A 72,089-nucleotide genomic window follows, 5' to 3' on the forward strand; every position below is an offset into this window, starting at 1 on the left:
CTACCATCAGAAAAATCTATTTGAAAATCACAGTTTTTTTCTGGTCTCGAAAAATGTATTAAGTTCAATCTAAACTTTATCTTCAGAAAAGATGGTGTTTGTTTCCTGTAGACCGTCAGCCAATACGCGAGGTATCATCTATGCCCAAATTGGTTTATAGGATACATAAGATAGTATGGTGATCCATGGAAAGTTAAGTTTACATTGTCGGGTGTAGGCAATAGGATGTACTTATATGCAGAGGAGTTGGTATAAGAGAACAAGCAGCTTGATTCCTGCCCCAGACTGAAGCAATGCAGTACAAAGCTAGCATCAAGTTAATTGATTCTAGCCTGACGAAACACACACGTACAAAGCTCCTGATGTATCTTTGCGTTGATCGATCCTCACGGCTGAAAACATACTAGTACACGTGCACACACAAACCGGCATATTGCCACATGCTTGTATCAAGCCTGGTTCTTTTCGTTTATTTCCTCTCACTATTAAATGTTTACAAATGGATATACATACGTATATGTAGCAGCTAGGATTAACACAAGCTAACCTACTTGGTTACAAGTTCTAATCCTAAAATACTAGCTCATTGTTCTGTATTTCCAGCATACTCTTTGTGTACTTTAATTAGCTTTAGCAAAACAAAAAACAAAACAAAACGTTTTTGGCACCACCGTGGTTTCTTGTTTCATTATATATTGTGTTTCCAGCTGATCCCGACGGTAGGTGCTATTGTCTGATTTGAATAAGAGCTGTTGATGTTTGCATTTGAATTCTATTATGATCATTCATATTAGTACATATTGATGCTCTCTATGCCTATAACCATTGATGCCTTCTAATTACGATCAAGTTAGTTGTTTTCGTACACTGATTTTATCTGGTATTATACTTTGTGCCAACTTATTTACATTGACTGACTTTCATAAATTTCCCAACATTTTTTAGGACTGATGATCAAGCTTATAATATATAGAAGAACGAGAAGGCATTGTAATGGCTGCTGAAGAATTATATCCATTCAAACAAGGATGGTGCCTCTCGATTGAAGATTTAGAAATATTATCACATTTTCCAATTAGAAATGAGGTAGTACCGTGGTCATGTAAAGAGTGATTTTCACCCAAATTTCTTAAATGATATACTAATTGTAGAATTGTATGGTGGAATTTTGTCAATTTCTCTCTTGTCTATTAATAAAAGAGGCTTTTGTTAATTCAAATGTTGGATGTCGCATAATGTGATCGTTTGCGATTCTAAGGTGGTTGATCGGAAATGGTATATAACGTGGTATGATGCTTTGATCACCATGAAAAATTAGCGATCACCATTCAAACATTATTAGCGACGAAAAAATGGCCGTTAATACTATAATTGTGGTCGTTGTTGACTTGGGATTTACGACAACACATCATCCCGTTGTTACGAGAATAACGACCAGAAAAGTTATGTGGTCAATATACTTTTAACGACGGAGCCTACTACGACCAGTAGACTGTGGTCGTTAATGAACTTTAACGACCACAATCCGATTTTTAACGACCGCATATACCATCGTTAAAAACCGTTTTCCTAGTAGTGTATTACTCCAATCATCGACCGCTATCCAGCATGCATCCAGAGTATTAAGTTAAAAACAGAGTAACACCTTAAGCAAGATGACATTATGTAGAGAGATAAATTCATGCAATATGAAATAAACCCCATCTTGTTATCCTCGATGGCAACGATACAATACGTGCCTTGCTGCCCCTTCTGTCACTGGGTAAGGACACCGCAAGATCGAACCCAAAGCTAAGCACTTCTCCCATGGCAAGAACTACCAATCTAGTTGGCCAAACCAAACGGATAATTCGAAGAGACTTGCAAAGATAACCAATCATACATAAAAGAATTCAGAGAAGATTCAAATATTATTCATAGATAGACTTGATCATAAACCCACAATTCATCGGTCTCAACTAACACACCGCAAAAAGAAGATTACATCGAATAGATCTCCACAAGAGAGGGGTAGAACTTTGTATTGAGATTCAAAGAGAGAGAAGAAGCCATCTAGCTACTAACTATGGACCCGAAGGTCTGAGGTAAACTACTCACACTTCATCGGAGGGGCTAGTATGATGTAGAAGCCCTCCGTGATGACGGCCCTCTTCCGGCGGAGCTCCGGAACAGGCCCCAAGATGGGATCTCGTGGATACAGAAAGTTGCGGCGGTGGAATTAGGTTTTTGGCTCCTGTTCTGATCATTTGGGGGTACGTGTGTATATATAGGAGGAAGGAGTACGTCGGTGGAGCACCGAGGGGCCCATGAGGCAGGGGGCACGCCCTAGGGGGGGGCGCCCCCCACCCTCGTGACCTCCTCTTTGATCCCTTGCAGTAGGGTCCAAGTCTCCTGGATCACGTTCGGTGAGAAAATCACGTTTCCGAAGATTTTATTCCGTTTGGACTCCGTTTGATATTCTGTTTATCCGAAACACTGAAATAGGCAAAAAAAACAGCAATTCTGGGCCAGGCCTCCGGTTAATAGGTTAGTCCCAAAAATAATATAGAAGTGGAAAATAAAGCCCAATATAGTCCAAAACAGTAGATACAATAGCATGAAGCAATCAAAAATTATAGATACGTTGGAGACGTATCAGCCGGCCCCGGCCCTCGCTGCGCCCCCCCACGCCACCCGGGTTTGTACCGCCGCACCTGCCGACCCCGCCCCCGCCCAACACGGAGCCCAGGTCACCCACGCAGGGAGGCGTACCGATGCAGCAAGTGCGCTTCCCGCCGTCACCTTCCCCCATACCGGCCTGGCTAACCGGATCATCGCCGCCACCCGTCTACACATCGGCTGAAGACCCGCCAGCACCCACTCTGCAGTTCGGCGATCCCTCCGGCTCGGCGGGGCACTCCACGGACCGCGACCATGCTGACCGGGCGCCCCAATCCTCGCTACTTCGCACCTCCGAGCCAGTCGTCCACGGCGCTCCAACTCAGACACCGCCGCGGTTTGCCAAACTGGACTTCGCTACTTATGACGGCACGAAGGATCCCCTCAACAGGCTCAACCAGTGCGAGCAATTCTTTCACGGGCAGCGCACCCTCGCCTCGGAGCGTACCTGGCTCGCCTCTTACCACCTCCGCAGCGCGGCACAGACCTGGTACTATGCCCTCGAGCAGGACGAGGGAAGCATGCCCCCTTGGGAGCGCTTCCGCGAGCTCTGCCTCCTTCGTTTTGGGCCACCGATCCGCCGGAGCCGCCTGGCAGAGCTAGGCCGCCTTCCCTTCACCTCCACGGTTCAGGACTTCGCCGACCGTTTCCAGGCCCTGGCATGCCACGCGTCGGGAGTGACGGCGCAACAGCGGGCCGACCTCTTCGTCGGTGGACTTCCGGATCACATCCGCGTGGACGTGGAGCATCATGGACCCCAGGATCTCCAGACGGCCATGTACTACCGCCGCGCGTTCGAGTGCCGCACGGTGGCCATCCAGCAGGAATCACCGTCCCGGGCGGCTAGGTCGCTACCCTGGCCGGATGTTCCTGCGCAGGCTCAGCCTGCTCAGGCTTCCGCGTCACCCCTTGCCGTGACCGCGGCGCGCCCGTTCTGCCGGCTCACCTCGGCCGAGCTACTCGAGCGACGCCGCCAAGGGTTGTGCTTCAACTGCGACGAGCCCTACATGCCTGGCCACGTCTGCCCGCGACCCTTCTACCTGGAGGCTTCAAACTATATTCCGGAGGACGCCGTCGCCGCCGACGTGGCCACCCCAGCTATCACGAAGGTGTTTGATGCTGGTTGATCACCTCGAGGAGTTCAGCAAGCACTTCCCCACCTTACAGCTCGAGGACGAGCTGTTTGTGCAGGCGGGGAGAAGTGTTATGACCGGCATATTAGGGGCTTAGCCCAATGAGTTGTGGCCCAAGTTATCTTATCATTATTAGGGGCTTAGTGTTGGAAATATGCCCTATAGGCAATAATAAAATGGTTATTATTATATTTCCTTGTTCACGATAATTGTCTATTGTTCATGCTATAATTGTGTTATCCGGAAATCATAATACATGTGTGAATACATAGACCACAACACGTCCCTAGTGAGCCTCTAGTTGACTAGCTCATTGATCAAAAGATAGTCATGGTTTCCTGACTATGGACATTGGATGTCATTGATAACGGGATCACATCATTAGGAGAATGATGTGATGGACAAGACCCAATCCTAAGCATAGCTCAAAGATCGTGTAGTTCGTTTGCTATAGCTTTTCCGAATGTCAAGTATCATTTCCTTAGACCATGAGATTGTGCAACTCCCGGATACTGTAGGAGTGCTTTGGGTGTGCCAAACGTCACAACGTAACTGGGTGACTATAAAGGTACACTACAGGTATCTCCGAAAGTGTCTGTTGGGTTGGCACGAATCGAGACTGGGATTTGTCACTCCGTATGACGGAGAGGTATCTCTGGGCCCACTCGGTAATGCATCAACATAATGAGCTCAATGTGACCAACTGGTTGATCACGGGATCATGCATTACGGTACGAGTAAAGTGACTTGCCGGTAACGAGATTGAACGAGGTATTGGGATACCGACGATCGAGTCTCGGGCAAGTAATGTACCGATTGACAAAGGGAATTGTATACGGGATTGATTGAATCCTCGACATCGTGGTTCATCCGATGAGATCATCGAGGAGCATGTGGGATCCAACATGGGTATCCAGATCCCGCTGTTGGTTATTGACCGGAGAGTCGTCTCGGTCATGTCTGCGTGTCTTCCGAACCCGTAGGGTCTACACACTTAGTGGTTGTTTGGATAACTAGTATTTGGAACCAGTTTTAGCTAAATCAGTTTTAGGAGTATTTTTAGGAAAACCAGTTTTAAGTTGTTGTTTTATTAAAACTAGTTTATAGAATACTTTGTTTGGACTGTCTCTTTTGGGTCATCCTCAACCTTGAGAAAGATTCCAAGCTGTTCACATGGGAGGCACCATGCCCAGCACGTCGACCACGGCACATTCCGCAGCTCTCGACATGCCTATCACGAACATGGAGTTGGGCGTGCTTGATCACGTCATGTCCATCAAATTGCTGGCCGATGCTGGGCCTGGTGCATGCGACCGCCCGGGAACTCAGGCGCTACGTCATTGAGCTGCGCCGTGGTGGCCGTGAGCGCCGAGGAGACGGAGGCCATGACAGAGACGCACAACGTGCTGCATGGGAAGGTGCTGCGCGCGCCGCGCGGTCGACGTGACGGAGGCTGCACTGTTCCTTGCGTCTGACCAGGCCGGGACGCCGGTGGCGACAAGCTGGTCTTCGGCGGCGTCACCACCGCCATCAAGCCCACCGTGCTGTTCTCTGTCGGCCTCGTCTTCAACTGATCTACGCGACGCAAAAAAGCGCGCGAGGTAGGTGTTCTCGAGGCTGAACGGCGTGGGCACGGGACAGAGCTGGACTACTCGAGTAGCCGCTCCTTGAGGAGGTCCCAGGCCGTCGCTTGCCCCACCTGCTGCTTCACTGACGGTAAGAATGGTGGGCTCGCCGGCGGCACCAACTTGCTGGATTTGCGCACCTCGTTGATGGATGACGGTCGAGCGAGCAGCAGCCGGGGCACTCACACCAGCACCTGGAATCGGAATGCGACCTTGTTGTACTGGACGCTGCACGCCGTCGTTTCCAGCAAAGCCATGTACATCTCGTCTCGTCACACACACGACGACCGCAGCGGCGCTGAGCACGCCCACGGTCACAGGAGAAACGCGGCCGTCGTCCTCGCTGAGGAGCAATCAGGGCACCTGGAACGGGGCTAACCTTGCCCTAGTAGACGTACTTGAACGCTACCCACCGACGCATGTTCATGGAAGCTAGAGTCTGATTGAAACGAACGATAAGCTAAACTGGTTTGTAGAAAAACGAGTATTAGTCGTTTTTCCAAATACTCGTTTTCCTGGTTTATGGGAAACCAAGTTTTCCTTATTCTGAGATTTGTTGGATCAACCAAACATAGTTTTAGGCGGTTAGAATCCTGAACGCGAATAGTGGAAACAGGTTTGGCATAAATCCCGTATCCAAACAACCCCTTAAGGTTCGGTGACGCTAGGGTTGTTGAGATATTAGTATACGGTAACCTGAAAGTTGTTCGGAGTCCCGGATGAGATCCCGGACGTCACGAGGAGTTCCGGAATGGTCCGGAGGTGAAGATTTATATATAGGAAGTCAAGTTTCGGCCATCGGGAAGGTTTCGGGGGTAATCGGTATTGTACCGGGACCACCGGAAGGGTCCCGGGGGTCCACCCGGTGGGGCCACCTATCCCGGAGGGGCCCATGGGATAAAGTGGGAGGGGAACCAGCCCCTAGTGGGCTGGTGCGCCCCCCATGGGTCTCCCCCTGCGCCTAGGGTTGGAAACCATAGGGGTGGGGGTGCCCCACTTGGCTTGGGGGGCACTCCACCCCCCTTGGCCGCAGCTCCCCCCTTGGAGATTCAATCTCCTAGGGCCGGAGCCCCCCTAGGGGTCCTATATATAGTGGGGGGAGGGAGGGCAGCCGCACCCTAGCCCCTGGCGCCTCCATCCCCCTCCCGTGACACTCCTCCCTCTCCCTGAGCTTGGCGAAGCCCTGCCGAGATCACTGTTGCTTCCACCACCACGCCGTCGTGCTGCTGGATCTTCATCAACCTCTCCTTTCCCCTTGCTGGATCAAGTTGGAGGAGACGTCTTCCCAACCGTACGTGTGTTGAACGCGGAGGTGCCGTCCGTTCGGCGCTAGGTAATCGGTGATTTGGATCACGACGAGTACGACTCCATCAACCTCGTTCTCTTGAACGCTTCCGCGCGCGATCTACAAGGGTATGTAGATGCACTCCTCTCTCCCTCGTTGCTAGATGACTCCATAGATTTATCTTGGTGATGCGTAGAAAATTTTAAAATTCTACTACGTTACCCAACAGTGGGATCATGAGCTAGGTCTATGCGTAGTTTCTATGCACGAGTAGAACACAAAGCAGTTGTGGGCGTCGATATTGTCAATTTGCTTGCCGTTACTAGTCTTATCTTGATTCGGCGGCATCGTGGGATGAAGCGGCCCGGACCGACCTTACACGTACGCTTACGTGAGACTGGTTCCACCGATTGACATGCACTAGTTGCATAAGGTGGCTGGCGGGTGTCTGTCTCTCCCACTTTAGTCGGATCGGATTCGATGAAAAGGGTCCTTATGAAGGGTAAATAGAAATTGGCATATCACGTTGTGGTTTTGGCGTAGGTAAGAAACGTTCTTGCTAGAAACCTATAGCAGCCACGTAAAAACTTGCAACAACAATTAGAGGACGTCTAACTTGTTTTTGCAGCATGCGCCGTGTGATGTGATATGGCCAAAAGGATGTGATGAATGATATATGTGATGTATGAGATTGATCATGTTCTTGTAATAGGAATCACGACTTGCATGTCGATGAGTATGACAACCGGCAGGAGCCACAGGAGTTGTCTTTATTTATTTATGACCTGCGTGTCAACATAAACATCATGTAATTACTTTACTTTATTGCTAAAGCGTTAGCCATAGTAGTAGAAGTAATAGATGACGAGACAACTTCAAGAAGACACGATGATGGACATCATGATGATGGAGATCATGGTGTCATGCCGGTGACAACGATGATCATAAAGCCCCGAAGATGGAGATCAAAAGGAGCAAATGATATTGGCCATATCATGTCACTATTTGATTGCATGTGATGTTTATCATGTTTTACATCTTATTTGCTTAGAACGACGGTAGCTTAAATAAGATGATCCCTCGTAATAATTTCAAGAAAGTGTTCCCCCTAACTGTGCACCGTTGCGAAGGTTCGTTGTTTCGAAGCACCACGTGATGATCGGGTGTGATAGATTCTAACGTTCGAATACAACGGGTGTAAGCCAGATTTACACACGCAATACACTTAAGTTGACTTGACGAGCCTAGCATGTACATACATGGTCTCGGAACACGGAAGACCGAAAGGTCGAGCATGAGTCGTAGAGAAGATACGATCAACATGAAGATGTTCACCAATGTTGACTAGTCCGTCTCACGTGATGATCGGACACGGCCTAGTTAACTCAGATCATGTTTCACTTAGATGACTAGAGGGATGTCTATCTGAGTGGGAGTTCATTGAATAATTTGATTAGATGAACTTGATTATCATGAACTTAGTCTAAAATCTTTACAGTATGTCTTGTAGATCAAATGGCCCACGCTAATGTTGCCCTCAACTTCAACGCGTTCCTAGAGAAAACCAAGCTGAAAGATGATGGCAGCAACTATACGGACTGGGTCCAGAACCTGAGGATCATCCTCATAGCTGCCAAGAAAGATTATGTCTTAGAAGCACCGCTAGGTGACGCACCCATCCCGGAGAACCAAGACGTTATGAACGCTTGGCAGTCACGTGCTGATGATTACTCCCTCGTTCAGTGCGGCATGCTTTATAGCTTAGAACCGGGGCTCCAAAAGCGTTTTGAGTGACACGGAGCATATGTGATGTTCGAAGAGCTAAAAATGGTTTTCCAAGCTCATGCCCGGGTCGAGAGATATGAAGTCTCCGACAAGTTCTTCAGTTGTAAGATGGAGGAAAATAGTTCTGTCAGTGAGCACATACTCAAAATGTCTCGGTTGCACAACCGCTTGACTCAGCTGGGAGTTAATCTCCTGTATGACGCGGTCATTGACAGAATCCTTCAGTCGCTTCCACCGAGCTACAAGAGCTTTGTGATGAACTTCAATATGCAGGGGATGGAAAAGACCATTCCTGAGGTATATTCAATGCTGAAATCAGCAGAGGTGGAAATCAAAAAGGAACATCAAGTGTTGATGGTGAATAAAACCACTAAGTTTAAGAAAGTCAAGGGTAAGAAGAACTTCAAGAAGGACGGCAAGGGAGTTGCCGCGCCCGGTAAGCAAGCTGCCGGGAAGAAGTCAAAGAATGGACCCAAGCCTGAGACTGAGTGTTTTTATTGCAAGGGAAGTGGTCACTGGAAGCGGAACTGCCCCAAATACTTAGCGGACAAGAAGGCCGGCAACACTAAAGGTATATGTGATATACATGTAAGGGTTGTGTACCTTACCAGTACTCGTAGTAGCTCCTAGGTATTTGATACCGGTGCGGTTGCTCACATTTGTAACTCAAAGCAGGAGCTGCGGAATAAGCAGAGACTGGCGAAGGACGAGGTGACGATACGCGTCGGGAATGGTTCCAAGGTCTATGTGATCGCCGTCGGCACGCTGCCTCTACATTTACCTACGGGATTAGTTTTAAACCTCAATAATTGTTATTTAGTGCCAGCTTTGAGCATGAACATTGTATCAGGATCTCGTTTAATTCGAGATGGCTACTCATTTAAATCTGAGAATAATGGTTGTTCTATTTATATGAGAGATATGTTTTATGGTCATGCTCCGCTGGTGAATGGTTTATTCTTAATGAATCTCGAGCGTAATGTTACACATATTCATATATAGTGTGAATACCAAAAGATGTAAGGTTGATAATGATAGTCCCACATACTTGTGGCACTGCCGCCTTGGTCACATAGGTGTCAAATGCATGAAGAAGCTCCATGCAGATGGACTTTTGGAGTCTCTTGATTACGAATCATTTGACACGTGCGAACCATGCCTCATGGGTAAAATGACCAAGACTCCGTTCTCAGGAACAATGGAGCGAGCAACCAACTTATTGGAAATCATACATACTGATGTGTGCGGTCCAATGAGTGTTGAGGCTCGCGATGGCTATCGTTATGTTCTCACCCTCACTGATGACTTGAGTAGATATGGGTATGTCTACTTAATGAAACACAAGTCTGAGACCTTTGGAAAGTTCAAGGAATTTCAGAGTGAGGTTGAGAATAAACGTGACAGGAAAATCAAGTTCTTGCAATCAGATCGTGGGGGAGAATACTTGAGTCACGAATTTGGCAAACACTTAAGGAAATGTGGAATAGTTTCACAACTCACGCCGCCTGGAACACCTCAGCGTAATGGTGTGTCCGAACGTCGTAAATTGCACTCTATTGGATATGGTGCGATCTATGATGTCTCTTACCGATTTACCGCTGTCATTTTGGGGCCATGCTTTAGAGACTGCCACATTCACTTTAAATAGGGCTCCGTCGAAATCCGTTGAGACGACACCGTATGAATTATGGTTTGGGAAGAAACCTAAGCTGTCGTTTCTAAAAGTTTGGGGATGCGATGCTTATGTCAAGAAACTTCAACCTGAAAAGCTCGAACCCAAGTCAGAAAAATGCGTCTTCATAGGATACCCTAAAGAAACTATTGGGTATACCTTCTACCTCAGATCCGAAGGCAAGATCTTTGTTTCCAAGAATGGATCCTTTCTAGAGAAAGAGTTTCTCTCGAAAGAAATAAGTGGGAGGAAAGTAGAACTCGATGAAGTATTACCTCTTGAACCGGTAAGTGGCGCAACTCAAGAAATTATTCCTGAGGTGCCTGCACCGACTAGAGAGGAAGTTAATGATGATGATCATGAAACTTCAGATCAAGTTGCTACTGAACTTCGTAGGTCCACAAGGACACGTTCTGCACCAGAGTGGTACGGCAACCCTGTCCTGGAAATCATGTTGTTAGACAACGGTGAACCTTCGAACTATGAAGAAGCGATGGCGGGCCCAAATTCCGACAAATGGCTGGAAGCCATGAAATCTAAGATAGGATCCATGTATGAAAATGAAGTATGGACTTTGACTACTTGCCCGATGATCGACGAGCCATAGAAAATAAATGGATCTTTAAGAAGAAGACAGACGCGGATGGTAATGTAACCATCTATAAAGCTCGGCTTGTCGCTAAGGGTTATCGACAAGTTCAAGGGGTTGACTACGATGAGACTTTCTCACCCGTAGCGAAGCTGAAGTCTGTCCGAATCATGTTAGCAATTGCCGCATTCTATGATTATGAGATATGGCAAATGGACGTCAAAATGGCATTCCTTAATGGTTTCCTTAAGGAAGAATTGTATATGATGCAGCCGGAAGGTTTTGCCGATCCTAAGAATGCTGACAAGGTGTGCAAGCTCCAACGCTCGATTTATGGGCTGGTGCAAGCATCTCGGAGTTGGAACATTCATTTTGATGAGATGATCAAAGCGTTTGGGTTTACGCAGACTTATGGAGAAGCCCGCATTTACAAGAAAGTGAGTGGGAGCTATGTAGCATTTCTCATATTGTATGTGGATGACATACTGTTGATGGGAAATTCTATAGAATTCTTGGAAAGCATAAAGGCCTACTTGAACAAGTGTTTTTCAATGAAGGATCTTGGAGAAGCTGCTTATATATTAGGCATCAAAATCTATAGAGATAGATCAAGACGCCTCATTGGTCTTTCACAGAGTACGTACCTTGACAAGATATTGAAGAAGTTCAAAATGGATCAGTCAAAGAAGGGGTTCTTGCCTGTATTGCAAGGTACGAGATTGAGCACGACTCAATGCCCGACCATGGCAGAAGATAGAGAAAAGATGAGTGTCGTCCCCTATGCCTCGGCCATAGTGTCTATCATGTATGCTATTCTGTGTACCAGACCTGATGTAAACCTTGCCGTAAGTTTGGTAGGAAGGTACCAAAGTAATCCCGACATGGAACACTAGACAGCGGTCAAGAATATCCTAAAATACCTGAAGAGGACTAAGGACATGTTTCTCGTTTATGGAGGTGACGAAGAGCTCGTCGTAAAGGGTTACGTCGATGCTAGCTTCGACACAGATCTGGATGACTCTAAGTCACAAACCGGACACATGTATATTTTGAATGGTGGGGAAGTAAGCTGGTGCAGTTGCAAGCAAAGCGTTGTGGCGGGATCTACATGTGAAGCGGAGTACATGGCAGCCTCGGAGGCAGCACAAGAGGCAATCTGGGTGAAGGAGTTCATTACCGACCTAGGAGTCATACCCAATGCGTCGGGCCCGATGACTCTCTTCTGTGACAACACTGGAGCTATTGCCCTTGCCAAGGAGCCCAGGTTTCACAGGAAGACCAGGCATATCAAGCGTCGCTTCAACTCCATTCGTGAAAGTGTTCAAAATGGAGACATAGATATTTGTAAAGTACATACGGACCTGAATGTGGCAGATCCGTTGACTAAACCTCTCCCTAGAGCGAAACATGATCAACACCAGAACTGCATGGGTGTTCGATTCATCACAATGTAACTAGACTATTGACTCTAGTGCAAGTGGGAGACTGTTGGAAATATGCCCTAGAGGCAATAATAAAATGGTAATTATTATATTTCTTTGTTCATGATAATTGTCTTTTGTTCATGCTATAATTGTGTTATCCGGGAATCGTAATACATGTGTGAATACATAGACCACAACACGTCCCTAGTGAGCCTCTAGTTGACTAGCTCGTTGATCAAAAGATAGTCATGGTTTCCTGACTATGGACATTGGATGTCATTGATAACGGGATCACATCATTAGGAGAATGATGTGATGGACAAGACCCAATCCTAAGCATAGCTCAAAGATCGTGTAGTTCGTTTTCTATAGCTTTTCCGAATGTCAAGTATCATTTCCTTAGACCATGAGATTGTGCAATTCCCGGATACCGTAGGAGTGCTTTCGGTGTGCCAAACGTCACAACGTAACTGGGTGACTTTAAAGGTACACTACTGGTATCTCCGAAAGTGTCTGTTGGCACGAATCGAGACTGGGATTTTTCACTCCGTATGACGGAGAGGTATCTCTGGGCCCACTCGGTAATGCATCATCATAATGAGCTCAATGTGACCAAGTGGTTGATCACGGGATAATGCATTACGGTACGAGTAAAGTGACTTGCCGGTAACGAGATTGAACGAGGTATTGGGATACCGACGATCGAGTCTCGGGCAAGTAACATACCGATTGACAAAGGGAATTGTATACGGGATTGATTGAATCCTCGACATCGTGGTTCATCCGATGAGATCATCGAGGAGCATGTGGGAGCCAACATGGGTATCCAGATCCCTCTGTTGGTTATTGACCGGAGAGTCATCTCGGTCATGTCTGCGTGTCTCCCGAACCCGTAGGTTCTACACACTTAAGGTTTGGTGACGCTAGGGTTGTTGAGATATTAGTATACGGTAACCCGAAAGTTGTTCGGAGTCCCGGATGAGATCCCGGACGTCACGAGGAGTTCCGGAATGGTCCGGAGGTGAAGATTTATATATAGGAAGTCAAGTTTCGGCCATCGGGAAGGTTTCGGGGGTAATCGGTATTGTACCGAGACCACCGGAAGGGTCCTGGGGGTCCACCGGGTGGGGCCACCTATCCCGGAGGGCCCCATGGGCTAAAGTGGGAGGGGAACCAGCCCCTAGTGGGCTGGTGCGCCCCCCATGGGCCTCCCCCTGCGCCTAGGGTTGGAAACCCTAGGGGTGGGGGCGCCCCACTTGGCTTGGGGGGCACTCCACCCCCCTTGGCCGCCGCCCCCTCCCCTTGGAGATTCAATCTCCTAGGGCCGGCGCCCCCTAGGGGTCCTATATATAGTGGGGGGAGGGAGGGTAGCTGCACCCTAGCCCCTGGCGCCTCCCTCTCCCTCCCGTGACACTCCTCCCTCTCCCTGAGCTTGGCGAAGCGCTGCCGAGATCACCGTTGCTTCCATCACCATGCCATCGTGCTGCTGGATCTTCATCAACCTCTCTTTCCCCTTGCTGGATCAAGTTGGAGGAGACGTCTTCCCGACCGTACGTGTGATGAACGCGGAGGTGCCGTCCGTTTGGCGCTAGGTCATCGGTGATTTGGATCACGACGAGTCGACTCCATCAACCCCGTTCTCTTGAACGCTTCCGCGCATGATCTACAAGGGTATGTAGATGCACTCCTCTCTCCCTCGTTGCGAGATGACTCCATAGATTGATCTTGGTGATGCGTAGAAAATTTTAAAACTCTGCTACGTTACCCAACACTTAGCCCAATTATCTTATCGTTATTAGGATCATTTTCTTAGGAGTCAAGTAAACCTCTCTATATAAGGAGAGGAGATGTATCAATCTAATCAAAAGCAAGAAGCAATCATTATTTGCTTGGCTTCCCGAAGGGTGCCGGGAGACCTAACCCTAGCCGCCTCTTGCGCCGCCGCCGCCTCTTCTTCATCGCGCCACGGCGCCCCGCCGTCGGCAGTCGCGATCGCATCTACGTCAACCCTCCGCCTTCCCGTACAACCTACGCCCTAGACCAGGTAGGATCCTAGCTCCTAGCAAATAGTAGCATTCCTAATACTTCTCCAACTAAAATAACAAATTGGAAACACTAACAACATATGAACGGAAGAAGATCATGAGATATCTAAAAGTTCCTTTAACTTTTCTAGATGTTACACATTTGAACAATAAAATTAGAAGCTGTTGGTATCACCACTACGAAATTTGTACAACCAGGAATCCTAAATAGCTTAGCAAACTTTATATGCATGTCCTCGGGTAAGTTAAAAAACTAGGGGGTTGTCAACGATTGCTACCCTCAGGCTTTGAAGCATTTCGCTCCTCGGGCTTTGAAGCATTTCGCTCCAACGTTTCGACCTGCTTCATCGACTTTTCTTTCCTCTGATACAGTTCTCTGAATTCCTCGGGGCTAAAGGGAGGAGGCAGATTGCATGGGCCAGCAACGTTTGCAGACTTTACCATGGAATCCTCCATAAACTTCTTCTCCCTGCCTATGGCTTGGCAGGCCAAAGATTCGGGACAGACCTCAACAGCTTCAGGTGGCTTTGTTGGCTTGAACAGTAGGAGCTTAGCGTACTCTGTTAAGAGGTGAAACATGTAATCGTATACATATTCCATACTAAGTTCTTGTTGAATGAACTTGCTTCCTTCCTTCCCTATTTTCTGTGCCTATGAACAGTTTTTGAAGAGGAGGTGTTAGAAACATGTTCTTCAGATACTATCGAATCCACGGGAAGTATGCTATGATATTTTCTACTCCCACCAATCCATATTAACTTAATAACTTTGTACTAAATCGGCGATAATTAATATGGATTGGAGGGATTACTAGCTAAAGGCCAATGTGTTGCAGCTCATACAAAAAAAAACAGTTAAGGTCATTCCTAGCTGCATAACATACCTTTTCCTTGTGAGAATTTCCCCAGTCCACAGCATACTTTATGGAGCTACACTTACTTTCATCTCGAACAGGCCAATAGTGCTGAGTGGGCATCAGCGCCCTTGAAAAGAAATCGTAGTATTTCAGGTTAATCACCAGCGTCATCGAATCACAAGCTAGGATATACTTCTCACTAACTGACCACGCTGATCCTTCGATGTAGATCTTGTACCTATCACCCAACATAACAATTTCAACACCGATGATAGAACAAACAAGTCTGGACTAACTTTTAATAAGAGAAAAGTAGAAAAGAAACCTGTGGGTGCATTGACTTGCCAAATCTGATTTTTTGTATCCCGCCTTGCTCTCTTTGACCCAATCCTAAATGAAAACAGCAAAAGTAAGCAAGCTAATCAGCCATAGCCACCATCAAGATTATTTTGTTCGAACAAAAGGGTGTGTTCTAGATCAGAGGGATTAGAAGAATTGTAAGAGAACAACATAATTTGAAAATATAGAATAGGATTTCGAACTTGTAAGAATAAAATGGGATGTCAACACTCCCTTCAATTATAAAAGAGCGCAATGCAACATAAACTCAAACAAGTATGTACCTGTTTGTAAATCCGTGCATTCCATTCTTGCTCACTGGAAACATTACACTCAACCAGCTCTTGCCTTATAGCAGCGACCTCTGGATTCCCTTTCCAATAAGCATAAGGCTCTCTATCTATCCATCTCACCTTCCTATTGCCAGCATCCAGATCCTTTTGCAGCGCATCCCAGGGCTTTATATTGATCTTGGCCCTATCAGCACAAAGTCAGTTTAAGCATCTGCACTTTGTTTACAAATCAAAGCATAGAATAATAAATTTAATTTGGATCAATGTGTACTATGCACTTCAAATTTATACACTTCTCAGGATACAAAACTTCAGGGAAACATACTGATATTTTACCATTTGCTTCCAGTTTGTGTCCATTGATTTGCTCCCATAGCATCAGAACATTGGATTTAGCTGATACGAAAGTAAAAAAAAAAGTGCATTCGTATGTTTCATACATGAATACAATGTACCATGTATATTGGACAACTATTTTGATCATGTTTGGAAAGTCCTTGGGTCTGTCAAAGACTCAAAGCTTATGTACTCCAAATCAAGTCTCACATGAAGAATGTTGACTTTGTACTATTCCTAGTAAAAATATGATTATCATAACAGTAATGGTGCATGAATCACTAGTGCTGATTTAATACTGATGTTCAATTGCATTGTTAATGAATAGTGACCCAGATGTTGGAAATAGGAATGCATAGAACGTGTAAGAAATACGAGCACGAAGGAAGGGAGGAGCAGTTGCTTACCAGCCCCAGAAAGACCAGTCCGGGAAAACTATGTCGAGTGTCTCATTGTTGCCGCAGTAGCGGAAAAGCGGCGGCAAGATGGTGGCGTTCTCCCCCTGGTACTCATCAGCATGGACAACCGGCCAGTCCACGCAGTCGAACATGAGGTCGAGATCGGGGATGCGACCAGGGTAGCGGCGGAGTAGCTGGAGGATGCCCCAGATGGTGAAGAGGTCACGCGTCTGGAAGGCTGGTGCGATGCGCTCAATGTAGGCACGGCCATGGAGTAAGACAAGGCGGAAGTTGGCGGTGGTGCGCGCGCGGTCGAGCATCGTGCGCGTGATGCCCCCCGCCGCGCGCCACGGGTGGAGGTCCTCGTGGATGAAACGGAAGTAGGCAGGGCAGGAGGAGTTGGCGGCGGTAGTGGGGGGAACCAGCTGTGTCTCGGAGACAGAGGCGCATGTGGCGTTTGGGGAGAGCGCGAGGGACAGAGTCTGAGAGATGTTGCTTGGGATGTCAGGCTCACCGGCGAGTGGCGGCGCCGAGCAGGAGAGGGAGTATGTGGGGAGCGGCGGCGGCGGCACATCAGGGGTGGCAGGGGTGGAGGTGGAATGCGTGGCGGTCAGGAATTTAGGATCGCCTGCATGGACGGAGATTCAATCTTTGGTTGTGAGTAATTCCGTTATAAAAGCTGGTATTTTCGCAACAAATTTGGAATTCTAGGGCTCTAGACATGTCAAAAGTTAAAATGCTGGAACTGGCCAATAAGTATATCCTACTAGGTGAAAATGTTGCTAGAAATTCCATGCAGCGCAGAAAATTCTCCTTTTCTTATTTGATCAGACCATAACATTTTATTTTTGTAGGACAAACCAACCCTGTAAAATCCATTCTCAAGAAAAAATCATGTAAAATGACATTTCATAGGAATAGTATATATATGAAAACAGAAAAACAGAGAGAGGAAGACCATATGCATGTCACTCTACTGGAGACTAAGGCAAGTTATGAGTCAGATCAAGCAAATAAGAATGGTGAGTGGGTAGTGGGCTTACCTACCGGGTTTGTGCGCCACCGATCTAGATTGGTGTCTGCCAAATTAGTCTGCATACGTACATGTACGATAATAACAAATCCGTGTTGGTAAGAGCCTCGCAGATGGCAGTAAACATCAATCAATAAAGTTAAGAAAAAATAGTGTGCCAGCCTCACGGTGGTGGTTATCCAACGGCCGGAGACGAGGACGCCGACCACGACGACGAAGAGGAAGAGGAAGACGGCGGTGGCGGTCACCGGAGACGAAGGACCGCCGGAAGCTTTGCTCCACCTCCGGACGTCAGGGATGGCGGCGGCTGCGGCGGCCATCGCCCGCCTGGCCGCTCTCGGCCTCCCTTCCACCTCCGCGTCTCCTTCACGGCCAGAGACCTGTCTCCTACCGCGGTGGCGATGTGCTCTGCCCTGTGAAAGAAACAGGAAAAGAAACAGGAAAAGTTGGTTTCGCTCGCTCACGTGTGAGCCGGAGGGAGTTTCGCAACAGACCGAGAGAAAAGGGGGAAGCTTTGCTAGGGAAGAGGGCCAAAAAATTTGGGAATCCAAATCCCAATTGACGAGCTGAGGTTTTCCACAATTTTAATTTCGGAAACCCTAAATCGCCGAAAACTGCAAACCCTAAAACGCCCAATCATGATGCGAATGCTTTGAACATAATGCTGACCAGCAAGCGCCATCCTCGACGATGACGACTCGGGCGGGTGGCTCGCCCCGCCGACCGCGCATCCCCGTGCAGTGCGCTGCACGGTCGCCGTGCGTGTACCCACCGCCCGCTGTGTCCTCTCAGCTCTAGCGGGTGCCGCACTTCAGGAAGACGATGCGGGACGCCCAGGCTACACACGAGCACGGCCGTCGCCGCTGTCACCGGCGCCTCCCCGTCGCACGAGCACCCCAAATGTCCATGCGCGCGACACGGCGAGCGCTGTTCGACGGAGCAGCTCACGACGTCTGGCCGATGCAGGCCACTTTGCCGAACAGGGGCGCCGCGCCGTCGAACTCTCTCGTTCGGTGCGAGAAAATTTGCTGGGGAGGAGAGCCAGAGAAGTACCGTCCGATTGATCAGCACAGGCTGCGGGCGTTTGATACGCGCAAATTCAACCATGTGCTACCGGTCAGATTAACATAGCCCCACCGATTCTTTTTTCCGTTGGTACTACTAGTTTTTTTTTTTGTTTTTGCGGGCACTACTAGTTTTTTCTTTTCTTTTTAGACGGCTCATACATACGCAAGCACACACGCACGCACGTCATACCCCCATGAGCGTGTCGACTGTGTCGTGTGATACATCATCTTGAGCTTAGCGAAGTCCCTATAGACATCTTCGTACTCGACGGAAACGTCTTTTTCCACTGTACGCACATCGCCGAAAGGCCTAAATCATAGAAAATGCAAGCACCGGTCTCAAAGTATAGAACTTCAACCTTGGTGGACTGGGATATCACTATCCTCCTAACTGTCTAATCACAGATTGGTTCACATTGGTACTGCTAGTTATGGACCGAGTGATCGGTGATGCATACATCCTTTTGTATTAAAAAAACTAGCTATGGTAACCGGTTCTAAGAAAACTAGTTATGTTCCCTCATCCTCTTAGTTTTATTTTTTATTTTTGATAAAACATGAAATTTATTTATAAGAAATGAACATTTCCAAAAATATAAGAATTTTTTTTAGAAATTCCAAATTTTTTCTAATAAACCTAAACATTATTTGAAAATTCATGAAATAAAAAAACATCCCAAACATAATTTGAATTTTTGGGATTTTTTTTTAAAATTGGACCATTATGAAAAACTAAAAACCCTGGAAAGATGTAAATTAAAAAAGGATAAAAACTAAACATTTGGTTAAAAAACAAACACAAAATACTTGGCCAAACCTTCTAGAATCTTGTAGCAGCTAGTTGGGCCAGCCCATTCGTGTTTTAGCCCTGTGCGATTCATGATAATGCGATGGATTGGACCCACCCTCAAGGAACAGCCCTAAACTTCCTCATTTGTTCACGAGGCTGTCCGGAGGCACATTTGGCCGAAACTCCTCACCAACGGGGCCATCATTTATTCGCGGATTGTCATAGTCCTATTTGGACCCAAATTGGGGCTCATGCGCACATCAGCCCCACCCCACTGAAACCTTTCCTTTTCCCCCTCTCGCTCACCTCTGTCTCCTCTTGAGCGCTCCTTCCCGACTTAGTCGTTGCCAACCGCTCGCCCTCCCAACATAGCTGCTGCTCACTGCCATTAACTCTGTCCACCGCATGTCGTCATTTCCCCCTACCGCATTTTCCCCTTGCAGTCGCACCGCACATGCATCCCAACCCAGCCACCACATATCTCACATCTCTCTCCCCTGCCCAATCCACCTCGTCAGTCATTGATGGATGGCACGACACTCAATGGCTTGAATCCATAGCCTCACGAAATATAGTAATGCGTGTGTCGCTCGCTGAGCCAATGCCATGGTCGCAGTTTTTGCCAAGCAAGCAACTGACGAAGAAATCGCCACAGGTAGGCATAGGACACTGGCTTCATGTCGTCACGCTCCAGCGTCTCAAATGGCATGAAGAAGAGCTTCCCCTTCGGCATGGACTCGACATCTAGACGTCCTACCATGTTGTTAACTCGCTGCAGCTTCAATGGCAGCAACAACCCACCCCAACCATGGTGAGGCATGTAATCTGTTTGGCTAATTGGGTGGTCGAACAACCAAACAATATACTTCGACCTTGTTGAGGCTTTTTTCATTTGTCATAGCTGTATGATACATGTGTGAACCATGTGTGATGCTGCAATTGAAATCCATTTTTGTGATGCATATTTCAGCTAGATAGCCTATTCTGGCTAATTGAAATCTATTTTTGTGATGCATATTGTCGGACAATCTCGATGTGGAAATGATGAACAAGATCAATGACGGTTAACATAGTAAGAAAATGACGGATGATGCCCATCCCAATCAATTTCATGAAATTGAAGATCAAATTGCTCACATTGGAAGTTAGGAAAATAACCAAAAGAGGAGGTGTGTACACGATGAAACAATATCAATTATTGTGCCTCACATGGTTGGAGGTGACACCATATCCAATATGTGAGCGGATCAAGAGGGTTCGGCATATATGAGGAAGATTCGAGAATTCTTCCACGAGATGAAGCATTATCCCCCATTTGCAGTTGTGACTGAAACCGCAACGAGAACTCACTCAAGCATAGGTGGCAACGATTCAAGATTGTTTGCAACAAGTTACGTGACCAAGTGAAAAGTAGAAACCCAAGTGGCATTAGAATTGGTATTCACGCTTGTAGGTTTGCCTTTGCTCGTTTCAATTGCTCCATGTTCATCATGATTTTACCTATGTTGGAAGGTGTTCATGTGTATGCCAGTTTCTACAAAACTTGACCATATGAGCTCAAGCTGAAATTTCCAAACTCCAATATAAGGAGAAACTATTTTCATGGAACGATTATCTACACGAATCCTCATATCGTTTGCCTCATGGTTGTATGTCATCAAGCAGCAGATTCCGGTCTTGAGCCCAGTCATCTCCATAGGGTTGAGCCCGATTGATCATTGTACATTTTTTTTTGAAAAGGGGGACATCCCCGGCCTCTGCATCGGAGAGATGCATACGGCCATCTTTATTAAACAAGCAAATAGGTTCAACACAAGTCTAAAAGTCTCAAACAAAGCTGCTCACATAGAGCTAAGGAGCAAAAACAAAAGCCACATCCGGCCGCCAAGAGAAAGACAGGAAAACTAATTGCCTATCCTATTACATGACCGCCATCCAAACCGGCTGAAAATATCCTGTGCTACCATCTCCCATCGGATAGATCCAGGAACCAAACGTTCCCTGGCCTCCGTCGGAGTGAGTAATGACCACATACGGATCAACGCAGTGGCTCGGAATATAACCTGCAAAAAATGAGTATTTGATATTCTGTTAAAGACTAAATCATTTCTGCAGTTCCAGATAGCCCATAATAATGCACATACTCCTACACGAATGTGTCTCGCTGTTTGGGGCTCAATCCCATCCAACCACGTTTCAAATAACGTGTCAATATTATGTGGAGGAGTAATATTAAAGGCTATGTTCACTGATTGCCAAAGAATTTTTGCCATAGGACAATCGAGAAAGAGGTGCTTGATTGTTTCATCTCTATCACAAAAGCTACACCGACCGGAGCCAGTCCAATTGCGTTTAATCAAGTTATCCTTAGTTAAAATGACTTGTTTATGCACAAACCACATGAACACTTTAACTCTCAAGGGAACTTTGACATGCCAAACATGTTTCGACGTAGGAATAGAAGTAGAATTAATAACATTCAAGTACATCGATTTGACCGTAAATTCTCCATTCCTAGTAAGTTTCCAACACAACTGGTCTGGACGTTGAGAAAGTTGAACCTCCATAAGTCTTCTCACAAGATGGAGCCAAGCTTCCCAACGGTTACCGGCTAAAGTTCTCCTGAAGCTAATATGTAAAGGCGTGGACTGACATACCGTCTCAACGGTCGCATCTCTCCATTGAACAATGCTATAGAGAGTAGGATACTGTACTGCCAATGGCATATCCCCTTGCCAAGTATCCTCCCAGAATCTTGTAGAAGTACCGTTACCGATAACCACCTTGGTCCGGTTAAAGAAGAGCGATTTAACTCTCATCAGGCCTTTCCAGAAAGGCGAATCCATCGGCCTCACTGTCACATGGGATAATGTCTTGGACTGAAGGTACTTATTACGCAAAATCTGAGCCCAAGTGGCCTCGGTCTCTCGAGAAAGCTTATACAGCCATTTGCCGAGGAGACATTTGTTCTTTATCTCAAGATTTTCGATACCAAGACCCCCTTGGTCCTTCGGTCAAAAAAATAATGTCCCTTCTAGCTAATCTATACTTTCTCTTCAACTCATCACTTTGCCAGAAAAAACAGGATCGATAGAAGTCGAGTCTTTTCCGAACTCCCACTGGCACTTCGAAAAAAGACAAAAGGAACATGGGCATACTGGTGAGCACCGAATTGATAAGAACTAACCGGACTCCATATGACATCAGTTTGCTCTTCCAGCAACCCAATTTCTTCTCAAATCGATCCTCAATGCACTTCCATTCGCTATTTGTTAGCTCACGGTGATGGATGGGTATACCTAAATACGTAAAAGGTAAAGCCCCCGATTCACACCCGAACAATTGCTTATAGGCCTCTTGTTCCTCCTTGGCTCTACCAAAGCAGAACAATTCACTCTTGTGAAAATTAATTTTCAGACCGGACAATTGTTCGAACAAGCATAACACCAGCTTCATGTTTCGTGCCTTCGCCAAGTCATGCTCCATAAAGATGATAGTATCATAAGCGTACTGTAGGACAGACACACCTCCATCAACTAGATGAGGTACTAAGCTCCCTACCTGTCCGACATCCTTATCCCTCCCTATTAGAATTGTCAACATGTCAAACAAAATAGGTGACATTGGATCTCCTTGTCTCAGGCCCTTATGTGTTTGGAAATAACGCCCTATGTCATCATTCACTTTAATTCCAACACTGCCTTTTTGCATGAAAGATTCTATCTGTCTACACCAAGCTGGATCGAAACCTTTCATCCTCAACGCCTGTTCAAGGATTGGCCATTTGACTTTGTCGTACGCTTTTTCGAAATCCACTTTAAAAACCATCCCATCTAGTTTTTTCGTATGGATTTTATGGAGCATTTCATGCAGGACCACCACCCCTTCAAGGATGTTCCTATCCGGCATAAAAGCAGTTTGGGATGGATGCACCACAGAATGCGCAATCTATGTGAGTCTATTAGTCCCAACCTTGGTGAAGATTTTGAAACTTAGAGCATCTCCAGCCGTTGGCCTCCCCAGGAGGCATTTTTTTCGCCTCTTGGGGGGCTGCCAGCGAAAACTTCGGCCTGGGGGGTGGAATTTTTTCCACTCATTGCGCCCCCAGAGCTCCATCGACAGGCTCCTTCGACAAGACAGGGATCATCCATTCTCCCATCCCTCCTCTCCTCCATTCCTTCAAGCAAGAAACAAACAAACAAAGCTCCATCGCCAAGAAACCACCACCGAGTTGCTTGCCGGAACCAATGGCGACCACCAAGAAGAGGGAGATGGTGTTCTTCGACGTGGAGGCTGCGCAGTCCCTGTCGCTGCCCGGCGAGTGCAGCCTGCTGGAGTTCGCCGCCATCCTCGTCTGCCCGCGCTGCCTCGTCGAGGTCTCCAGCTACTCCACCCTCATCCGCCCGGACGACACCGGCGCCGACGGTGGCGTCCTCTCCGCCTCCTCCGGCGCACCCTCGTTCGAGGACGTCTTCCCGGACATCTTTGAGCTGCTGGACGGCCACGTGTGGGCGGGCCACGGCATCCGGCGCGCCGGCTGCCCGCGCATGCGTGAGGCCTTCGCCGCCTTCGGCCTGGGCGCGCCGAAGCCCGTGGGCGTTGTCGACTCGCTCGACGTGCTCCTCGCGCAGGGCGCGCAGGGGTGCTTCGGGCCGGCCGGCGTCGGGGACGACGGCCAGGAGGAGGACGAGGAGGCGGCGGCGGCCCTGGCGGAGCACTTCGGGATCGGCGCGCGGTGGGCGCGGGGGCTTCGGTGCCTGGACGGCGCGCGCGTGAGCCTCGAGGTGCTGGGACACCACGAAGGAATGGAATTTTTTCCACGGCGGCGGCGGCCCCCCGCGCCCGCGCGGGGACAGCGGCGGCGGCAGCGAGGGCCAAGCACGAGGAGGATACGGGGCGGCGGCCCTGGCGGAGCACTTCGGGATCGGCGCGCGGTGGGCGCGGGGGCTTCGGTGCCTGGACGGCGCGCGCGTGAGCCTCGAGGTGCTGGGACACCACGAAGGAATGGAATTTTTTCCACGGCGACGGCGGCCCCCCGCGCCCGCGCGGGGATAGCGGCGGCGGCAGCGAGGGCCAAGCACGAGGAGGATACAGGGCGGCAAGCTCGGCGGGTCCGGCGCAGCTGGACGTCGTCGGCGAGGCGTTCTGTGCGGGCGGGAGTTGGTGGGGGAGAGAAAGAGAAAAGAGATCATGTGGGTGGGCCCGAAGGAAAAGCGAGGAGAGAGAGGGAGTGGGAGGCTGACAATGGGCCCAAAGCAACTAAAGTAGTCTCTCTCCTCCCCAGCTGTCCCCCAGGATCCTGGGAATGGGATGAGAGCGCCGGCCGTAGTTTTGGCCAAATCCGGCGATATTTGTGCTCCTGGGGGCGCGAGTGGAAACTTTTTTGACCGTCGGCGCTGGAAAAGTGCTCTTGGGGGCCTTCCTGGGGAGACAGGTGGAGATGCTCTTACATTGAGAAGACAGATGGGCCTAAACTGCTCAATTCGGACCGCATCTGTTTTCTTAGGCAGCAAAGTGATAGCTCCAAAATTCAGATGAAACAATTGAAGCTGTCCAGCGAATAAGTCCTGGAACATCGGAAGCAAGTCCCCTTTAATAATATGCCAGCACCTCTTATAAAACTCCGCTGGAAAACCATCCGGTCCTGGAGCCGAGTTATTCTTCATTTGAGCTATAGCTTCAAACACCTCTTTCTCTAAGAATGGGGCAGTTAAAATATCATTCTCATCTGATGCCAACTGGGGGATATCCTCATTCCGCGACTCATCTAGAGACACGAAATTATCCTCCGGAGGCCCAAATAGTTTCTTATAATAATCAGTGATGTATAGTTTTAAACTGTCCTGCCCTACAATCGTCCCTTCATCTTGCTCAAGACGAAAGATCATTTTCTTTCTGTGCTTGCCATTGGCGATCATATGAAAAAACTGAGTGTTGGCGTCCCCCTGGACCACTTTGCAAACCTTCGCCCGCAATGCCCACTTCAGTTCTTCTTCTCGCAGAAGCTTTTTCAGCCTCATCTCCGCATCTAGTTTAACATGAAATTCCGTTGGATCTAGGATCGTGCCTTCGGCTTTTACATCTAAGGCCTGAATAAGGGAGAGGAGCCTTTCCTTTTCGACCTTATAAACCCCACTAAGATGCTTAGCCCACCCTCGTAAGAAACTTCGCAAGTGACGAATCTTATTCTGCCACCTCTCTATTGGAGTTCTGCCTCCTGAATATTTAGCCCATTCCCTGGCTATAAGATCCAAAAAACCTTCTCTCTCAAACCATGCTAGTTCAAAAGAGAAGATATTCTTGTTCCCCACGTGTGTTGCCTCACCAGAGTCAAACCAGCAACGGGGTGTGGTCCGAAATTCCGCGTGATAACGCCTGTACGGTGACTAGAGGAAACTTCTGATCCCAATCAACGCTCGCGAGTACACGGTCAAGCTTCTCAAAAGTAGGAGTAGGCAATGAATTAGCCCAAGTGAATTTTCTACCCGAAAGCTCTATCACTCTCAGATCCAAGCTTTCAATAATGGTGTTAAACATAAACGACCATCTGCCATCGAAATTGTCATTGTTCTTTTCGTCCCTCCTTCTAATGATATTGAAATCGCCCCCTACTAAGATTGGAAGCTGTTCAGATCCGCAAATACGGGCTAGATCCGCCAGAAAATCCGGTTTTAATTCTGGCTGAGCGGCATCATAGACCGCCACCAAGGCCCAATTAAATCCGTCGATCTTCGTCCTAACCCGAAATTTGACAGCGAAATCTCCCATGACCACACTCCGGACTTCCAACGTCTCACATCTAACCCCAAGTAAGATGCCGCCTGACCTTCCTCTCGGAGATAGACCATGCCAGTCAAAATCGGCCACTCCCAACAACGTATTAAGGAATTGAGGCATGAAATTGCTTCTGCCGGTTTCTGAAAGAGCAATAAAATCCAGCCTTTGTTCGATCAAAGCCTCTGCTAGAAAACGTCTTTTATCCAAGTCCCCCAGACCTTTGCTTTTCCAAAAAAATTCCTCTCATAACTCATCATGAAATTTTTTGGTCATTCGGTTCCAAGCACTTCTACGCACAGCCGATGTCGGGTAGATCTTGTGTTGCCACTTGTGTTTAGGTTTGGGTATATCCACCTCCCGGTCCCCACAACCGGTGTCAGGGAGACCCTCGGGAAGGTCCTCTATAGGTTCGTTATCCCCAATCGTTAAGGACCCATCCTCCTCCCCTGTCTCAGGGGGAGGAGGGGCAATATCTAAACAAAGCGAATCTAACACTCTGACTCCCAACTGTGCTATATCAGAATCGTTCATAGGTTTAACCGCTGCTAGATTGCGAATCATGTCTAAAGCACGATCGCTTCAAGATCCAAGATATTATTAAATGACTGCGAGATTTCATCATCATTACTACCAAGAGAAACACCTAACTGATTTGCATTATGAATAATCTCAACATCAGAAAAATGCAGAATAGAGTTGGATGTGTTGACCGACATACCGGTTGTGACCTCCATATCACGAAGCTTGGCCGCCCGCCTGGCGCACCTCAGCTGCATGTCATCCACCTCCGGTTGGTCCTGGAGGCGACAACTCATCTGCCGCCCCTGAGACACAGGATCCGGGATACCTCCAAAAGCTATGACCTCCTCCCTAGAAGCCTGGATCGGGGTCAGGCCTCCCGCCTCACCCCCAACGCTCGGAAGCCGCACAGCCCCCAAACCCGATCTCGGCGCCGGTACCGACATGCGCACAGGGGAAGGTAGAAGAGGGACCGCCTGGCCCCCTTCCCCTCGCCGGGATGAGCTGCCAGGCCGGCGGGCAAAGCGCCCAGGCCAGATGGCGCCGGCAGCCCCAACCCCTGCGGTGGATCAAGGGAAATCCCGCCCTTAGCGCGAACCGACGCCGTAGGAGAGGTCGACGTATCCACCACAGGAGAGGAACGACCAGAGGCCTCCTGCCCCGGTCTCCCTCTCACCGCCGACCCGACGGCAGTGGGCAGTGGAGTTACCTCCCCTACAGTCCTCGACCGATGAAACGCCCTCGATGCGGCTATATCTCCCACGTGTCGAAGCACGACTTAGAGGCATAACCGCATTGAAAGCAATGTCGCAAGTGAGGTAATCTTCACACAACCCATGTAATACATAAGGGAAAGAGATACATAGCTGGCTTACAATTGCCACTTCACACAAGTACATGAATAAAGCATTACATCATCCAAATACAATCAAGGTTCGACTACGGAACCAAAATAAAAGATGAACCCCAAAGGCGACAAGGTCCCCGATCGACCCCAACTGGGCTCAACTACTGATCAACTAGAACGAAACAACACAAAGGACAAGATCTTCATCGAGCTCCTCCTGAGCTTGGTTGCGTCATCTGCACGGACTCAACGGCACCTGCAAACTAGTTTTGGAAGTATCTGTGAGCCACAGGGACTCAGCAATCTCGCACCCTCGCGATCAAGACTATTTAAGCTTATGGGTAAGGTAAAGGTATGAGGTGGAGCTGCAGCAAGCAACTAGCATATATGGTGGCTAACATACGCAAATGAGAGCGAGAAGAGAAGGCAAAGCACGATCGATAAAAGTATGATCAAGAAGTGATCCTAAAACAACCTACGTCAAGCATAACTCCAACACCGTGTTCACTTCCCGGACTCCGCCGGAAAGAGACCATCACGGTAACACACGCGGTTGATATATTTTAATTAAGGTCAACTTCAGGTTTTCTACAACCAGACATTAACAAATTCCCATCTGCCCATAACCGCGGGCACGGCTTTCGAAAATTCAAAACCCTGCAGGGGAGTCCCAACTTAGCCCATGACAAGCTCTCACGGTCAACGAAGGATATTCCATCTAGCGGGAAGACCCGATCAGACTCGGAATCCCGGTTACAAGACATTTCGACAAGGTAAAACTAAACCAGCAACACCGCCCGAATGTGCCGACAAATCCCGATAGGAGCTGCACATATCTCTTTCTCAGGGCACACTCAGATTGTCCTAGGTACGGGTAGGCCAGCCCAGAGTTGCCCCTGGTGGCCACCGGTAGCTGACAGGTTGGTCCGACACTCAGAGGAGCACTGGCCCGGGGGGTTAAAATAATGATGACCCTTGAGTCTGCAGAACCCAAGGGAAAGAAAATGGGTAGGTGGCAAATGGTAAAACCAATGTTGGGCATTGCTCGAGGAGTTTTACTCAAGGCGAACTGTCAAGGGGTTCCCATAATTACCCAACCGCGTAAGGAACGCAAAATCCGGGAACATAACATCGATATGACGGAAACTAGGGCGGCAAGAGTGGAACAAAACACCAAGCATAAGGCTGAGCCTTCCACCCTTTACCAAATATATAGATGCATTAATTAGATAAGAGGTATTGTGATATCCCAACAAGTAAACATGTTCCAACAAGGAACAACATCTCCATGTTCCAACAAGGAACAAACTTCAAACTTCACCTGCAACTAACAACGCTATAAGAGGGGCTGAGCAAAGCGGTAACATAGCCAAACAACGGTTTGCTAGGACAAGGTGGGTTAGAGGCTTGGCTCAACAATATGGGAGGCATGATAAGCAAGTGGTAGGTATCACAGCATAGGCATAGCAAAAGAGAGAGCAACTAGCAAGCAAAGATAGAAGTGATTTCGAGGGTATGGTCATCTTGCCTGAAATCCCGCAAGGAAGAAGAACGAGTCCATGAAGAAGACAAACGAACGAAGTCGAACGGATCCTCACGAACGTGACGTTAACGGAACCAACCCGAAGAAGCAACACCGGAAAGAAGCACACAACATAGTAAACAACCAACACATCAACATGGCACGATGCACAAACAAGTATGATGCATGTCCGGTTTAATGAAGCATGGCATGGCAAAGTGCAAAAACAATCCTATAAATTAAGTGGAGCTCAATATGCAACGAGTTGCATATCGACGGAACACCACATGCCTTGTTTAGTTCTCTCTCATTTATGTACTCAACAAAATTAAATGTTGTTAGCATGGCAAGAGGGTGAAGCAAAATAAAACTATCTAATCTAGGCAAGGTTAAATGAGGCCGGAACAACAAAACAACAATTCCGGAAACTCCTCATGTGCACATTTTAGGTTTGGTACTGTTCTGCCCTAAACATAATTTTTGAGTTGTTAGGCATGCAAAACAAGTACACCATGTTAAACTAGGCATTTTTCTACCCCATTTACATATAAAGATTATTAAATTCCGAGTTATGGTTATTTAGTTATGAATTAAAGCATTTTAGCATGACATAGGAGCAAATTTAAACAAACATCATTTTAAGCATTTCAAACATGGATAAAAGTGGGATAATATGAAACTACACAAAATTCTAGGCATTATATATATATATAAGTTGTTTTAATCCGATGCACGGTTGTGGAGATATTAAATGCATGAAGTTTAGGGGCTTTTCTGTAAAACTATAATCTCTGGAAAAATGATTAAATTCGTCCAAGAGAAAAAACACGTCCACTGGCTGAAACTACCTAGCCCAACAAACACATGATAGGGGCTGGGCGCTGCTCACATGGGCCAAGGCCCGTTCGGTGGAAAAGAGGCCTGACAAGGGGCTCCTGGGCCTTGGATGGATCTGGCCCACGACGGGGCCTAAGAGCGGAGCGAGCAGTTGCTGCTCGTCGTCCTCGTGCCTCCGCACGAGCAAGGAGGAGGACGCAACAGTGGCGGCGGACGACGGCGGCTCGCCAATGGGGAGGCGCGGAGGAGGACCTGGAACGGGCGAAGAAGGCCGGGATCCGCCAGATCTGGTGATGTGGGGGTCGCTGGAGCTTCCAGGGCGGCGACGGGACAATCCTGCGGGAGAGAGAGAGAGAGGAAGCTCATGACGGTGAGGGAGCAGAGAGGAATTGAGGGCGGAACGGCGGCGCTGATGACCTGGGGCGGCAGCAGATGGCAGGGAAGAAGGACGAGGAGAGCGCGGGGTCGCCTGATCCGAGGTGGTCACTGGCAGCTGAAGGAAATATGCCCTAGAGGCAATAATAAAGTTATTATTTATTTCCTTATAATCATGATAAATATTTATTATTCATGCTAGAATTGTATTAACCGGAAACATAATACATGTGTGAATACATAGACAAACAAAGTGTCACTAGTATGCCTCTACTTGACTAGCTCGTTAATCAAAGATGGTTATGTTTCCTAACCATGAACAATGAGTTGTTATTTGATTAACGAGGTCACATCATTAGTTGAATGATCCGATTGACATGACCCATTCCATTAGCTTAGCACACGATCGTTTAGTATGTTGCTATTGCTTTCTTCATGACTTATACATGTTCCTATGACTATGAGATTATGCAACTCCCGTTTGCCGGAGGAACACTTTTGGTGCTACCAAACGTCACAACGTAACTGGGTGATTATAAAGGAGCATTACAGGTGTCTCCGAAGGTAGATGTTGGGTTGGCGTATATCGAGATTAGGATTTGTCACTCCGATTGTCGGAGAGGTATCTCTGGGCCCTCTCGGTAATACACATCACATAAGCCTTGCAAGCATTACAACTAATATGTTAGTTGTGAGATGATGTATTACGGAACGAGTAAAGAGACTTGCCGATAACGAGATTGAACTAGGTATTGGATACCGACGATCGAATCTCGGGCAAGTAACATACCGATGACAAAGGGAACAACGTATGTTGTTATGCGGTCTGACCGATAAAGATCTTCGTAGAATATGTAGGAGCCAATATGGGCATCCAGGTCCCGCTATTGGTTATTGACCGGAGACGTGTCTCGGTCATGTCTACATTGTTCTCGAACCCGTAGGGTCCGCACGCTTAAGGTTACGATGACAGTTATATTATGAGTTTATGCATTTTGATGTACCGAAGGTTGTTCGGAGTCCCGGATGTGATCATGGACATGACGAGGAGTCTCGAAATGGTCGAGACGTAAAGATTGATATATTGGAAGCCTATGTTTGGATATCGGATGTGTTCCGGGTGAAATCGGGATTTTACCGGAATACCGGGAGGGTTACCGGAACCCCCCGGGAGCTATCTGGGCCATAGTGGGCCTTCGTGGAAAAGAGAAGAGGATGCCCTAGATGGGCTGTGCGCCTCCCCCTTCCCCTAGTCCTATTAGGACTAGGAGAGGTGGCCGGCCCCCTCCTCCTCTTTTCCCCCTCCGCGAATCCTATTCCGACTAGGATTGGGGGGGGGGGGATCCTACTCCTAGAGGGAGTAGGACTCTCCTGCACCCTCCTCCTTGGCCGGCCAGCCTCCCCCCTCTACTCCTTTATATACGGAGGCAGGGGGCACCTCTAGACACACAAGTTGATCCAGGTGATCTATTCCCTAGCCGTGTGCGGTGCCCCCTGCCACCATATTCCTCGATAATACTGTAGCAGAGTTTAGGCGAAGCCCTGCTGCTGTAGTTCATCAAGATCGTCACCACGCCGTCGTGCTGACGAAACTCTTCCCCGACACTTTGCTGGATCGGAGTCCGGGGATCGTCATCGAGCTGAACGTGTGCTCGAACTCGGTGGTGCCGTAGTTTCGGTGCTTGATCGGTTGGATCGTGAAGACGTACGACTACTTCCTCTACGTCGTGTCATCGCTTCCGCAGTCGGTCTGCGTTGGGTACGTAGACAACACTCTTCCCCTCGTTGCTATGCATCACATGATCTTGCGTGTGCGTAGGAAATTTTTTGAAATTACTACGAAACCCTACAGTGGCATCCGAGCCTAGGTTATTTATGTTGATGTTATATGCACGAGTAGAACACAAGTAAGTTGTGGACAATACAAGTCATACTGCCTACCAGCATGTCATACTTTGGTTCAGCGGTATTGTTGGACGAGACGACCCGGACCCACCTTACGCGTACGCTTACGCGAGACCGGTTCCCTCGACGTGCTTTGCGCAGAGATGGCTTGCGGGCGACTGTCTCTCCAACTTTAGTTGAACCGAGTGTGGCTACGCCCGGTCCTTGCAAAGGTTAAAACGAAGTCTATTTGACAAACTATCGTTATGGTTTTGATGCGTAGGTGAGATTGGTTCTTACTTAAGCCCGTAGCAGCCACTTAAAACATGCAACAACAAAGTAGAGGACGTGTAACTTGTTTTTGCAGGGCATGTTGTGATGTGATATGGTCAAGGCATGATGCTGAATTTTATTGTATGAGATGATCATGTTTTGTAACCGAGTTATCGGCAACTGGCAGGAGCCATATGGTTGTCGCTTTATTGTATGCAATGCAATTGCGATGTAATGCTTTACTTTATTACTAAACGGTAGTGATAGTCGTGAAAGCATAAGATTGGCGAGACGACAACGATGCTACGATGGAGATCAAGGTGTCGCGCCGGTGACGATGGTGATCATGACGGTGCTTCGGAGATGGAGATCACAGGCACAAGATGGTGATGGCCATATCATATCACTTATATTGATTGCATGTGATGTTCATCTTTTATGCATCTTATCTTGCTTTGATTGATGGTAGCATTATAAGATGATCTCTCACTAAATTATCAAGAAGTGTTCTCCCTGAGTATGCACCATTGCGAAAGTTCTTCGTGCTGAGACACCACGTGATGATCGGGTGTGATAGGCTCTACGTTCAAATACAACGGGTGCAAAACAGTTGCGCACGCAGAATACTCAGGTTATACTTGACGAGCCAAGCATATACAGATATGGCCTCGGAACACGGAGACCGAAAGGTCGAGCGTGAATCATATAGTAGATATGATCAACATAATGATGTTCACCGATGAAACTACTCCATCTCACGTGATGATCGGACATGGTTTAGTTAATTTGGATCACGCGATCACATAGAGGATTAGAGGGATGTCGATCTAAGTGGGAGTTCTTAAGTAATATGATTAATTGAACTTAAATTTATCATGAACTTAGTCCCTGATAGTATCTTGCTTGTTTATGTTGATTGTAGATAGATGGCTCGTGCTGTTGTTCCGTTGAATTTTAATGCGTTCCTTGAGAAAGCAAAGTTGAAAGATGATGGTAGCAATTACACGGACTGGGTCCGTAACTTGAGGATTATCCTCATTGCTGCACAGAAGAATTACGTCCTGGAAGCACCGCTGGGTGCCAGGCCTGCTGCTGGAGCAACGCCAGATGTTATGAATGTCTGGCAGAGCAAAGCTGATGACTACTCGATAGTTCAGTGTGCCATGCTTTACGGCTTAGAATCGAGACTTCAACGACGTTTTGAACGTCATGGAGCATATGAGATGTTCCAGGAGTTGAAGTTGATATTTCAAGCAAATGCCCGGATTGAGAGATATGAAGTCTCCAATAAGTTCTATAGCTGCAAGATGGAGGAGAACAGTTCTGTCAGTGAGCATATACTCAAAATGTCTGGGTATAATAATCACTTGATTCAATTGGGAGTTAATCTTCCAGATGATTGCGTCATTGACAGAATTCTCCAATCACTGCCACCAAGCTATAAGAGCTTCGTGATGAACTATAATATGCAAGGGATGAACAAGACTATTCCCGAGCTCTTCGCGATGCTGAAAGCTGCGGAGGTAGAAATCAAGAAAGAGCATCAAGTGTTGATGGTCAACAAGACCACTAGTTTCAAGAAAAAGAGCAAAGGAAAGAAGAAGGGGAACTTCAAGAAGAACAGCAAGCCAGTTGCTGCTTAAGAGAAGAAACCCAAGTTTGGACCTAAGCCTGAAACCGAGTGCTTCTACTGCAAGCAGACTGGTCACTGGAAGCGGAACTGCCCCAAGTATTTGGCGGATAAGAAGGATGGCAAAGTGAACAAAGGTATATGTGATATACATGTTATTGATGTGTACCTTACTAATGCTCGCAGTAGCACCTGGGTATTTGATACTGGTTCTTTTGCTAATATTTGCAACTCGAAACAGGGGCTACGGATTAAGCGAAGATTGGCTAAGGACGAGGTGACGATGCGCGTGGGAAACGGTTCCAAAGTCGATGTGATCGCGGTCGGCACGCTACCTCTACATCTACCTTCGGGATTAATATTAGACCTAAATAATTGTTATTTGGTGCCAGCGTTGAGCATGAACATTATATCTGGATCTTGTTTAATGCGAGACGGTTATTCATTTAAATCAGAGAATAATGGTTGTTCTATTTATATGAGTAATATCTTTTATGGTCATGCACCCTTGAAGAGTGGTCTATTCTTATTGAATCTCGATAGTAGTAATACACATATTCATAATGTTGAAGCCAAAAGATGTAGAGTTGATAATGAAAGTGCAACTTATTTGTGGCACTGTCGTTTAGGTCATATTGGTATAAAGCGCATGAAGAAACTCCATACTGATGGACTTTTGGAACCACTTGATTATGAATCACTTGGTACTTGCGAACCGTGCCTCATGGGCAAGATGACTAAAACACCGTTCTCCGGTACTATGGAGAGAGCAACAGATTTGTTGGAAATCATACATACCGATGTATGTGGTCCGATGAATATTGAGGCTCGTAGCGGATATCGTTATTTTCTCACCTTCACAGATGATTTAAGCAGATATGGGTATATCTACTTAATGAAACATAAGTCTGAAACATTTGAAAAGTTCAAAGAATTTCAGAGTGAAGTTGAAAATCATCGTAACAAGAAAATAAAGTTTCTACGATCTGATCGTGGAGGAGAATATTTGAGTTACGAGTTTGGTGTACATTTGAAAAACTGTGGAATAGTTTCGCAACTCACGCCACCCGGAACACCACAGCGTAATGGTGTGTCCGAACGTTGTAATCGTACTTTACTGGATATGGTACGATCTATGATGTCTCTTACTGATTTACCGCTATCGTTTTGGGGTTATGCTCTAGAGACGGCCGCATTCACGTTAAATAGGGCACCATCAAAATCCGTTGAGACGACGCCTTATGAACTGTGGTTTGGCAAGAAACCAAAGTTGTCGTTTCTTAAAGTTTGGGGCTGCCATGCTTATGTGAAAAAGCTTCAACCTGACAAGCTCGAACCCAAATCGGAGAAATGTGTCTTCATAGGATATCCAAAGGAAACTATTGGATACACCTTCTATCACAGATCCGAAGGCAAGACTTTTGTTGCTAAATTCGGAAACTTTATTGAGAAGGAGTTTCTCTCGAAAGAAGTGAGTGGGAGGAAAGTAGAACTTGACGAGGTAACTGTACCTACTCCCTTATTGGAAAGTAGTACATCACAGAAAATTGTTTCTGCGACACGTACACCAATAAGTGAGGAAGTTAATGATAATGATCATGAAACTTCAGAACAAGATACTACTGAACCTCGTAGATCAACCAGAGTAAGATCCGCACCAGAGTGGTACGGTAATCCACTTCTCGAAGTCATGCTACTAGATCATGATGAACCTACGAACTATGAAGAAGCGATGGTGAGCCCAGATTCCGCAAAGTGGCTTGAAGCCATGAAATCTGAGATGGGATCCATGTATGAGAACAAAGTATGGACTTTGGTTGACTTGCCCGATGATCGGCAAGCAATTGAGAATAAATGGATCTTCAAGAAGAAGACTGACGCTGATGGTAATGTTACTGTCTACAAAGCTCGACTTGTCGCGAAAGGTTTTCGACAAGTTCAAGGGATTGACTACGATGAGACCTTCTCACCCGTAGCGATGCTTAAGTCTGTCCGAATCATGTTAGCGATTGCCACATTTTATGATTATGAAATTTGGCAGATGGACGTCAAAACTGCATTCCTGAATGGATTTCTGGAAGAAGAGTTGTATGTGATGCAACCGGAAGGTTTTGTCGATCCAAAGGGAGCTAACAAAGTGTGCAAGCTCCAGTGATCCATTTATGGACTGGTGCAAGCCTCTCGGAGTTGGAATAAACGTTTTGATAGTGTGATCAAAGCATTTGGTTTTATACAGACTTTCGGAGAAGCCTGTATTTACAAGAAAGTGAGTGGGAGCTCTGTGGCATTTCTGATATTATATGTGGATGACATATTGCTAATTGGAAATGATATAGAATTTCTGGATAGCATAAAGGGATACTTGAATAAAAGTTTTTCAATGAAAGACCTCGGTGAAGCTGCTTACATACTAGGCATTAAGATCTATAGAGATAGATCAAGACGCTTAATTGGACTTTCACAAAGCACATACCTTGACAAAATTTTGAAGAAGTTCAAAATGGATCAAGCAAAGAAAGGGTTCTTGCCTGTGTTACAAGGTGTGAAATTGAGTAAGACTCAATGCCCGACCACTGCAGAAGGTAGAGAGAATATGAAAGATGTTCCCTATGCATCAGCCATAGGATCTATCATGTATGCAATGCTGGGTAGCAGACCTGATGTGTGCCTTGCTATCAGTTTAGCAGGGAGGTACCAAAGTAATCCAGGAATGGATCACTGGACAGCGGTCAAGAACATCCTGAAATACCTGAAAAGGACTATGGATATGTTTCTCGTATATGGAGGTGACAAAGAGCTCACCGTAAAAGGTTACGTTGATGCAAGCTTTGACACTGATCCGGACGATTCTAAATCGCAAACCGGATACGTGTTTACATTAAACGGTGGAGCTGTCAGTTGGTGCAGTTCTAAACAAAGCGTCGTAGCGGGATCTACATGTGAAGCGGAGTACATAGCTGCTTCGGAAGCAGCGAACGAAGGAGTCTGGATGAAAGAGTTCATATCCGATCTAGGTGTCATACCTAATGCATCGGGTCCAATGAAAATCTTTTGTGACAATACTGGTGCAATTGCCTTGGCAAAGGAATCCAGATTTCCCAAAAGGACCAAACACATCAAGAGACGCTTCAACTCCATCCGGGATCTAGTCCAGGTGGGAGACATAGAGATTTGCAAGATACATACGGATCTGAATGTTGCAGACCCGTTGACTAAGCCTCTTCCACGAGCAAAACATGATCAGCACCAAAGCTCCATGGGTGTTAGAATCATTACAGTGTAATCTAGATTATTGACTCTAGTGCAAGTGGGAGACTGAAGGAAATATGCCCTAGAGGCAATAATAAAGTTATTATTTATTTCCTTATAATCATGATAAATATTTATTATTCATGCTAGAATTGTATTAACCGGAAACATAATACATGTGTGAATACATAGACAAACAAAGTGTCACTAGTATGCCTCTACTTAACTAGCTCGTTAATCAAAGATGGTTATGTTTCCTAACCATGAACAATGAGTTGTTATTTGATTAACAAGGTCACATCATTAGTTGAACGATCTGATTGACATGACCCATTCCATTAGCTTAGCACATGATCGTTTAGTATGTTGCTATTGCTTTCTTCATGACTTATACATGTTCCTATGACTATGAGATTATGCAACTCCCGTTTGCCGGAGGAACACTTTGGGTGCTACCAAACGTCACAACGTAACTGGGTGATTATAAAGGAGCATTACAGGTGTCTCCGAAGGTAGATGTTGGGTTGGCGTATATCGAGATTAGGATTTGTCACTCCGATTGTCGGAGAGGTATCTTTGGGCCCTCTCGGTAATACACATCACATAAGCCTTGCAAGCATTACAACTAATATGTTAGTTGTGAGATGATGTATTACAGAACGAGTAAAGAGACTTGCCGATAACGAGATTGAACTAGGTATTGGATACCGACGATCGAATCTCGGGCAAGTAACATAAAGATGACAAAGGGAACAACGTATGTTGTTATGCGGTCTGACCGATAAAGATCTTCGTAGAATATGTAGGAGCCAATATGGGCATCCAGGTCCCGCTATTGGTTATTGACCGGAGACGTGTCTCGGTCATGTCTACATTGTTCTCGAACCCGTAGGGTCCGCACGCTTAAGGTTATGATGACAGTTATATTATGAGTTTATGCATTTTGATGTACCGAAGGTTGTTCGGAGTCCCGGATGTGATCATGGACATGACGAGGAGTCTCTAAATGGTCGAGACGTAAAGATTGATATATTGGAAGCCTATGTTTGGATATCGGATGTGTTCCGGGTGAAATCGGGATTTTACCGGAATACCGGGAGGGTTACCGGAACCCCCCGGGAGCTATATGGGCCATAGTGGGCCTTGGTGGAAAAGAGAAGAGGCTGCCCTAGATGGGCTGTGCGCCTCCCCCTTCCCCTAGTCCTATTAGGACTAGGAGAGGTGGCCGGCCCCCTCCTCCTCTTTTCCCCCTCCGCGAATCCTATTCCGACTAGGATTGGGGGGGGGGGGAATCCTACTCCTAGAGGGAGTAGGACTCTCCTGCGCCCTCCTCCTTGGCCGGCCAGCCTCCCCCCTCTACTCCTTTATATACGGAGGCAGGGGGCACCTCTAGACACACAAGTTGATCCAGGTGATCTATTCCCTAGCCGTGTGCGGTGCCCCCTGCCACCATATTCCTCGATAATACTGTAGCGGAGTTTAGGCGAAGCCCTGCTGCTGTAGTTCATCAAGATCGTCACCACGCCGTCGTGCTGACGGAACTCTTCCCTGACACTTTGCTGGATCGGAGTCCGGGGATCGTCATCGAGCTGAACGTGTGCTCGAACTCGGAGGTGCCGTAGTTTCGGTGCTTGATCGGTTGGATCGTGAAGACGTACGACTACTTCCTCTACGTCGTGTCATCGCTTCCGCAGTCGGTCTGCGTTGGGTACATAGACAACACTCTTCCCCTCGTTGCTATGCATCACATGATCTTGCGTGTGCATAGGAAATTTTTTGAAATTACTACGAAACCCTACAGTGGCATCCGAGCCTAGGTTATTTATGTTGATGTTATATGCACGAGTAGAACACAAGTAAGTTGTGGATGATACAAGTCATACTGCCTACCAGCATGTCATACTTTGGTTCGGCGGTATTGTTGGACGAGACGACCCGGACCCACCTTACGCGTACGCTTATGCGAGACCGGTTCCCTCGACGTGCTTTGCACAGAGATGGCTTGCGGGCGACTGTCTCTCCAACTTTAGTTGAACCGAGTGTGGCTACTCCCGGTCCTTGCGAAGGTTAAAACGAAGTCTATTTGACAAACTATCGTTGTGGTTTTGATGCGTAGGTGAGATTGGTTCTTACTTAAGCCCGTAGCAGCCACGTAAAACATGCAACAACAAAGTAGAGGACGTCTAACTTGTTTTTGCAGGGCATGTTGTGATGTGATATGGTCAAGGCATGATGCTGAATTTTATTGTATGAGATGATCATGTTTTGTAACCGAGTTATCGGCAACTGGCAGGAGCCATATGGTTGTCGCTTTATTGTATGCAATGCAATCGCGATGTAATGCTTTACTTTATTACTAAACGGTAGTGATAGTCGTGAAAGCATAAGATTGGCGAGACGACAACGATGCTACGATGGAGATCAAGGTGTCGCGCCGGTGACGATGGTGATCATGACGGTGCTTTGGAGATGGAGATCACAGGCACAAGATGGTGATGGCCATATCATATCACTTATATTGATTGCATGTGATGTTTATCTTTTATGCATCTTATCTTGCTTTGATTGACGGTAGCATTATAAGATGATCTCTCACTAAATTATCAAGAAGTGTTCTCCCTGAGTATGCACCATTGCGAAAGTTCTTCGTGCTGAGACACCACGTGATGATCGGGTGTGATAGGCTCTACGTTCAAATACAACGGGTGCAAAACAGTTGCGCACGCAGAATACTCAGGTTATACTTGACGAGCCAAGCATATACAGATATGGCCTCGGAACACGGAGACCGAAAGGTCGAGCGTGAATCATATAGTAGATATGATCAACATAATGATGTTCACCGATGAAACTACTCCATCTCACGTGATGATCGGACATGGTTTAGTTGATTTGGATCACGCGATCACTTAGAGGATTAGAGGGATGTCGATCTAAGTGGGAGTTCTTAAGTAATATGATTAATTGAACTTAAATTTATCATGAACTTAGTCCCTGATAGTATCTTCTTGTTTATGTTGATTGTAGATAGATGGCTCGTGCTGTTGTTCCGTTGAATTTTAATGCGTTCCTTGAGAAACAAAGTTGAGAGATGATGGTAGCAATTACACGGACTGGGTCCGTAACTTGAGGATTATCCTCATTGCTGCACAGAAGAATTACGTCCTGGAAGCACCGCTGGGTGCCAGGCCTGCTGCTGGAGCAACGCCAGATGTTATGAACGTCTGGCAGAGCAAAGCTGATGACTACTCGATAGTTCAGTGTGCCATGCTTTACGGCTTAGAATCGGGACTTGAACGACGTTTTGAACGTCATGGAGCATATGAGATGTTCCAGGAGTTGAAGTTGATATTTCAAGCAAATGCCCGGATTGAGAGATATGAAGTCTCCAATATGTTCTATAGCTGCAAGATGGAGGAGAACAGTTCTGTCAGTGAGCATATACTCAAAATGTCTGGGTATAATAATCACTTGATTCAATTGGGAGTTAATCTTCCAGATGATTGCGTCATTGACAGAATTCTCCAATCACTGCCACCAAGCTACAAGAGCTTCGTGATGAACTATAATATGCAAGGGATGAACAAGACTATTCCCGAGCTCTTCGCGATGCTGAAAGCTGCGGAGGTAGAAATCAAGAAAGAGCATCAAGTGTTGATGGTCAACAAGACCACTAGTTTCAAGAAAAAGAGCAAAGGAAAGAAGAAGGGGAACTTCAAGAAGAACAGCAAGCCAGTTGCTGCTCAAGAGAAGAAACCCAAGTCTGGACCTAAACCTGAAACCGAGTGCTTCTACTGCAAGCAGACTGGTCACTGGAAGCGGAACTGCCCCAAGTATTTGGCGGATAAGAAGGATGGCAAAGTGAACAAAGGTATATGTGATATACATGTTATTGATGTGTACCTTACTAATGCTCGCAGTAGCACCTGGGTATTTGATACTGGTTCTTTTGCTAATATTTGCAACTCGAAACAGGGGCTACGGATTAAGCGAAGATTGGCTAAGGACGAGGTGACGATGCGCGTGGGAAACGGTTCCAAAGTCGATGTGATCGCGGTCGGCACGCTACCTCTACATCTACCTTCGGGATTAATATTAGACCTAAATAATTGTTATTTGGTGCCAGCGTTGAGCATGAACATTATATCTGGATCTTGTTTAATGCGAGACGGTTATTCATTTAAATCAGAGAATAATGGTTGTTCTATTTATATGAGTAATATCTTTTATGGTCATGCACCCTTGAAGAGTGGTCTATTCTTATTGAATCTCGATAGTAGTAATACACATATTCATAATGTTGAAGCCAAAAGATGCAGAGTTGATAATGAAAGTGCAACTTATTTGTGGCACTGTCGTTTAGGTCATATTGGTATAAAGCGCATGAAGAAACTCCATACTGATGGACTTTTGGAACCACTTGATTATGAATCACTTGGTACTTGCGAACCGTGCCTCATGGGCAAGATGACTAAAACACCGTTCTCCGGTACTATGGAGAGAGCAACAGATTTGTTGGAAATCATACATACCGATGTATGTGGTCCGATGAATATTGAGGCTCGTAGCAAATATCGTTATTTTCTCACCTTCACAGATGATTTAAGCAGATATGGGTATATCTACTTAATGAAACATAAGTCTGAAACATTTGAAAAGTTCAAAGAATTTCAGAGTGAAGTTGAAAATCATCGTAACAAGAAAATAAAGTTTCTACGATCTGATCGTGGAGGAGAATATTTGAGTTACGAGTTTGGTGTACATTTGAAAAACTGTGGAATAGTTTCGCAACTCACGCCACCCGGAACACCACAGCGTAATGGTGTGTCCGAACGTTGTAATCGTACTTTACTGGATATGGTACGATCTATGATGTCTCTTACTGATTTACCGCTATCGTTTTGGGGTTATGCTCTAGAGACGGCCGCATTCACGTTAAATAGGGCACCATCAAAATCCGTTGAGACGACGCCTTATGAACTGTGGTTTGGCAAGAAACCAAAGTTGTCGTTTCTTAAAGTTTGGGGCTGCCATGCTTATGTGAAAAAGCTTCAACCTGACAAGCTCGAACCCAAATCGGAGAAATGTGTCTTCATAGGATATCCAAAGGAAACTATTGGATACACCTTCTATCACAGATCCGAAGGCAAGACTTTTGTTGCTAAATTCGGAAACTTTATTGAGAAGGAGTTTCTCTCGAAAGAAGTGAGTGGGAGGAAAGTAGAACTTGACGAGGTAACTGTACCTACTCCCTTGTTGGAAAGTAGTACATCACAGAAAATTGTTTCTGCGACACCTACACCAATAAGTGAGGAAGTTAATGATAATGATCATGAAACTTCAGAACAAGATACTACTGAACCTCGTAGATCAACCAGAGTAAGATCCGCACCAGAGTGGTACGGTAATCCACTTCTGGAAGTCATGCTACTAGATCATGATGAACCTACGAACTATGAAGAAGCGATGGTGAGCCCAGATTCCACAAAGTGGCTTGAAGCCATGAAATCTGAGATGGGATCCATGTATGAGAACAAAGTATTGACTTTGGTTGACTTGCCCGATGATCGGCAAGCAATTGAGAATAAATGGATCTTCAAGAAGAAGACTGACGCTGATGGTAATGTTACTGTCTACAAAGCTCGACTTGTCGCGAAAGGTTTTCGACAAGTTCAAGGGATTGACTACGATGAGACCTTCTCACCCGTAGCGATGCTTAAGTCCGTCCGAATCATGTTAGCGATTGCCGCATTTTATGATTATGAAATTTGGCAGATGGACGTCAAAACTGCATTCCTGAATGGATTTCTGGAAGAAGAGTTGTATGTGATGCAACCGGAAGGTTTTGTCGATCCAAAGGGAGCTAACAAAGTGTGCAAGCTCCAGCGATCCATTTATGGACTGGTGCAAGCCTCTCGGAGTTGGAATAAACGTTTTGATAGTGTGATCAAAGCATTTGGTTTTATACAGACTTTCGGAGAAGCCTGTATTTACAAGAAAGTGAGTGGGAGCTCTGTGGCATTTGTGATATTATATGTGGATGACATATTGCTAATTGGAAATGATATAGAATTTCTGGATAGCATAAAGGGATACTTGAATAAAAGTTTTTCAATGAAAGACCTCGGTGAAGCTGCTTACATATTAGGCATTAAGATCTATAGAGATAGATCAAGACGCTTAATTGGACTTTCACAAAGCACATACCTTGACAAAATTTTGAAGAAGTTGAAAATGGATCAAGCAAAGAAAGGGTTCTTGCCTGTGTTACAAGGTGTGAAATTGAGTAAGACTCAATGCCCGACCACTGCAGAAGGTAGAGAGAATATGAAAGATGTTCCCTATGCATCAGCCATAGGATCTATCATGTATGCAATGCTATGTACCAGACCTGATGTGTGCCTTGCTATCAGTTTAGCAGGGAGGTACCAAAGTAATCCAGGAATGGATCACTGGACAGCGGTCAAGAACATCCCGAAATACCTGAAAAGGACTATGGATATGTTTCTCGTATATGGAGGTGACAAAGAGCTCACCGTAAAAGGTTACGTTGATGCAAGCTTTGACACTGATCCGGACGATTCTAAATCGCAAACCGGATACGTGTTTACATTAAACGGTGGAGTTGTCAGTTGGTGCAGTTCTAAACAAAGCGTCGAAGCGGGATCTACATGTGAAGCGGAGTACATAGCTGCTTCGGAAGCAGCGAACGAAGGAGTCTGGATGAAAGAGTTCATATCCGATCTAGGTGTCATACCTAATGCATCGGGTCCAATGAAAATCTTTTGTGACAATACTGGTGCAATTGCCTTGGCAAAGGAATCCAGATTTCACAAAAGGACCAAACACATCAAGAGACGCTTCAACTACATCCGGGATCTAGTCCAGGTGGGAGACATAGAGATTTGCAAGATACATACGGATCTGAATGTTGCAGACCCGTTGACTAAGCCTCTTCCATGAGCAAAACATGATCAGCACCAAAGCTCCATGGGTGTTAGAATCATTACAGTGTAATCTAGATTATTGACTCTAGTGCAAGTGGGAGACTGAAGGAAATATGCCCTAGAGGCAATAATAAAGTTATTATTTATTTCCTTATAATCATGATAAATATTTATTATTCATGCTAGAATTGTATTAACCGGAAACATAATACATGTGTGAATACATAGACAAACAAAGTGTCACTAGTATGCCTCTACTTGACTAGCTCGTTAATCAAAGATGGTTATGTTTCCTAACCATGAACAATGAGTTGTTATTTGATTAACAAGGTCACATCATTAGTTGAATGATCTGATTGACATGACCCATTCCATTAGCTTAGCACATGATCGTTTAGTATGTTGCTATTGCTTTCTTCATGACTTATACATGTTCCTATGACTATGAGATTATGCAACTCCCGTTTGCCGGAGGAACACTTTGGGTGCTACCAAACGTCACAACGTAACTGGGTGATTATAAAGGAGCATTACAGGTGTCTCCGAAGGTAGATGTTGGGTTGGCGTATATCGAGATTAGGATTTGTCACTCCGATTGTCGGAGAGGTATCTCTGGGCCCTCTCGGTAATACACATCACATAAGCCTTGCAAGCATTCCAACTAATATGTTAGTTGTGAGATGATGTATTACAGAACGAGTAAAGAGACTTGCCGATAACGAGATTGAACTAGGTATTGGATACCGACGATCGAATCTCGGGCAAGTAACATAAAGATGACAAAGGGAACAACGTATGTTGTTATGCGGTCTGACCGATAAAGATCTTCGTAGAATATATAGGAGCCAATATGGGCATCCAGGTCCCGCTATTGGTTATTGACCGGAGACATGTCTCGGTCATGTCTACATTGTTCTCGAACCCGTAGGGTCCGCACGCTTAAGGTTACGATGACATTTATATTATGAGTTTATGCATTTTGATGTACCGAAGGTTGTTCGGAGTCCCGGATGTGACCATGGACATGACGAGGAGTCTCTAAATGGTCGAGACGTAAAGATTGATATATTGGAAGCCTATGTTTGGATATCGGATGTGTTCCGGGTGAAATCGGGATCTTACCGGAATACCGGGAGGGTTACCGGAACCCCCCGGGAGCTATATGGGCCATAGTGGGCCTTGGTGGAAAAGAGAAGAGGCTGCCCTAGATGGGCTGTGCGCCTCCCCCTTCCCCTAGTCCTATTAGGACTAGGAGAGGTGGCCGGCCCCCTCCTCCTCTTTTCCCCCTCCGCGAATCCTATTCCGACTAGGATTGGGGGGGGGGGGGAATCATACTCCTAGAGGGAGTAGGACTCTCTTGCGCCCTCCTGCTTGGCCGGCCAGCCTCCCCCCTCTACTGCTTTATATACGGAGGCAGGGGGCACCTCTAGACACACAAGTTGATCCACGTGATCTATTCCTTAGCCGTGTGCGGTGCCCCCTGCCACCATATTCCTCGATAATACTGTAGCGGAGTTTAGGCAAAGCCCTGCTGCTGTAGTTCATCAAGATCGTCACCACGCCGTCGTGCTGACGGAACTCTTCCCCGACACTTTGCTGGATCGGAGTCCGGGGATCGTCATCGAGCTGAACGTGTGCTCGAACTCGGAGGTGCCGTAGTTTCGGTGCTTGATCGGTTGGATCGTGAAGACGTACGACTACTTCCTCTACGTCGTGTCATCGCTTCCGCAGTCGGTCTGCGTTGGGTACGCAGACAACACTCTTCCCCTCGTTGCTATGCATCACATGATCTTGCGTGTGCATAGGAATTTTTCTGAAATTACTACGAAACCCATCAGCAGCGACTCCGGCGAGCCGGCGGGAAGGAACAGATGGCGTGGTCGGGGTCGAGGGGCTCCTCCCCTCGATCCAATCGAGAGCGAGGGAGCAGAGAGTGCGGGCCAGCAACCGTACAGGCCTGGGCGGTGCTGGTTGGCTCGGTGGGTGGATCGGGAAGGCAGGGGGCTTCGGCTTTGCAGTGATTGGGCGGGCACGGAAATGGAGACGGTGGTTGGATTGGGTGGAGATGGATCCCGAGGTGCGAGATGCTGGCGGCGGGGATTGGACAGGGAGGATCCCTAGAAAATAGGGTTTTGGTCTAGGTTTAGACTAGCTATATATAGTAGGTGGGTTAGACTAAGGGGTATATCGTCCCTCCGATCACAATTGAACGATCGTGAATAAAATAGTTAGGGAGCCCAAATAAGAAAACGGAGACATTTTGTAGATGTTTGGGGATGATCCGGACACAACGGTGACGACAGTCTGAGTCGGGTCCGGGACAGCTTTCGGATGCGCGCGCGAGGATTGGCCGCGGGCGAACGAGAGACGTTAGGTAGGGTCTGACGGTGAGTAGTGGACTGTGCAGAAGGTCTCAGGCTGAGAGAAGAGAAGAGAGGCCCTGTGACTGTTCCGGAGATCGAAAACGTCCGATGTTAGACCGGCTACTATTGCCGCTATAGTTTAACGGTTGGGCTATCAAACGAGCTCCGAACGTGATGAAATTTGACAGGCGGTCTACCTACACTAAAATAAGACCACACGCCAACTCTCATCCCATTTCGAGAACATTTTCCGGCCACTTATAAAATAATATTTCAGACATGCCGCGGGCGTGTGCAAGTGTGTCTGGGCTCAGAACGGACAACGGATGGCACTGGGGGAACCCGGACGGATGCAGGTTTTGAAAACATGAAGATGCAATGCAGATGATGACATGGCAAGATGCAACATGCAAGCAAATGACATGGCAACAACAGCGAATAACTGGAAGACACCTGCCACATCGGTCTCGGGGCGTCACAACACTCCACCACTACGAGAGGATCTCGTCCCGAGATCTAGAATGGCACCGGAGGGACAACGGAAAAGGAAGATAAGCGGTAAAAACTAAGTTGCTTCTTTGACAAACGAGTGAAACCACGAACCTATAGAGGTTGAACAAATTGGAAGAAAGAATGCAACGAAGAAGAACAAAGTTGAAAGCACTACGTAAAGAAAGAGTAATAAGAAAGAACCGATTCGGGTAGCATTCTGGTTGAAAAGAGATGAAAGACTTGATAAAATGGAAAAGCTTGAGCAAACGGACACAACACTCTGGTTAAATGGATAAACCAAGAAAAGAACACGATCCTGACAAAACGAAAAGATGGGTTGAAGAGAGCAACATCACAAAGCCTCCGGAACAAAATAAAGAATGGAATGGAATGAACGAAGTAGAAACCAAGATCTTGGCAGCGCACGCTTACAACCAATGCTAGAACGGAGTTGTTAGATTATCAGCAACGAAAAGATAAGCTTGATATGGTCTTATGGAATACGTCTCAAATTATGAGTTGACAATCCTGCCACTCACGGGAAAAGAATTGGATTGGTATGAACAAGGAGACGAGAAAGTATTTCACCGGGAGGATAAAGAAGAACTTGGGTCCTTTATAAGCACCATAGATAGCAACAAACCTTAGGGAAGGCTTTAGGTGAAATATAACCCAAGATAACTCCAAAGAAGAGATTGATGTATTTAAAATGCCTCATTCTTAATAACATGTGAATCATGACACATGAACTCAAATTATCAAGAATGGCATAATACCACCTCCAAAGATATGGTAGAAAGAAATTGCACTCTGGATTGCAAGATGAAGAATGCTTGAGCTCCCTAGAAATGAATCTCGATGAAAACTTTGAGAAGAAATTAATTCCTTGATGAAACACCATGTCGAGCCTCCATGAAGAACTCCGGTAACAAAAGAAAGAGAAATTGAAAACACAAGGTGAATCCTTGCAATGATTTAGATGGATCTCCGTGATAATTAGAACTTGGAACTCCAGGAAAGAAAAGATGAAAACAAGTGAAACCGAGAATTTGGTGAACCTCCGGAATAAGGAATTAATCTCTTGGATGAAACAAGAATAAGAATTACATTATGCTTATCCTTCACCAATTTAAATTGATGAAAAGCAACGGATCGCATATGACTTATTCTCGTAGAAAGGATTAAGATAGATATAGCGCAAACATGAGAAGGTCTTCAACGATCCACCGGTAGAATTTGAAAAGCACGAATGCATAGATATGATACACGAAGGAAGAAAACTCTCGAACAAACCACCGTAAGAATTGAAAAGAACGAAGTAAAGGGATGAATCACCTGGCAAGAATTGTGTAATGAAGGAAGATACTTGAGACAATCTAGATACATGAGAACGAAGAGATCATGCACTGATTAGAGGATATTTGATCGATGCACGGGTAAAATTAGGAGGGTGAGAGCTGAAATCTAGAATTAATAAATCTTAGATGATGGGCTCCGGATAAACAAACTGAGAAGACTCTTGAATTGCTCCGGAAGGGTGTAAAGAATTCTCACAACCGAAAACAATTAAGAGAGAATGGCATAAAGCTAGCACCGTGAATCTTGGAGAGAATGGAGCAAGATATGGAGGAAAAATTCTTCTTCGGTCTTCAAAATCTGAGAATGACGACGAGAGACCACCAAATTGTTGAGATACTCTGGAATGGAAAATGGAAAGGTTGAGTCAACAATGAAAAGAATTGGAAAGATCTTGGAGAAAGGCATTTGATTGATGATAACTCATTCTTACGTCAAACTTTGAAATGAATTTGAGATTAACTCCAGGAGAATAAGAAGAGTCAGGTAAGATCCTGGGAAAAGACCTGTGGGTTGGGGCCCACTCAAAAGAAATACCGTTGAAATGATTAAAGGAGAGGTTGCATCGGTTGAATTAAAAGGCTTGAATGAGATAACATCCTCAAAATAGCTTGAACAGATTAAGAGTGGAAACACGAATCTTCTGAGATATCTTTAGCACTCCGGAACAAAAGAATAGTAAGCGGGGAAGATTAAGAGGTGCACCGGCATAAAAAGGCATTGGGCAAAAAGAAAAGGAGTATGATCAATACCAAAGCTTGAATTAAATCCACCGGAGAAGAAAATGAGTGGAGAGTGACGAACTTGAAGCTTCGTTAGAATCTTCATGAGAATCACTGGATACGAACATTGAAAGAAAAGAATGAAGAGACTTCACAAGAATAAAAGGATACTTGATTAAGAAATCCGAGTCCTTGAGGAAAAAGGGTGGGTGGGCGGGAAAACAAAGGCAACTTGGAGACGGATGAAACAAACACCGTTGAGAAGAACTGATACTAGATCTTGCGAATGTTGAAATGATCGGATCCACTTGAAGAGAAAACACGCCGGTTGAAAAATGATTGCCATGGCAATCCCGATTATCATGAAGGATTAGTGTTCACATCGGAGTATGAGACCACCGCTTAGGGAAGTTATGGAATCAACATTTGACTTTGAAGCAACTCGAATACCACAACTCAAAACAAAACAAAGGATTGGCTTGCAAAATAAGCCGGAACAAACATATGATAGAGATTTCATCCGAAGTTTTCGTGGTGGGGCCTACACGGGCTCGATCGTACAGCACCATCATGTACAAGGCAGTGCACATGACATACGAAGCGTCCCCGAGTCGGCATAGCCAAGGACTCTTTAAGACACAACGAGACCACTGTAAAACCAACCGTGAATAGGCGGACCACTAGACGTCGAACCCCAATTTCATATCATACATCTGTCGGAAAGATATCCTAAGAGCTACTTGAATTCCCACTTATAAACTCCAGAAACTTTTCGGTTATGCAATCAGGTGTTGAGGATACAGGGGAAGCATAATATCTCACCCAAAACTAGCAAATCCTACATCCAGCTGTATCCATCCTTCAACACATAACCAAGAAACCTTCGGAAATCATCTATCTCGACCTTCAAAAAGCATCTGTTATACGAGTTATGGCAATACTCCCGAACTCCCGCCCCAGTACTGGGTGGCGTCGAGGTTATCTCACCAACAACTGCATAAAAGAGATTTTCGATGTCGGCAAACTAAACTTAGGTATTCCAGAACTGCAACGATAAAATTATGACGAAAACACCTCGGAGCTCAACTCCCCGCGACACTGCCACAAAACCCCTGACAGGAGGCACCAAGGAAATGTTCTCGTCACAAAACCATCGGAACGATTCCAAGATACCCGCGTGATCCTAAATTCTTTTTAGTGAAATTTGAGAAGAGAAGAGTCAAAACTCTGTATCAGGATGCCTTACCAGAGCGATGAGGAGACTGGGGAGTAAAAAGAATTCCTAAACTCTCCGATATATAAATCCTAAATGACTCAAAACATTTTTCTAGACACAACTCGGCCGCTAAAAACGATCAAGCAATGGGGCTCCTATGGTCGGGGAAGGCTCTGATTACCAACTTGAAACGCCCTCGATGCGGCTATATCTGCCATGTGCCGAAGCACGACTTAGAGGCATAACCGCATTGAAAGCAATGTCGCAAGTGAGGTAATCTTCACACAACCCATGTAATACATAAGGGAAAGAGATACATAGCTGGCTTACAATCGCCACTTCACACAAGTACATGAATAAAGCATTACATCATCCAAATACAATCAAGGTCCGACTACGGAACCAAAATAAAAGAAGAACCCCAAAGGCGACAAGGTCCCTGATCGACCCCAACTGGGCTCCACTACTGATCAACTAGAACGAAACAAAACAAAGGACAAGATCTTCATCGAGCTCCTCCTGAGCTTGGTTGCGTCATCTGCACGGACTCAACGGCACCTGCAAACTGGTTTTGGAAGTATCTGTGTGCCACGGGGACTCAGCAATCTCGCACCCTCGCGATCAAGACTATTTAAGCTTATGGGTAAGGTAAAGGTATGAGGTGGAGCTGCAGCAAGCGACTAGCATATATGGTGGCTAACATACGCAAATGAGAGCGAGAAGAGAAGGCAAAGCATGGTCGATAAAAGTATGATCAAGAAGTGATCCTAAAACAACCTACGTCAAGCATAACTCCAACACCGTGTTCACTTCCCAGACTCCGCCGGAAAGAGACCATCACGGTAACACACGCGGTTGATATATTTTAATTAAGGTCAACTTCAGGTTTTCTACAACCGGACATTAACAAATTCCCATCTGCCCATAACCGCGGGCATGACTTTCGAAAGTTCAAAACCCTGCAGGGGAGTGCCAACTTAGCCCATGACAAGCTCTCATGGTCAACGAAGGACATTCCTTCTAGCGAGAAGACCCGATCAGACTCAGAATCCCGGTTACAAGACATTTCGACAAGGTAAAACTAAACCAGCAACACCGCCCGAATGTGCCGACAAATCCTGATAGGAGCTACACATATCTCTTTCGCAGGGCACACTCAGATTGTCCTAGGTACGGGTAGGCCAGCCCAGAGTTTCCCCTGGTGGCCACCGGCAGCTGACAGGTTGGACCAACACTCAGAGGAGCACTGGCCTGGGGGGGTTAAAGTAATGATGACCCTTGAGTCTGCAGAACCCAAGGGAAAGAAAAGTGGTAGGTGGCGAATGGTAAAACCAATGTTGGGCATTGCTGGAGGAGTTTTACTCAAGGCGAACTGTCAAGGGGTTCCCATAATTACCCAACCGCGTAAGGAACGCAAAATCCGGGAACATAACACCGATATGACGGAAACTAGGGCGGCAAGAGTGGAACAAAACACCAGGCATAAGGTCGAGCCTTCCACCCTTTACCAAATATATAGATGCATTAATTAGATAAGAGGTATTGTGATATCCCAACAAGTAAACATGTTCCAACAAAGAACAACATCTCCATGTTCCAACAAGGAACAAACTTCAAACTTCACCTGCAACTAACAACGCTATAAGAGGGGCTGAGCAAAGCGGTAACGTAGCCAAACAACAGTTTGCTAGGACAAGGTGGGTTAGAGGCTTGGCTCAACAATATGGGAGGCATGATAAGCAAGTGGTAGGTATCGCAGCATAGGCATAGCAAAAGAGAGAGCAACTAGCAAGCAAAGATAGAAGTGATTTCGAGGGTATGGTCATCTTGCCTGAAATCCCGCAAGGAAGAAGAACGAGTCCATGAAGAATACAAACGAACGAAGTCGAACGGATCCTCATGAATGCGACGTTAACGGAACCAACCCAAAGAAGCAACACCGGAAAGAAGCACACAACATAGTAAACAACCAACACATCAACATGGCACGATGCGCAAACAAGTATGATGCATGTCCGGTTTAATGAAGCATGGCATGGCAAAGTGCACAAACAATCCTACAAATTAAGTGGAGCTCAATATGCAACGAGTTGCATATCGACGGAAGACCACATGCCTTGTTTAGTTCTCTCTCATTTATGTACTCAACAAAATTAAATGTTGTTAGCATGGCAAGAGGGTGAAGCACAATAAAACTATCTAATCTAGGCAAGGTTAAATGAGGCCGGAACAACAAAACAACAATTCCGGAAACTCCTCATGTGCACATTTTAGGTTTGGTACTGTTCTGCCCTAAACATAATTTTTGACTTGTTAGGCATGCAAAACAAGTACACCATGTTAAACTAGGCATTTTTCTACCCCATTTACATATAAAGATTATTAAATTCCGAGTTACGGTTATTTAGTTATGAATTAAAGCATTTTAGCATGACATAGAAGCAAATTTAAACAAACATCATTTTAAGCATGTCAAACATGGATAAAAGTGGCATAATATGAAACTACACAAAATTCTAGGCATTTTATATATATATAAGTTGTTTTAATCCGATGCACGGTTGTGGAGATATTAAATGCATGAAGTTTAGGGGCTTTTCTATAAAACTATAATCTCTGGAAAAATGATTAAATTCGTCCAGGAAAAAAAACACGTCCACTGGCTGAAACTACCTAGCCCAACAAACACATGATAGGGGCTGGGCGCTGCTCACATGGGCCAAGGCCCGTTCGGTGGAAAAGAGGCCTGACAAGGGGCTCCTGGGCCTTGGATGGATCTGGCCCACGACGGGGCCTAAGAGCGGAGCGAGCAGTTCCTGCTCGTCGTCCTCGTGCCTCCGCACGAGCAGGGAGGAGGACGCAACAGTGGCGGCGGACGACGGCGGCTCGTCAACGGGGAGGCGCGGAGGAGGACCTGGAACGGACGAAGAAGGCCGGGATCCGCCAGATCTGGTGATGTGGGGGTCACTGGAGCTTCCAGGGCGGCGACGGGACAATCCTGCGGGAGAGAGAGAGAGAGAGAGGAAGCTCATGAGGGTGAGGGAGCTGAGAGGAATCGAGGGCGGAACGGCGGCGCTGATGACCTGGGGCGGCAGCAGATGGCAGGGAAGAAGGACGAGGAGAGCGCGGGGTCGCCTGATCCGAGGTGGTCACCGGCAGCGACTCCGGCGAGCCGGCGGGAAGGACCAGATGGCGTGGTCGGGGTCGAGGGGCTCCTCCCCTCGATCCAATCGAGAGCGAGGGAGCAGAGAGTGCGGGCCAGCAACCGTACAGGCCTGGGCGGTGCTGGTTGGCTCGGTGGGTGGATCGGGAAGGCAGGGGGCTTTGGCTTTGCAGTGATTGGGCGGGCACGGAAATGGAGACGGTGGTTGGATTGGGTGGAGATGAATCCCGAGGTGGGAGATGCTGGCGGCGGGGATTGGACAGGGAGGATCCCTAGAAAATAGGGTTTTGGTCTAGGGTTAGACTAGCTATATATAGTAGGTGGGTTAGACTAAGGGGTATATCGTCCCTCCGATCGCAATCGAACGATCGCGAATAAAATAGTTAGGGAGCCCAAATAAGAAAACGGAGACATTTTGTAGATGTTTGGGGATGATGCGGACACAACGGTGACGACAGTCTGAGTCGGGTCCGGGACAGCTTTCGGACGCGCACGCGAGGATTGGCCGCGGGCGGACGAGAGAGGTTAGGTAGGGTCTGACGGTGAGTAGTGGACTATGCAGAAGGTCTCAGGTTGAGAGAAGAGAGGCCCTGCGACTATTCCGGAGACTGAAAACGTCCGACGTTAGACCGACTACTATTGCCGCTATAGTTTAACGGTTGGGCTATCAAACAAGCTCCGAACGTGATGAAATTTGACAGGCGGTCTACCTACACTAAAATAAGACCACATGCCAACTCTCATCCCATTTCGAGAACATTTTCCGGCCACTTATAAAATACTATTTTGGACATGCCGCGGGCGTGTGCAAGTGTGTCTGGGCTCAGAACGGACAACGGATGGCACTGGGGGAACCCGGACGGATGCAGGTTTTGAAAACATGAAGATGCAATGCACATGATGACATGGCAAGATGCAACACGCAAGCAAATGACATGGCAACAACAGCGAATAACTGGAAGACACCTGGCACATCGGTCTCGGGGCGTCACAACACTCCACCACTATGAGAGGATCTCGTCCCGAGATCTAGAATGGCACCGGAGGGGCAACGGAAAAGGAAGATAAGCGGTAAAAACTAAGTTCCTTCTTTGACAAACGAGTGAAACCACGAACCTTTAGAGTGTTGGGTTTCGTAGTAATTTCAAAAAATTTCCTACGCACACGCAAGATCATGTGATGCATAGCAACGAGGGGAAGAGTGTTGTCTACGTACCCAACGCAGACCGACTACGGAAGCGATGACAGGACGTAGAGGAAGTAGTCGTACGTCTTCACGATCCAACCGATCAAGCACCGAAACTACGGCACCTCCGAGTTCGAGCACACGTTCAGCTCGATGACGATCCCCGGACTTCGATCCAGCAAAGTGTTGGGGAAGAGTTCCGTCAGCACGACGGCGTGGTGATGATCTTGATGAACTACAGCAGCAGGGCTTCGCCTAAACTCCGCTACAGTATTATCGAGGAATATGGTGGCAGGGGGAACCGCACACGGCTAAGGAATAGATCACGTGGATCAACTAGTGTGTCTAGAGGTGCCCCCTGCCTCCATATATAAAGGAGTAGAGGGGGGGGAGGCTGGCCGGCCAAGGAGGAGGGCGCAGGAGAGTCCTACTCCCTCTAGGAGTAGGATTCCCCCCCCCCCCCCAATCCTAGTCGTAATAGGATTCGCGGAGGGGGAAAAGAGGAGGAGGGGGCCGGCCACCTCTCCTAGTCCTAATAGGACTAGGGGAAGGGGGAGGCGCACAGCCCATCTAGGGCAGCCTCTTCTCTTTTCCACCAAGGCCCACTATGGCCCATATAGCTCCCGGGGGGTTCCGGTAACCCTCCCGGTATTCCGGTAAAATCCCGATTTCACCCGGAACACATCCGATATCCAAACATAGGCTTCCAATATATCAATCTTTACGTCTCGACCATTTCGAGACTCCTCATCATGTCCATGATCACATCCGGGACTCCGAACAACCTTCAGTACATCAAAATGCATAAACTCATAATATAACTGTCATCATAACCTTAAGCGTGCGGACCCTACGGGTTCGAGAACAATGTAGACATGACCGAGACACGTCTCCGGTCAATAACCAATAGCGGGACCTGGATGCCCATATTGGCTCCTACATATTCTACGAAGATCTTTATCGGTCAGACCGCATAACAACATACGTTGTTCCCTTTGTCATCGGTATGTTAGTTGCCCGAGATTCGATCGTCGGTATCCAATACCTAGTTCAATCTCGTTATCGGCAAGTCTCTTTACTCGTTCCGTAATAAATCATCTCACAACTAACATATTAGTTGTAATGCTTGCAAGGCTTATGTGATGTGTATTACCGAGAGGGCCCAGAGATACCTCTCCGACAATCGGAGTGACAAATCCTAATCTCGATATACGCCAACCCAACATCTACCTTCGGAGACACCTGTAATGCTCCTTTATAATCACCCAGTTACGTTGTGACGTTTGGTAGCACCCAAAGTGTTCCTCCGGCAAACGGGAGTTGCATAATCTCATAGTCATAAGAACATGTATAAGTCATGAAGAAAGCAATAGCAACATACTAAACGATCGTGTGCTAAGCTAATGGAATGGGTCATGTCAATCAGATCATTCAACTAATGATGTGACCTCGTTAATCAAATAACAACTCATTGTTCATGGTTAGGAAACATAACCATCTTTGATTAATGAGCTAGTCAAGTAGAGGCATACTAGTGACACTTTGTTTGTCTATGTATTCACACATGTATTATGTTTCCGGTTAATACAATTCTAGCATGAATAATAAATATTTATCATGATTATAAGGAAATAAATAATAACTTTATTATTGCCTCTAGGGCATATTTCCTTCAGTCTCCCACTTGCACTAGAGTCAATAATCTAGATTACACTGTAATGATTCTAACACCCATGGAGCTTTGGTGCTGATCATGTTTTGCTCGTGGAAGAGGCTTAGTCAACGGGTCTACAACATTCAGATCCGTATGTATCTTGAAAATCTCTATGTCTCCCACCTGGACTAGATCCCGGATGGAGTTGAAGCGTCTCTTGATGTGTTTGGTCCTTTTGTGAAATCTGGATTCCTTTGCCAAGGCAATTGCACCAGTATTGTCACAAAAGATTTTCATTGGACCCGATGCATTAGGTATGACACCTAGATCGGATATGAACTCTTTCATCCAGACTCCTTCGTTCGTTGCTTCCGAAGCAGCTATGTACTCCGCTTCACATGTAGATCCCGCTACGATGCTTTGTTTAGAACTGCACCAACTGACAGCTCCACCGTTTAATGTAAACACGTATCCGGTTTGCGATTTAGAATCGTCCGGATCAGTGTCAAAGCTTGCATCAACGTAACCTTTTACGGTGAGCTCTTTGTCACCTCCATATACGAGAAACATATCCTTAGTCCTTTTCAGGTATTTCAGGATGTTCTTGACCGCTGTCCAGTGATCCATTCCTGGATTACTTTGGTACCTCCCTGCTAAACTGATAGCAAGGCACACATCAGGTCTGGTACACAGCATTGCATACATGATAGATCCTATGGCTGATGCATAGGGAACATCTTTCATATTCTCTCTACCTTCTGCAGTGGTCGGGCATTGAGTCTTACTCAATTTCACACCTTGTAACACAGGCAAGAACCCTTTCTTTGCTTGATCCATTTTGAACTTCTTCAAAATTTTGTCAAGGTATGTGCTTTGTGAAAGTCCAATTAAGCGTCTTGATCTATCTCTATAGATCTTAATGCCTAATATGTAAGCAGCTTCACCGAGGTCTTTCATTGAAAAACTTTTATTCAAGTATCCCTTTATGCTATCCAGAAATTCTATATCATTTCCAATTAGCAATATGTCATCCACATATAATATCAGAAATGCCACAGAGCTCCCACTCACTTTCTTGTAAATACAGGCTTCTCCGAAAGTCTGTATAAAACCAAATGCTTTGATCACACTATCAAAACGTTTATTCCAACTCCGAGAGGCTTGCACCAGTCCATAAATGGATCGCTAGAGCTTGCACACTTTGTTAGCTCCCTTTGGATCGACAAAACCTTCCGGTTGCATCATATACAACTCTTCTTCCAGAAATCCATTCAGGAATGCAGTTTTGACGTCCATCTGCCAAATTTCATAATCATAAAATGCGGCAATCGCTAACATGATTCGGACGGACTTAAGCATCGCTACGGGTGAGAAGGTCTCATCGTAGTCAATCCCTTGAACTTGTCGAAAACCTTTCGCGACAAGTCGAGCTTTGTAGATAGTAACATTACCATCAGCGTCAGTCTTCTTCTTGAAGATCCATTTATTCTCAATTGCTTGCCGATCATCGGGCAAGTCAACCAAAGTCCATACTTTGTTCTCATACATGGATCCCATCTCAGATTTCATGGCTTCAAGCCACTTTGCGGAATCTGGGCTCACCATCGCTTCTTCATAGTTCGTAGGTTCATCATGATCTAGTAGCATGACTTCCAGAACAGGATTACCGTACCACTCTGGTGCGGATCTTACTCTGGTTGATCTACGAGGTTCAGTAGTATCTTGTTCTGAAGTTTCATGATCATTATCATTAACTTCCTCACTTATTGGTGTAGGTGTCGCAGAAACAATTTTCTGTGATGTACTACTTTCCAACAAGGGAGTAGGTACAGTTACCTCATCAAGTTCTACTTTCCTCCCACTCACTTCTTTCGAGAGAAACTCCTTCTCAAGAAAGTTTCCGAATTTAGCAACAAAAGTCTTGCCTTCGGATCTGTGATAGAAGGTGTATCCAATAGTTTCCTTTGGATATCCTATGAATACACATTTCTCCGATTTGGGTTCAAGCTTGTCAGGTTGAAGCTTTTTCACATAAGCATCGCAGCCCCAAACTTTAAGAAACTACAACTTTGGTTTCTTGCCAAACCACAGTTCATAAGGCGTCGTCTCAACGGATTTTGATGGTGCCCTATTTAACGTGAATGCGGCCGTCTCTAGAGCATAACCCCAAAACGATAGCGGTAAATCAGTAAGAGACATCATAGATCGTACCATATCCAGTAAAGTACGATTACGACGTTCGGACACACCATTACGCTGTGGTGTTCCGGGTGGCGTGAGTTGCGAAACTATTCCACAGTTTTTCAAATGTACACCAAACTCGTAACTCAAATATTCTACTCCACGATCAGATCGTAGAAACTTTATTTTCTTGTTACGATGATTTTCAACTTCACTCTGAAATTCTTTAAACTTTTCAAATGTTTCAGACTTATGTTTCATTAAGTAGATATACCCATATCTGCTTAAATCATCTGTGAAGGTGAGAAAATAACGATATCCGCCACGAGCCTCAATATTCATCGGACCACATACATCGGTATGTATGATTTCCAACAAATCTGTTGCTCTCTCCATAGTACCGGAGAACGGTGTTTTAGTCATCTTGCCCATGAGGCACGGTTCACAAGTACCAAGTGATTCATAATCAAGTGGTTCCAAAAGTCCATCAGTATGGAGTTTCTTCATGCGCTTTATACCAATATGACCTAAACGACAGTGCCACAAATAAGTTGCACTTTCATTATCAACTCTGCATCTTTTGGCTTCAACATTATGAATATGTGTATTACTACTATCGAGATTCAATAAGAATAGACCACTCTTCAAGGGTGCATGACCATAAAAGATATTACTCATATAAATAGAACAACCATTATTCTCTGATTTAAATGAATAACCGTCTCGCATTAAACAAGATCCAGATATAATGTTCATGCTCAACGCTGGCACCAAATAACAATTGTTTAGGTCTAATATTAATCCCGAAGGTAGATGTAGAGGTAGCGTGCCGACCGCGATCACATCGACTTTGGAACCGTTTCCCACGCGCATCGTCACCTCGTCCTTAGCCAATCTTCGCTTAATCCGTAGCCCCTGTTTCGAGTTGCAAATATTAGCAACCGAACCAGTATCAAATACCCAGGTGGTACTGTGAGCATTAGTAAGGTTCACATCAATAACATGTATATCACATATACCTTTGTTCACTTTGCCATCCTTCTTATCCGCCAAATACTTGGGGCAGTTCCGCTTCCAGTGACCAGTCTGCTTGCAGTAGAAGCACTCAGTTTCAGGCTTAGGTCCAGACTTGGGTTTCTTCTCTTGAGCAGCAACTGGCTTGCTGTTCTTCTTGAAGTTCCCCTTCTTCTTTCCTTTGCTCTTTTTCTTGAAACTAGTGGTCTTGTTGACCATCAACACTTGATGCTCTTTCTTGATTTCTACCTCCGCAGCTTTCAGCATCGCGAAGAGCTCGGGAATAGTCTTGTTCATCCCTTGCATATTATAGTTCATCACGAAGCTCTTGTAGCTTGGTGGCAGTGATTGGAGAATTCTGTCAATGACGCAATCATTTGGAAGATTAACTCCCAATTGAATCAAGTGATTATTATACCCAGACATTTTGAGTATATGCTCACTGACAGAACTGTTCTCCTCCATCTTGCAGCTATAGAACTTATTGGAGACTTCATATCTCTCAATCCGGGCATTTGCTTGAAATATCAACTTCATCTCCTGGAACATCTCATATGCTCCATGACGTTCAAAACGTCGTTGAAGTCCCGATTCTAAGCCGTAAAGCATGGCACACTGAACTATCGAGTAGTCATCAGCTTTGCTCTGCCAGACGTTCATAACATCTGGCGTTGCTCCAGCAGCAGGCCTGGCACCCAGCGGTGCTTCCAGGACGTAATTCTTCTGTGCAGCAATGAGGATAATCCTCAAGTTACAGACCCAGTCCGTGTAATTGCTACCATCATCTTTCAACTTTGCTTTCTCAAGGAACGCATTAAAATTCAACGGAACAACAGCACGAGCCATCTATCTACAATCAACATAAACAAGCAAGATACTATCAGGGACTAAGTTCATGATAAATTTAAGTTCAATTAATCATATTACTTAAGAACTCCCACTTAGATCGACATCCCTCTAATCCTCTAAGTGATCGCGTGATCCAAATCAACTAAACCATGTCCGATCATCACGTGAGATGGAGTAGTTTCATCGGTGAACATCATTATGTTGATCATATCTACTATATGATTCACGCTCGACCTTTCGGTCTCCGTGTTCCGAGGCCATATCTGTATATGCTTGGCTCGTCAAGTATAACCTGAGTATTCTGCGTGCGCAACTGTTTTGCACCCGTTGTATTTGAACGTAGAGCCTATCACACCCGATCATCACGTGGTGTCTCAGCACGAAGAACTTTCGCAACGGTGCATACTCAGGGAGAACACTTCTTGATAATTTAGTGAGAGATCATCTTATAATGCTACCGTCAATCAAAGCAAGATAAGATGCATAAAAGATAAACATCACATGCAATCAATATAAGTGATATGATATGGCCATCACCATCTTGTGCCTGTGATCTCCATCTCCGAAGCACCGTCATGATCACCATCGTCACCGGCGCGACACCTTGATCTCCATCGTAGCATCGTTGTCGTCTCGCCAATCTTATGCTTTCACGACTATCACTACCGTTTAGTAATAAAGTAAAGCATTACATCGCGATTGCATTGCATACAATAAAGCGACAACCATATGGGTCCTGCCAGTTGCCGATAACTCGGTTACAAAACATGATCATCTCATACAATAAATTCAGCATCATGTGTTGACCATATCACATCACAACATGCCCTGCAAAAACAAGTTAGACGTCCTCTACTTTGTTGTTGCATGTTTTACGTGGCTGCTACGGGCTTAAGTAAGAACCAATCTCACCTACGCATCAAAACCACAACGATAGTTTGTCAAATAGACTCCGTTTTAACCTTCGCAAGGACCGGGCATAGCCACACTCGGTTCAACTAAAGTTGGAGAGACAGTCGCCCGCAAGCCATCTCTGTGCAAAGCACGTCGAGGGAACCGGTCTCGCGTAAGCGTACGCGTAAGGTGGGTCCGGGTCGTCTCGTCCAACAATACCGCCGAACCAAAGTATGACATGCTGGTAGGCAGTATGACTTGTATCGTCCACAACTTACTTGTGTTCTACTCGTGCATATAACATCAACATAAATAACCTAGGCTTGGATGCCACTATTGGGTTTCGTAGTAATTTCAAAAAATTTCCTACGCACACGCAAGATCATGTGATGCATAGCAACGAGGGGAAGAGTGTTGTCTACGTACCCAACGCAGACCGACTGCGGAAGCGATGACTCGACGTAGAGGAAGTAGTCGTACGTCTTCACGATCCAACCGATCAAGCACCGAAACTACGGCACCTCCGAGTTCGAGCACACGTTCAGCTCGATGACGATCCCCGGACTCCGATCCAGCAAAGTGTCGGGGAAGAGTTTCGTCAGCACGACGGCGTGGTGATGATCTTGATGAACTACAGCAGCAGGGCTTCGCCTAAACTCCGCTACAGTATTATCGAGGAATATGGTGGCAGGGGGCACCGCACACGGCTAGGGAATAGATCACGTGGATCAACTTGTGTGTCTAGAGGTGCCCCCTGCCTCCGTATATAAAGGAGTAGAGGGGGGGAGGCTGGCCGGCCAAGGAGGAGGGCGCAGGAGAGTCCTACTCCCTCTAGGAGTAGGATTCCCCCCCCCCAATCCTAGTCGGAATAGGATTCGCGGAGGGGGAAAAGAGGAGGAGGGGGCCGGCCACCTCTCCTAGTCCTAATAGGACTAGGGGAAGGGGGAGGCGCAAAGCCCATCTAGGGCAGCCTCTTCTCTTTTCCACCAAGGCCCACTATGGCCCATATAGCTCCCGGGGGGTTCCGGTAACCCTCCCGGTATTCCGGTAAAATCCCGATTTCACCCGGAACACATCCGATATCCAAACATAGGCTTCCAATATATCAATCTTTACGTCTCGACCATTTCGAGACTCTTCGTCATGTCCATGATCACATCCGGGACTCCGAACAACCTTTGGTACATCAAAATGCATAAACTCATAATATAACTGTCATCGTAACCTTAAGCGTGCGGACCCTACGAGTTCGAGAACAATGTAGACATGACCGAGACATGTCTCCGGTCAATAACCAATAGCGCGACCTGGATGCCCATATTGGCTCCTACATATTCTACGAAGATCTTTATCGGTCAGACCGCATAACAACATACGTTGTTCCCTTTGTCATCGGTATGTTAGTTGCCCGAGATTCGATCGTCGGTATCCAATACCTAGTTCAATCTCGTTATCGGCAAGTCTCTTTACTCGTTCTGTAATACATCATCTCACAACTAACATATTAGTTGTAATGCTTGCAAGGCTTATGTGATGTGTATTACCGAGAGGGCCCAGAGATACCTCTCCGACAATCGGAGTGACAAATCCTAATCTCGATATACGCCAACCCAACATCTACCTTCGGAGACACCTGTAATGCTCCTTTATAATCACCCAGTTACGTTGTGACGTTTGGTAGCACCCAAAGTGTTCCTCCGGCAAACAGGAGTTGCATAATCTCATAGTCATAGGAACATGTATAAGTCATGAAGAAAGCAATAGCAACATACTAAACGATCGTGTGCTAAGCTAATGGAATGGGTCATGTCAATCAGATCATTCAACTAATGATGTGACTTCGTTAATCAAATAACAACTCATTGTTCATGGTTAGGAAACATAACCATCTTTGATTAATGAGCTAGTCAAGTAGAGGCATACTAGTGACACTTTGTTTGTCTATGTATTCACACATGTATTATGTTTCCGGTTAATACAATTCTAGCATGAATAATAAATATTTATCATGATTATAAGGAAATAAATAATAACTTTATTATTGCCTCTAGGGCATATTTCCTTCATAGAGGTTGAACAAATTGGAAGAAAGAATGCAACGAAGAAGAACAAAGTTGAAAGCACTACGTAAAGAAAGAGGAATAAGAAAGAACCGATTCGGGTAGCATTCTGGTTGAAAAGAGATGAAAGACTTGATAAAATGAAAAAGCTTGAGCAAACGGACACAACACTCTGGTTAAATGGATAAACCAAGAAAAGAACACGATCCTGACAAAACGAAAAGATGGGTTGAAGAGAGCAACATCACAAAGCCTCCGGAACAAAATGAAGAATGGAATGGAATGAACGAAGTAGAAACCAAGATCTTGGCAGCGCATGCTTACAACCAATGCTAGAACGGAGTTGTTAGATTATCAGCAACGAAAAGATAAGCTTGATATGGTCTTATGGAATACGTCTCAAATTATGAGTTGACAATCCTGCCACTCACGGGAAAAGAATTGGATTGGTATGAACAAGGAGACGAGAAAGTATTTCACCGGGAGGATAAAGAAGAACTTGGGTCCTTTATAAGCACCATAGATAGCAACAAACCTTAGGGAAGGCTTTAGGTGAAATATAACCCAAGATAACTCCAAAGAATAGATTGATGGATTTAAAATGCCTCATTCTTAATAACATGTGAATCATGACACATGAACTCAAATTATCAAGAATGGCATAATACCACCTCCAAAGATACGGTAGAAAGAAATTGCACTCCGGATTGCAAGATGAAGAATGCTTGAGCTCCCTAGAAATGAATCTCGATGAAAACTTTGAGAAGGAATTAATTCCTTGATGAAACACCATGTCGAGCCTCCATGAAGAACTCCGGTAACAAAAGAAAGAGAAATTGAAAACACAAGGTGAATCCTTGCAATGATTTAGATGGATCTCCATGATAATTAGAGCTTGGAACTCCAGGAATGAAAAGATGAAAACAAGTGAAACCGAGAATTTGGTGAACCTCCGGAATAAGGAATTAATCTCTTGGATGAAACAAGAATAAGAATTACATTATGCTTATCCTTCACCAATTTAAATTGATGACAAGCAACGGATCGCATATGACTTATTCTCGTAGAAAGGATTAAGATAGATATAGCGCAAACATGAGAAGGTCTTCAACGATCCACCGGTAGAATTTGAAAAGCACGAATGCATAGATATGATACACGAAGGAAGAAAACTCTCGAACAAACCACCGTAAGAATTGAAAAGAACGAAGTAAAGGGATGAATCACCTGGCAAGAATTGTGAAATGAAGGAAGATACTTGAGACAATCTAGATACATGAGAACGAAGAGATCATGCACTGTTAGAGGATATTTGATCGATGCACTGGTAAAATTAGGAGGGTGAGAGCTGCAATCTAGAATTAATAAATCTTAGATGATGGGCTCCGGATAAACAAACTGAGAAGACTCTTGAATTTCTCTGGAAGGGTGTAAAGAATTCTCACAACCGAAAACAATTAAGAGAGAATGGCATAAAGCTAGCATCGTGAATCTTGGAGTGAATGGAGCAAGATATGGAGGAAAAATTCTTCTTCGGTCTTCAAAATATGAGAATGACGACGAGAGACCACCAAATTGTTGAGATACTTTGGAATGGAAAATGGAAAGGTTGAGTCAACGATGAAAAGAATTGGAAAGATCTTGGAGAAAGGCATTTGACTGATGATAACTCATTCTTACGTCAAACTTTGAAATGAATTTGAGATTAACTCTGGGAGAATAAGAAGAGTCAGGTAAGATCCTGGGAAAAGACCTGTGGGTTGGGGCCCACTCAAAAGAAATACCGTTGAAATGATTAAAGGAGAGGTTGCATCGGTTGAATTAAAAGGCTTGAATGAGATAACATCCTCAAAATAGCTTGAACGGATTAAGAGTGGAAACACGAATCTTCTGAGATATCTTTAGCACTCCGGAACAAAAGAATAGCAAGCGGGGAAGATTAAGAGGTGCACCGACATAAATAGGCATTGGGAAAAAGAAAAGGAGTATGATCAATACCAAAGCTTGAATTAAATCCACCGGAGAAGAAAATGAGTGAAGAGTGACGAACTTGAAGCTTCGTTAGAATCTTCATGAGAATCACTTGATACGAACATTGAAAGAAAAGAATGAAGAGACTTCACAAGAATAAAAGGATACTTGATTAAGAAATCCGAGTCCTTGAGGAAAAAGGGTGGGTGGGCGGGAAAACAAAGGCAACTTGGAGACGGATGAAACAAACACCGTTGAGAAGAACCGATACTAGATCTTGCGAATGTTGAAATGATCGGATCCACTTGAAGAGAAAACACGCCGGTTGAAAAAGGATTGCCATGGCAATCTCGATTATCATGAAGGATTAGTGTTCACATCGGAGTATGAGACCACCGCTTAGGGAAGGTATGGAATCAACATTTGACTTCGAAGCAACTCGAATACCACAACTCAAAACAAAACAAAGGATTGGCTTGCAAAATAAGCCGGAACAAACATATGATAGAGATTTCATCCGAAGTTTTCGTGGTGGGGCCTACACGGGCTCGATCGTACAGCACCATCATGTACAAGGCAGTGCACATGACATACGAAGCGTCCCCGAGTCGGCATAGCCAAGGACTCTTTAAGACACAACGAGACCACTTAAAACCAACCGTGAATAGGCGGACCACTAGATGTCGAACCCCAATTTCATATCATACATCTGTCGGAAAGATATCCTAAGAGCTACTTGAATTCCCACTTATAAACTCCCGAAACTTTTCGGTTATGCAATCAGGTGTTGAGGATACAGGGGAAGCATAATATCTCACCCAAAACTAGCAAATCCTACATCCAGCTGTATCCATCCTTCAACACATAACCAAGAAACCTTCGGAAATCATCTATCTCAACCTTCAAAAAAGATCCGTTATACGAGTTATGGCAATACTCCCGAACTCCCGCCCCAGTACTGGGTGGCGTCGAGGTTATCTCACCAACAACTGCATAAAAGAGATTTTCGATGTCGGCGAACTAAACTCAGGTATTCCAGAACTGCAACGATAAAATTATGACGAAAACACCTCGGAGCTCAACTCCCCGCGACACTGCCACAAAACCCCTAACAGGAGGCACCAAGGCAATGTTCTCGTCACAAAACCATCGGAACGATTCCAAGATACCCGCGTGATCCTAAATTTTTTTAGTGAAATTTGAGAAGAGAAGAGTCAAAACTCTATATCAGGATGCCTTACCAGAGCGATGAGGAGACTGGGGAGTAAAAAGAATTCCTAAACTCTCCGATATATAAATCCTAAATGATTCAAAACATTTTTCTAGACACAACTCGGCCGCTAAAAACAATCAAGCAATGGGGCTCCTATGGTCGGGGAAGGCTCTGATTACCAACTTGAAACGCCCTCGATGCGGCTATATCTCCCACGTGTCGAAGCACGACTTAGAGGCATAACCGCATTGAAAGCAATGTCGCAAGTGAGGTAATCTTCACACAACCCATGTAATACATAAGGGAAAGAGATACATAGCTGGCTTACAATCGCCACTTCACACAAGTACATGAATAAAGCATTACATCATCCAAATACAATCAAGGTCCGACTACGGAACCAAAATAAAAGAAGAACCCCAAAGGCGACAAGGTCCCCGATCGACCCCAACTGGGCTCCACTACTGATCAACTAGAACGAAACAAAACAAAGGACAAGATCTTCATCTAGCTCCTCCTGAGCTTGGTTGCGTCATCTGCACGGACTCAATGGCACCTGCAAACTGGTTTTGGAAGTATCTGTGAGCCACGGGGACTCAGCAATCTCGCACCCTCGCGATCAAGACTATTTAAGCTTATGGGTAAGGTAAAGGTATGAGGTGGAGCTGCAGCAAGCGACTAGCATATATGGTGGCTAACATACGCAAATGAGAGCGAGAAGAGAAGGCAAAGCATGGTCGATAAAAGTATGATCAAGAAGTGATCCTAAAACAACCTACGTCAAGCATAACTCCAACACCGTGTTCACTTCCCGGACTCCGCCGGAAAGAGACCATCACGGTAACACACGCGGTTGATATATTTTAATTAAGGTCAACTTCAGGTTTTCTACAACCGGACATTAACAAATTCCCATCTGCCCATAACCGCGGGCATGACTTTCGAAAGTTCAAAACCCTGCAGGGGAGTCCCAACTTAGCCCAAGACAAGCTCTCATGGCAACGAAGGACATTCCTTCTAGCGAGAAGACCCGATCAGACTCAGAATCCCGGTTACAAGACATTTCGACAAGGTAAAACTAAACCAGCAACACCGCCCGAATGTGCCGACAAATCCTGATAGGAGCTACACATATCTCTTTCTCAGGGCACACTCAGATTGTCCTAGGTACGGGTAGGCCAGCCCAGAGTTGCCCCTGGTGGCCACCGGCAGCTGACAGGTTGGACCAACACTCAGAGGAGCACTGGCCCGGGGGGGTTAAAGTAATGATGACCCTTGAGTCTGCAGAACCCAAGGGAAAGAAAAGGGGTAGGTGGCGAATGGTAAAACCAATGTTAGGCATTGCTGGAGGAGTTTTACTCAAGGCGAACTGTCAAGGGGTTCCCATAATTACCCAACCGTGTAAGGAACGCAAAATCTGGGAACATAACACCGATATGACGGAAACTAGGGCGGCAAGAGTGGAACAAAACACCAGGCATAAGGCCGAGCCTTCCACCCTTTACCAAATATATAGATGCATTAATTAGATAAGAGGTATTGTGATATCCCAACAAATAAACATGTTCCAACAAGGAACAACATCTCCATGTTCCAACAAGGAACAAACTTCAAACTTCACCTGCAACTAACAACGCTATAAGAGGGGCTGAGCAAAGCGGTAACATAGCCAAACAACGGTTTGCTAGGACAAGGTGGGTTAGAGGCTTGGCTCAATAATATGGGAGGCATGATAAGCAAGTGGTAGGTATCGCAGCATAGGCATAGCAAAAGAGCGAGCAACTAGCAAGCAAAGATAGAAGTGATTTCGAGGGTATGGTCATCTTGCCTGAAATCCCGCAAGGAAGAAGAACGAGTCCATGAAGAAGACAAATGAACGAAGTCGAACGGATCCTCACGAATGCGACGTTAACGGAACCAACCCGAAGAAGCAACACCGGAAAGAAGCACACAACATAGTAAACAACCAACACATCAACATGGCACGATGCGCAAACAAGTATGATGCATGTCCGGTTTAATGAAGCATGGCATGGCAAAGTGCACAAACAATCCTACAAATTAAGTGGAGCTCAATATGCAACGAGTTGCATATCGACGAAACACCACATGCCTTGTTTAGTTCTCTCTCGTTTATGTACTCAACAAAATTAAATGTTGTTAGCATGGCAAGAGGGTGAAGCACAATAAAACTATCTAATCTAGGCAAGGTTAAATGAGGCCCGAACAACAAAACAACAATTCCGGAAACTCCTCATGTGCACATTTTAGGTTTGGTACTGTTCTGCCCTAAACATAATTTTTGAGTTGGTAGGCATGCAAAACAAGTACACCATCTTAAACTAGGCATTTTTCTACCCCATTTACATATAAAGATTATTAAATTCCGAGTTACAGTTATTTAGTTATGAATTAAAGCATTTTAGCATGACATAGGAGCAAATTTAAACAAACATCATTTTAAGCATGTCAAACATGGATAAAAGTGGCATAATATGAAACTACACAAAATTCTAGGCATTATATATATATATATAAGTTGTTTTAATCCGATGCACGGTTGTGGAGATATTAAATGCATGAAGTTTAGGGGCTTTTCTGTAAAACTATAATCTCTGGAAAAATGATTAAATTCGTCCAGGAAAAAAACACGTCCACTGGCTGAAACTACCTAGCCCAACAAACACAGGATAGGGGCTGGGCGCTGCTCACATGGGCCAAGGCCCGTTCGGTGGAAAAGAGGCCTGACAAGGGGCTCCTGGGCCTTGGATGGATCTGGCCCATGACGGGGCCTACGAGCGGAGCGAGTAGTTCCTTCTCGTCGTCTTCGTGCCTCCGCACGAGCAGGGAGGAGGACGCAACAGTGGCGGCGGACGACGGCGGCTCGCCAACGGGGAGGCGCGGAGGAGGACCTGGAACGGGCGAAGAAGGCCGGGATCTGCCAGATCTGGTGATGTGGGGGTCGCTGGAGCTTCCAGGGCGGCGACGGGACAATCCTGCGGGAGAGAGAGAGAGAGGAAGCTCATGAGGGTGAGGGAGCAGAGAGGAATCGAGGGCGGAACGGCGGCGCTGATGACCTGGGGTAGCAGCAGATGGCAGGGAGGAAGGACGAGGAGAGCGCGGGGTCGCCTGATCCGAGGTGGTCGCCGGCAGCGACTCCGGCGAGCCGGCGGGAAGGACCGGATGGCGTGGTCGGGGTCGAGGGGCTCCTCCCCTCGATCCAATCGAGAGCGAGGGAGCAGAGAGTGCGGGCCAGCGACCGTACTGGCCTGGGCGGTGCTGGTTGGCTCGGTGGGTGGATCGGGAAGGCAGGGGGCTTCGGCTTTGAAGTGATTGGGAGGGCACGGAAATGGAGACGGTGGTTGGATTGGGTGGAGATGGATCCCGAGGTGGGAGATGCTGGCGGCGGGGATTGGACAGGGAGGATCCCTAGAAAATAGGGTTTTGGTCTAGGGATAGACTAGCTATATATAGTAGGTGGGTTAGACTAAGGGGTATATCGTCCCTCCGATCGCAATCGAACAATCGCGAATAAAATAGTTAGGGAGCCCAAATAAGAAAACGGAGACGTTTTGTAGATGTTTGGGGATGATCCGGACACAACGATGGCGAAAGTCCGAGTCGGGTCCGGGACAGCTTTCGGACGCGCGCGCGAGGATTGGCCGCGGGCGGACGAGAGAGGTTAGGTAGGGTCTGACGTTGAGTAGTGGACTGTGCAGAAGGTCTCAGGCTGAGAGAAGAGAAGAGAGGCCCTGCGACTGTTTCTGGAGACCAAAAACGTCCGACGTTAGACCGGCTACTATTGCCGCTATAGTTTAACGGTTGGGCTATCAAACGAGCTCCGAATGCGATGAAATTTGACAGGCGGTCTACCAACACTAAAATAAGACCACACGCCAACTCTCATCCCATTCCGAGAACATTTTTTGGCCACTTATAAAATACTATTTTGGACATGCCGCGGGCGTGTGCAAGTGTGTCTGGGCTCAGAACGGATAACGGATGGCACTGGGGGAACCCAGACGGATGCAGGTTTTGAAAACATGAAGATGCAATGCACATGATGACATGGCAAGATGCAACACGCAAGCAAATGACATGGCAACAACAGCGAATAACTGGAAGACACCTGGCACATCGGTCTCGGGGCGTCACAACCGAGGTGAAGCAACAGGAGAAGAAGGGGAAGAGGGGGCCGCCTGCCCACAGTCCCCCCTCTCGCGGCAGAGCCGTCAAACCCTGCAAAGTCTAAGGGTGGTAGCGTGCCCTCTAGCACATCCTCAGACTCCACCTGGTCGCTCCATAGTCTCGGAGGAGCGGATGCAGGCTCAAACGATCCGAATCTCAGAGTGGTCATAGGCGCTGAAAATGAAGGGGCCGCCCCAGACCCAGGCGCCTACGAGGTGGATCTCGGCCCGTTGGCCAACTGTTGCTCATCCTCAGCCCCTCGCGATTCCGTGTTACCCGAACCATCATCCTTATTCTGCATATCCACATCCGTCCCTGCCATAGCCTCCGCAAAAGGATCCGAGTCCTCAAACTCAATCTCAAGGTTGAAGACCTCGCCCTTGTAAGTCCACTTGACCACGAGAGGTTACAAACTCAATATCAAGGATACTCACCGGTAAGCGTGCCACTCCATTAGCTCTGGTGAAAGCCATATCAACCTTCTCGGTTTTCCCGACCAGCATTCCCAAGCTAGCAGCAACTCGGGCATCATGAAGTGGCTTGGAAGGCGCCCCAGAGAAACGCAGCCAAACCTGAGTGAGGGGCTTGCCCTGCGGCTCAACTCGTTTCCACTCATGGAACTCGAGGATGCACTCAGTACCAGGGACTCTGCATAACCCAAAACTGAGCATGCGCTCCAAGTCCTCCAATGTCGGAAGGTCAACCTTGTATGTATTCTCCTCGAGGTGACTAAGTTCCCACACAAAGTCACCTGGTATTAACTCAGAAAGCCTGTGAATAATCTGTGCCTCAGACACCACACACTTAGTTACCTTTACAATCCCTGTCGTTGAACTCTGTGGTTCGTCAGATATCTCCCTCGCACTGGGAGACTCAAAAAACATCAGTTCAGAACAATAGACTCCATAAATGGTGATACTCGGCATCTGATCTCGCAGAATAGGGCATTCCCTCGAGTCATGCACCGGCTTAAGACAAGTATCACAAAGCTCAGTCTCACACTCAACAATAAAGTGTCCTCTCTCACCACAACGGTAGCACAACATCTTTTCCTTTTTACGAGCCCACTTGGAGGCTCTCTCCTCCTCCGCCTTGTGAACAGCCCCAGCAGCCTCCATCTCTACGGATTCTGTCAGTGGCACGTCCACTGACGCGAGAGCAGTTACCACCTCCATAGCCTGCCCTGATAGCTCCATCTCCTGACCGGTAGCTTCGGCCACCGGATCCACCGCGACCAGAGGTGGGGGCTGGCGGTAACGGTTCCTGCCACCGCGACCACCGCGACCCCCACGGTGCCCTCGGTAGCCACCTCGCTGTCTGTAGTCGGGGCCAGATGCCCCCTTGACAAAACCTCCTGGCGGACCGTAGATAGGCCGTTC

At 46.3% G+C, this 72,089-nt stretch overlaps 2 protein-coding genes across 2 annotated transcripts; one reads left to right on the plus strand and one right to left on the minus strand.

Annotated features, from left to right (window-relative positions):
• Positions 1 to 3,179: 3,179 nt before the first annotated feature.
• On the plus strand, positions 3,180 to 3,785 carry LOC147983576 (uncharacterized). Its single transcript, XM_087539541.1, has one exon. The coding sequence runs from the start codon at positions 3,180 to 3,182 to the stop codon at positions 3,783 to 3,785; it is 606 nt and encodes a 201-aa protein (XP_087395667.1).
• Positions 3,786 to 14,312: 10,527 nt separating this feature from the next.
• On the minus strand, positions 14,313 to 18,506 carry LOC125540862 (uncharacterized). Its single transcript, XM_048704399.2, has 7 exons — positions 17,639 to 18,506; positions 17,482 to 17,530; positions 16,448 to 17,066; positions 15,696 to 15,888; positions 15,398 to 15,462; positions 15,100 to 15,310; positions 14,313 to 14,867 (listed from the first exon to the last, which is right to left on the minus strand). The coding sequence occupies exons 1-7, from the start codon at positions 17,789 to 17,791 to the stop codon at positions 14,481 to 14,483; spliced, it is 1,677 nt and encodes a 558-aa protein (XP_048560356.2). The 5' UTR covers positions 17,792 to 18,506; the 3' UTR covers positions 14,313 to 14,480.
• Between the last annotated feature and the right edge of the window lie 53,583 nt (positions 18,507 to 72,089).

This window comes from Triticum urartu, chromosome 2A (genome assembly GCF_056163025.1).
Source record: "Triticum urartu cultivar PI428250 chromosome 2A, HENAU_Tu73, whole genome shotgun sequence".
In the NCBI taxonomy this organism is placed as follows: domain Eukaryota; kingdom Viridiplantae; phylum Streptophyta; class Magnoliopsida; order Poales; family Poaceae; genus Triticum; species Triticum urartu.

What these genes read in the sequence shown, in the direction of transcription:
- LOC147983576 (XM_087539541.1), top strand. Translation starts at nt 3,180, where the DNA reads ATGCCCCCTTGGGAGCGCTTCCGCGAGCTCTGCCTCCTTCGTTTTGGG.
- LOC125540862 (XM_048704399.2), bottom strand. Translation starts at nt 17,791, where the DNA reads ATGGCCGCCGCAGCCGCCGCCATCCCTGACGTCCGGAGGTGGAGCAAA. An exon ending in ATGCACGGATTTACAAACAG is followed by an intron (nt 15,463 to 15,695) that starts GTACATACTTGT and finishes GTTTTCATTTAG; the next exon opens with GATTGGGTCAAAGAGAGCAA. An exon ending in GAAATTCTCACAAGGAAAAG is followed by an intron (nt 14,868 to 15,099) that starts GTATGTTATGCA and finishes AACTGTTCATAG; the next exon opens with GCACAGAAAATAGGGAAGGA.